Source organism: Erythrolamprus reginae, chromosome Z, assembly GCF_031021105.1.
Source record: "Erythrolamprus reginae isolate rEryReg1 chromosome Z, rEryReg1.hap1, whole genome shotgun sequence".
Classification (NCBI taxonomy): domain Eukaryota; kingdom Metazoa; phylum Chordata; class Lepidosauria; order Squamata; family Dipsadidae; genus Erythrolamprus; species Erythrolamprus reginae.
In genome coordinates this window covers 128,401,724-128,472,678 of record NC_091963.1, presented here as the reverse complement: position 1 = coordinate 128,472,678, position 70,955 = coordinate 128,401,724, and the positions used below count along the sequence as shown (strand labels likewise).

The 70,955-nt window shown below is 43.2% G+C and overlaps 3 protein-coding genes across 4 annotated transcripts in view; 2 read left to right on the top strand and 1 right to left on the bottom strand.

Moving 5' to 3' along the window:
• LOC139154906 (rab GTPase-binding effector protein 2-like) overlaps positions 1-9,501 on the top strand; it is a 23,477-nt gene extending 13,976 nt beyond the window's left edge. Inside the window, exons 8-12 of one of the 2 annotated variants that reach the window (XM_070730002.1) lie at positions 3,189-3,329; positions 5,867-6,044; positions 6,242-6,253; positions 6,343-6,413; positions 9,201-9,349. In XM_070730002.1, coding sequence (XP_070586103.1) covers positions 3,189-3,329; positions 5,867-6,044; positions 6,242-6,253; positions 6,343-6,413; positions 9,201-9,254 — 456 coding nt within the window. In that variant the 3' untranslated portion in view covers positions 9,255-9,349. Of the gene's footprint in view, positions 1-3,188; positions 3,330-5,866; positions 6,049-6,241; positions 6,254-6,342; positions 6,414-9,200 lie in introns of both variants that reach the window. The other variant, XR_011556983.1, reaches the window with a different exon arrangement.
• Positions 9,502-18,426: 8,925 nt separating this feature from the next.
• LOC139154799 (elongation factor Tu, mitochondrial-like) lies at positions 18,427-25,886 on the top strand. The gene is made up of 11 exons (XM_070729789.1): positions 18,427-18,535; positions 22,075-22,121; positions 22,233-22,395; positions 23,131-23,297; positions 23,536-23,640; positions 23,747-23,911; positions 24,000-24,132; positions 24,288-24,392; positions 24,970-25,121; positions 25,272-25,391; positions 25,550-25,886. The coding sequence occupies exons 1-11, from the start codon at positions 18,484-18,486 to the stop codon at positions 25,718-25,720; spliced, it is 1,380 nt and encodes a 459-aa protein (XP_070585890.1). The 5' UTR covers positions 18,427-18,483; the 3' UTR covers positions 25,721-25,886.
• Positions 25,887-26,454: 568 nt separating this feature from the next.
• On the bottom strand, positions 26,455-50,148 carry LOC139153555 (ataxin-2-like protein). Its single transcript, XM_070727632.1, has 23 exons — positions 48,615-50,148; positions 47,004-47,040; positions 44,394-44,450; positions 43,793-43,864; positions 43,339-43,489; positions 43,110-43,234; positions 42,914-43,005; positions 38,160-38,360; positions 37,118-37,293; positions 34,780-34,884; positions 34,483-34,680; positions 33,284-33,373; positions 32,591-32,655; positions 32,192-32,466; positions 31,701-31,770; positions 31,438-31,584; positions 31,238-31,307; positions 30,939-31,126; positions 30,724-30,853; positions 30,509-30,630; positions 29,563-29,772; positions 28,053-28,233; positions 26,455-27,814 (listed from the first exon to the last, which is right to left on the bottom strand). Exons 1-23 carry the CDS (start codon positions 48,842-48,844, stop codon positions 27,765-27,767), a joined length of 3,042 nt encoding a protein of 1,013 aa, XP_070583733.1. The 5' UTR covers positions 48,845-50,148; the 3' UTR covers positions 26,455-27,764.
• Between the last annotated feature and the right edge of the window lie 20,807 nt (positions 50,149-70,955).

Below are 70,955 nucleotides of genomic sequence, written 5' to 3'. Positions count from 1 at the left end.
TGGTCTCCAAACAAACTGGTAATTTGTACAAGTCCCTTATCAGTTCTGTGATACTTAGCTTGCAGCTGTGAGGCAATTCACAGTCCTTCTTTTTTCACAAAGTGAAACACACTTTGCCCTGGTATAGTTTCAAAGCGGGGGGAAAATCAGCACACACAAAAAGTTAAAGTCAGTAAAGCAGTCACAAAACACAATGATCAGATAATCCTCCACCATGGCCAAACCCACAGGCTGCTATTTATAGCAGCCTCACTAATGACCACAGCCCCACCCAACCACAGGTGGCCTCATTTTCTTTGATAATCTCTCAGTTGTTGTTGCCTATACATGGCTCTCCGCATGTGTGGCTGTATCATTAACTCTTGTTCTGAATCCAAGGAGAAGCTAGATAATTGATCTTCTTCTGAGCTGTCTGCCACACTCTCCTCCTCCCTGTCACTCAAGTCTTCTTGGTCAGAGGAGCCTTCATCAGCAGATTCCACCGGGCGCAAAACAGGCCTGCAGCATGTGGATGTCTCCCCCACATCCACAGTCCTTAGGGCAGGAGCTGGGACAGAGCTAACCACAACAAATAAGGTCCAGGAGGAAGTGTTTTTAATAGGAAAGTGAACACAAGAACAAGGGGACACAATCTGAAGTTAGTTGGGGGAAAGATCAAAAGCAACATGAGAAAATATTATTTTACTGAAAGAGTAGTAGATCCTTGGAACAAACTTCCAGCAGACGTGGTAGATAAATCCACAGTAATTGAATTTAAACATGCCTGGGATAAACATATATCCACCCTAAGATAAAATACAGAAAATAGTATAAGGGCAGACTACATGGACCATGAGGTCTTTTTCTGCCGTCAGACTTCTATGTTTCTATTTCCACAGTCCTTGAGTTATGACCACAATTGAGCCCATTTCCATTGCTAACCAAGGTAGTTGTCAGTTATACCCCATTTTACGACCCTGTTGTCACAGTTATTAAATGAATCAGTGCAGTTAAGTGAATTTTGTGGTTGTTAAGTGAACTTGGCTTCCCCATTGACTTCGCTTGTCACAAAGTGATTACATGACCCTAGGGGAGTAGAGCTGTCATAAACCTAAATTGTCAAGTGCTCAAATTTTAGTCATGTGATCATGAAGACGCTGCAGCCATAAGTCACTATTTTAGTGTTGCCTTAACTTTGATAGCTAAACAAATGGTGGTACGTCGAGGATTGCTTGTATAATTTGTCCATTATCATAGAATCATAGAGCTGGAAAGGGACCTCCAGGGTCATCAGGTCCAACCCCTGCTCAATGCAGGATCCAGAAAGGTGACTGTCCAGTCTCTGTTTGAAGATCTCCAGTGAAGGCGAGCCCACCACCTCCTGTGGCAAACTGTTCCACTGGTTTATCACCCTTACTGTTAGAAAGTTTTTTCTGATATCTAATCTAAATCTACTCCCTTGCAGTTTCATTCCATTGTTTCTAGTCCTTCCATGTGCTAATGAGAACAATGCTGATCCCTCTGCTCTGTGACAGCCCTTCAGATATTTATAGACAGTTATCAAGTCTTCTCCTTTGCAGACTAAACATCCCTAGATCCTTTAACCGTTCCTCATAGGACATGGTTTCCAGACCACTCACCATCCTTGTAACTCTCCTTTGAACTTGCCCTAGTTTATCAATGTCCTTTTTAAATTGGGGCCCCCAGAACTGAACACAGTATTCCAAGTGTGGTCGTACCAAAATACTGTAGAGAGGAATAATTACTTCACGTGAGCGAGATTCTCTGCTCCTCTTGATGCATCCCAGAATTGTGTTTGCCTTTTTTGCAGCTGCTTCACACTGTTGACTCATGTTTAATCTGTGATCTACCAATACACCCAGGTCCTTCTCACCTGTGCTGCTGCTCAGACCCATTCCTCCCATTCTATAGGTGCCATTTTCATTATTTTTGCCCAGATGTAGGATCTTGCATTTCTCTCTGTTAAATACCATTCTGTTAGTTTCAGCCTATTGCTCAAGCTTCTCTAGATCTTTTTGAATCCTATCTCCATCTTGTTTAGTATTAGCAACACTGCCTAGGTTTGTGTCATCAGCAAATTTGATAAGTTTTCCTTCAATTCCTTCGTCTAGATCAGTGATTTTCAACCTTTTTTGAGCCGCGGCACATTTTTTACATTTTAAAATCCTGGGGCACACCACCAACCAAAATGACACAAAATGACACCCTAAGACACTCTCCTCTCTTTTTCCATCCTTGTCTCCTCCCCCCCCATGTGTGTGCGTGTGTGTACACACTCTTGAACCATTTCCCAAAACAGGTGAGGGTTGGGGGTTTTTTCTCTCTTATTCTTTGGGTGCTTTTTATCATATGCTTTAAATTAAGAGTCACTTCTCTTTTGTTTCTCTCTCTTTCCTCTCATTCTCTGTCTCAATCATTTTCTCATTTATCTTTTCTTCTCCCCTTTTTGCTCATTTCTCTCTCCCTTCCTCTCCTTTTCTCTTTCTCTCTCTTGCTTTCTTTCTCTATCACTCTTGCTTTCTCTGTTTCTCTCTTTTCTTTCTCTCTCTTGCTTTCTCTCTCTCTCACTCTTGCTTTCTCTCTGTTTCTCTCTTTTCTTTCTCTTGCTTTCTCTCTCTCACACTCTTGCTTTCTCTCTCTCTTTCTCTCTCTCTTGCTTTCTTTCTCTCTCTTTCTCTCTCTCTCTCTTGCTTTCTTTCTTTCTCTCTCTCTCACTCTCTCTCAGCAAAAAGTTGCAAGACCAGAACCTGAGCTTCCTTCTTCGTGGCACACCTGACCATGTTTCACGGCACACTGGTTGAAAAACACCGGTCTAGATCATTTATAAATATGTTAAATAGCACTGGGCCTAGGACAGACCCTTGTGGAACTCCACTTGAAACATTCTTCCAATTGGATGTGCAACCATTTGTTACCACTCTTTGAGTACGATCACTAAGCCAATGTTGAATCCATCTAACTGTTCTTTTGTCAATCCCATACTTAACCATTTTTTCAATAAGGATGGAATGTAGATTGTAGATATTCCAGATCTTTTCTCACTTATAAGTTCTCTGCTTGCTGTTCCGGATGAGTGTTCCTCAGAGGCCTTCATGCAGAAACCTTTAAATTCTCTCTTGGAGATATCAGTGGAAAGATAGTTATTGGTTGCTGACTGTCCCTCCCTCCTCTTGTGGTTCTAATTCCAGGCTGATTTGGCTGCATCCCACAAACGCCTCAGCTACGAACTGCAACGTCTCAATGCTGAGAATGAAGGGCTGAGGGGGTTGAGTTCCCAGGATTCTCCCCCAACAGATGATGAAACTAGGGACTTGCCCAGCACAGTGCAGGTATGTAGTCTCCAATTTCTGCTGATATTGAAGCTGAGTGAGTTTTGATGGTGTTGTAAAGGATTGCATTTTATTTATTTATTTATTTATTTTGTCCAATACACAATGAGAGTTTTAGTGGATATATATATATATATATATATATAACAGCAAAAGAATAATAATGGAAGCCATCGAGATAGAAAAACATCCCCAAAATATGAACAAGCGGGATGATACCTCCCGCCTACCAGACATCTGGAAACCAGCCCTCAAACGTAACCCAGCCATAAAAACAGAAACTAGACTCAGAACACATATTGCAAAACAATCAAGTAGCCTGCAAGCTCCAACTACTCAGGATATCACGCCTAATCAACAACCATTAACTAATCAGCATACTTCAGCTACATCAACGACCCCAGATGTTACCCCACTGACTCACCAGGAAGTTTCTACACAGCAGGCAATTGCTGAGCCATCAAACCACACCCAGCCACCAGTATTTATAGAAGGAAGGCAGCTTAGGTCTCGCAGTGTTCGCCTTAGAACAAGGACAGAAACACCAGCCTGAAGATGATGAGTGGGACCTCATCGAAACGTCGCCAGAAATTTCCAAATCCATTCGGGTTTCTTCCCGTGTAGGATTTGGAAATTTCTGGCGACGTTTCTAAAAAAAAACAAAACATTTGACATATATATATAGGAGCACTTAAAAACTGAATTGAACAAACTCAAAGATGTATTAATTTCTAATGGATTCGAAAGGAAAACAATCACAAACCTAATAAAAAAAGAGACACCCCCCAAAAATCAAGATCAAGAACAGGACAATGGTACCACCCTTCTCCCTTACATCAAAGGCACCACAGACAAAATTAGTAAAATCCTGCACAAACATAATATTAAAACTTCATTTGTCACTAACCAAAAAATATCAAACATCCTAAGGAACCCAAAAGATAAAATCCGACTAGAACACCAAGGAATCTATGAAATCCCTTGCAAAACATGTGCAGCCACATACATTGGACAAACCAATCGAAGAGTGAGCCAACGCATTGCAGAACATGAGAATGCAGTTAAAAAAGAAGAAAAGACTTCCTCCCTTGTCCAACACATTAAAAAAACAGGGCACAAAATTGACTTTGAAAAAACTAAATTACTTTCCAAAACAGAAAATTTATACAGAAGAATTACCAGAGAAGCTATAGAGATTGAGAAACGCCCCCTATGCATAAATAAAAGGGATGATACGTCCCGCCTAACAGAGATTTGGAAACCAGCCTTAAACAAAAAAACATATCAGAATAATCACCATGTCAATCATTCTAGTAATTATGATTCCACCAACCAATCAAATCACTAAAACATAGTCACCCAATCTATTTGCTACATTCAAACCAAATCTCCACCCCCAACACTATATACAAGGAAGAAATGGCAGTTGCAAACATTCCATATTTACAACAGCACGAAGCTTGAAACTTCAGCCTGATGATGGTGAATGTGATTTCACCGAAACGTCGCACAGACACTCAAAATATTACACGGGGCAAAACCCGAACTCAGAACAATCTACATATATATATATATATGTGTATACACACACACACACACACACACACACACACATAGTAAAATACATGATGAAGGTTATAGAGGAGATACTCATAGTAAAATATATCTAAGAAAGAATAGAAAAGAAGGTATAGTAATAGAACATATCAATGAAAGAACAGAAGAAGAGATATAGGAATAGAAGAAAGGTATAGGAGATATAGGAGAGCAATAGGACAGGGGACGGAAGGCACTCGCCCCTTACTGACCTCTTAGGAATCTGGATAGGTCAACCGTAGATAATCTAAGGGTAAAGTGTTGAGGGTTTGGGGATGACACTATGGAGTCCGGTAATGAGTTCCACCCTTCGACAACTCGGTTACTGAAGTCATATTTTTTACAGTCAAGTTTGGAGCGGTTAGTATTAAGTTTAAATCTGTTGTGTGCTCTTGTCTTGTTGTGGTTGAAGCTGAAGTAGTCGCCGACAGGCAGGACATTGCAGCATATTATCTTGTGGGCAATACTTAGATCTTGTTTAAGGCATCTTAGTTCTAGGCTTTCTAGGCCCAGGATTGAAAGTCTAGTCTCGTAGGGTATTCTGTTTTGAGTGGAGGAGTGAAGGGCTCTTCTGGTGAAGTATCTTTGGGCATTTTCAAGGGTGTTGATGTCTGAGATGCGATATGGGTTCCAAATGGATGAGCTGTATTCGAGGATGGGTCTGGCAAACGTTTTGTAAGCTCTGGTAAGTAGTGTGAGATTGCCAGAGCAGAAGCTACATAGGATTAGGTTTACAACTCTTGAAGCCTTCTTGGCTATGTTGTTGCAGTGGGCTTTGGCACTTAAATCTTTTGTTGTTAGTATACCGAGGTCTTTAACCAAGTGGGGATTATCTGTGATAATTTGATTATTCAGTTTGTATTTGGAATTCAGATTCTTTTTCCCAATGTGTAGGACCTTTAATAAAACAGATCCCCCTCCCTTTTTTTTCCCTTCCTCAGGAGTTGCAAGCCATGGTATCCAAGCTGAGACAAGAGTCTGCCTTACAACTTCAGGCTGCAGAGCATCAGGCTGAGCGCCTGCGAATTGAAATTATATCCTTGCGGGAGCAGCTAGATGAAGAAACAGCATCTCAATCAAGCCTGAAGGGGGCGCTAGAGAGAGAGCAGGAAGAAAGAGGTGGGTAGTGGAAAGGGAGGAATGATTGCAGTTCTAATTGTACAGATAGGAATGAATTTCTAGAATTGGCAAGTGCTAATTTTTTTTTAAAAGAAATCAGTTCCTCTGCATTTAGAAGCTTTTTATGAGGAATTCTCTTTAAGCATTAACAACTTCTCCTTTTTGTTTCCTTTTCTCCCGGTGTTTCTGACTGAAAGAGCTTTTGCAAGGTAAGATGCTCTCAAGCTATATGGTCCATATATTTCCATTGTACCATTTATGCATGTTCACAACTTGGATTTCTTGTCCTACTTTCCAGCCTCTTTGAATAGTATTCAGAGTGAGATGGAAAGGCTGCAGCAAGAGCAAGAAGAGCTGAATAGAATTCAGGTAAACTTGAATTTCTACCCCAAAATTTTGCACTTGTTTCCACTGTATCTTTTTCAATCTGATGTCCTGGCAGGGCCTGAATTCTCAGCGATGTCACAAGTCTGTCTGTCTGTCTTTCTGTCTGTCTGTCTATCTATCTGGGTCGAAAGGGACCTTGCAGGTTGTTCTGTCGGGCTCTCTGGTACACTCCTCCCAAAAATTCACAGGTACAAATTTCAGACACACACACGTTTGAAAATTCAAAACAATGTTCTTTATAATGAAAATTCACTTAAACTAAGTCCTCTTTTGGTATAACAAAGAGCACTCGTCTCCCAAACAACCTGGTAATTTGTACAAGTCCCTTATCAGTTCTGTGATACTTAGCTTGCAGCTGCGAGGCAATTCACAGTCCTTCTTTCACAAAGTGAAACACACTTTGCCCTGGTTTAGTTTCAAAGCTGGGAAAAATCAGCACACAAAAAGTCAAAGTCAGTAAAACAGTCACGAAACACAACAATCAGATAATCTTCCACAATGGCCAAACCCACAGGCTGCTATTTATAGCAGCCTCACTAATTACCACAGCCCCACCCAACCACAGGTGGTCTCATTTTCTTTGATAATAATCTCTCAGTTGTTGTTGCCTGTGCATCGCTCTCCACATGCGTGGCTGTATCATTAACTCTTGTTCTGAATCCAAGGAGGAGCTAGATAATTGATCTCCTTGTGAGCTGTCTGCCCCACTCTCCTCCTCCCTGTCACTCATGTCTTCTTGGTCAGAGGAGCCTTCATCAGCGGATTCCACCAGGGGCAAAACAGGCCTGCAGCATGTGGATGTCTCCCCCACATCCACAGTCCTTGGGGCAGGAGCTGGGCCAGAGCTAACCACAACATAGGTCATCAAATTCAACCCCCTGCTCAAGCAGGAAACCCTACACCACCCCAGTCAGATGCCAGTCCAATTTCCTTTTGAATGTGTCGAGTGATAGGGCGTTCACAACCTCTGCTGACAGGCCGTTCCAAAATCTTGCAATGTTTGATACAATCTTAGGGAATTCTGGGCATTCAAATTCTAAACTATGTGGAGGTTATCACATTGGAAAAAAGTATGTATTTCTGCCCTTCCATACCTTGCAAGTTCATATCATAAAGGAATTTGCTCCTCCTATAATTTATTTTAATTTAGTTATATAATTATTTTTATAATTTTAGTGAACACTTAATTGGCATTTTCATTGAGTTTCAATAAACATTAGCGATTGGGCCTGCAGAAATGCCTACTGCACTGGATTGACTGTTTGGCTCATGTACTTGTGTAAAGTTGGTTTAAGTAAATGTAGAAACATAGAAACATAGAAGTCTGACGGCAGAAAAAGACCTCATGGTCCATCTAGTCTGCCCTTATACTATTTTCTGTATTTTATCTTAGGATGGATATATGTTTATCCCAGGCATGTTTAAATTCAGTTACTGTGGATTTATCTACCACGTCTGCTGGAAGTTTGTTCCAAGGATCTACTACTCTTTCAGTAAAATAATATTTTCTCATGTTGCTTTTGATCTTTCCCCCAACTAACTTCAGATTGTGTCCCCTTGTTCTTGTGTTCACTTTCCTATTAAAAACACTTCCCTCCTGGACCTTATTTAACCCTTTAATATATTTAAATGTTTCTATCATGTCCCCCCTTTTCCTTCTGTCCTCCAGAGTCCAGACTATACAGATTGAGTTCATTAAGTCTTTCCTGATACGTTTTATGCTTAAGACCTTCCACCATTCTTGTAGCCCGTCTTTGGACCCGTTCAATTTTGTCAATATCTTTTTGTAGGTGAGGTCTCCAGAACTGAACACAGTATTCCAAATGTGGTCTCACCAGCATTCTATATAGTGGGATCATAATCTCCCTCTTCCTGCTTGTTATACCTCTAGCTATGCAGCCAAGCATCCTACTTGCTTTCCCTACCGCCTGACTGCACTGTTCACCCATTTTGAGACTGTCAGAAATCACTACCTTAAATCCTTCTCTTCTGAAGCTACCTCCCTCCCAAATGAGTCCACTACCATTGCAGTCTTCATTAATCCTCCCTCTCACTTGTTTTAAAGAATGGCATGCGTTATGCAGTAACCTACTCCCAGGGTCATGTCTTTAACATTGATGTCTTCAGAGCTTCATTTAATTCTTCAAAAATGTTTTAACTCAGTTTCTCTAGGGTTCACTTACGAGGTCCTGGGACATCTTCCTTCAGTTCTGTAAGCCACCTGAGTAGGATCCAGGTTGTTTGTGGACTGTCCAACCAAAATAGACATAAGTGTTAAATCTGGAACACCTTCCCGGATTAAAATTTCACCAATTTGTGAAGCAAAATATGAAGGGATGTAGGCAAAGCCAAGATTCGGTGCAGAGCTAATATTGCCCTTTCTCATGGTGTTCAAATCTGAAGGCAAAGCCTTGTTCAGATGGAAGGCATAGTCTTAATAATAATTTTATTTTATTTTATTTTATTTATTGGATTTGTATGCCGCCCCTCTCCGTAGACTCAGGGTGGCTAAATTATGTTCAAAAGGTTAACATAAGAAACATGCAGGTGCTTGCCTTTGTCCCAACACAAACAAGCAACACTCGGTTATAATAATTATAATTTTTAGCTGTTGGGATTGTGCCAGATTTGTGTGGGTGGACTTTTCGTTCTAGTTGACAAGTGAAGATGGTACCTATTACTTTTATTTGTGCACCTGAAGCTTTTGCCCATCTTATTTGGGGGAAAGATGTTTATGGGGCTCAGTCGTCTTTGTTCTTTATGTTTTAGATGCAGCCTGATGTGACAGAAGCCAGTACACTACCGGGGAGACCAGAGGCTTAGACTGAGGATAAAGACATTGGGCCTCTTTCTCTTTCTATCCCTGACACTCTAGGAACCTCAGGGAAATTTCCAGGCACCAAAGGGTCAACTTGCTCCTCCAGAGCCTCACCAGGTCTTCTCTCTGCATGGGTAGGAGTACCAGAACTCTGGAGGAAGGGATGGCTGAGTTCTTCTGTTACGCCCCCAACCCCAACCGTTGTCAGGACACTGGAGCCCCCCGAGCATAATAAATAAGACTGTTTTGTAACTTTCTTAGCCTTTGTCTCTCCCTTTCAAGATTGATTAATTAAGGTTGAGGTGGAGGGTAGCACCAAGTATTAAGACTCTGGCAAAAATGCACAGCATGAGCATCAAAGTGGCCCACTCAAAACAAAAGCACTATGAATAATGGCACTTCCACTTTTCAAGATAACAAGCTTATAAGCTGTTTAAGCATTTCTGAAGACCTCACCTACAAAAAGATATTGACAAAAGAATGGGTCCAAAGACGGGCTACAAGAATGGTGGAAGGTCTTAAGCATAAAACGTATCAGGAAAGACTTCATGAACTCAATCTGTATAGTCTGGAGAACAGAAGGGAAAGAGGGGACATGATCAAAACATTTAAATATGTTAAAGGGTTAAATAAGGTTCAGGAGGGAAGTGTTTTTAATAGGAAAGTGAACACAAGAACAAGGGGACACAATCTGAAGTTAGTTGGGGGAAAGATTAGAAGCAACGTGAGAAAATATTATTTCACTGAAAGAGTAGTAGATCCTTGGAACAAACTTCCAGCAGACGTGGTTGGTAAATCCACAGTAACTGAATTTAAACATGCCTGGGATAAACATATATCCATTGTAAGATAAAATACAGGAAATAGTATAAGGGCAGACTAGATGGACCATGAGGTCTTTTTCTGCCGTCAGTCTTCTATGTTTCTATGTTTCTACAATGAATACTATTTTGCATCTATGTTATCCTAGCTCCTTTATTCAAGGCAGATAGAAAGAATTCAGCTGAAAGGGCTCCTGTGGTGGCTATTTCTCGCTTTCTTCCTTTTGTCTTCTTTTCAGAGGCCTTAGCAATCTCTCTCTCTCTCAGATTGGCCTCACCCTTTGAACCAAATTATACATTGCTGAATAAATCACAGGGATTATATCTCCCATATCCCTACGTCAAAGCCAAACCAGCGACATCGTTTAGCCTGGTGTTTAGAACTAAACACTATTCCCACCAAAAGGTTGTGGAATCAACTTGTGTGAAGTCGAACTTGCAGCTCCTAGTTCAAGTCTGACTCAAGCTTCAGGCAGTGTTCCCTCTAACTTTTTTGGGGGTGAGTGGAAAAGTATAGTGTCTGAGCGGCAGTCCCTTCGGGACTGGGCGGCACAGAAATAATAAATAAATAAACAAACAAACAAACAAATAAAAAACCCACCCTGTTTTGCCTCAGAGAATTTAAAAATAAAATACTGTACTTTGTGTCTATAACAGTGAGCTCATAATAGGGCAACTCTATCAATATCAAAATGCCACTTAAATAGTTGAGCTAGTTTCAAACTAGATTTTGATTTTCTTTCTCTCTTCCTTCCTCCCATTCTTTTTCTTTCTCTTTTCCTTCCTCTCTTTTTTCTATCTGTTTCTCTCTCTTCCTCTCTTCCTCTCTTCCTCTCTCTCTCCTTCCCTCTCACTCTTTCCCTCTCGGCTTCTGGGCAGGTTTGGAAAACTCTGAGTTGATGATGATTTTTAAGTGAGCGATTGCTCACTGCTCAGCTTAGAGGGAACTATGGCTTCAGGTTCTCCTAACCACTGCATCCTTGAAAATAGTCAGTTTATCTGGGACTTCTGGGTGAGGAGAATGATAGATTAATACATCTCTGAAAGCATGGGGACAACACTGAGACTTAGTGGTGAGCCAATTCTTCAGAGTTTTTCAGGACAAGGAAACACCAGAGATTTTCCAATGTGCATGAGCAGTCTGGATCTCAGCTCCTTGTGTGAAAGCTTGCAGAATCAAAAACGAATATACAGGCATATTACATAGAAACAGAAGATAGGTGGCAGAAAACAAACCTCATGGTCCGTCTAGTCTGCCCTTATACTATTTCCTGTATTCTATCTTAGGACTTTTATCTTATTGCAACTAAAAGGTATTGGGAGCTATGAAAGGGAAGCTTACTGCCCCAGAAAAATCTTTAATGGATGTTGGGTCCATCCAAATTCCACTTTCCTAAACACCTTAGATTACAGCTATCCAGCTTACGTGATCTTCAGAAAAGGCAATTTCATTGGACCATCTGGTGAGTGCTTCTACGGTCTGTAATTTACTTAATAAAAAAAGAAGGGACGAAAAAACACTCTAAAAATTAATTTCTTGCAAAAAAGAGAAATGAAAAAAATGATTGAGGCAGAATGAGGGGAAAGAGAGAGAGAGTGACTCTTGATTTAAAGCACATGATAAAAAGCACCCAAAACATAAGAGAGAAAAAAACCCCAGCCCTCACACATGGGGGGGGGGGGGAGACAAGGATGGAAAAAGAGAGGAGAGTCTTAGAGTGTCATATCGTGTCATTTTGGTTGGTCGTGTGCCCCAGGATTTTGTAAATGTAAAAAATATGCCACGACTCAAAAAAGGTTGAAAATCACTGCACTAAGGTGTTAGCTGCCTTGGCAGCCCATCTGAGAACACACACACACACACACACCATACGTGTCCATTGTTACCTGGATGATACCTTTCTTCTGGCTTCCTCCAAGGAGCAAGCCGTTCATGACATAACCCGTAACATCCTGAGATGACATGGGTTCTCTATCAATGAGGACAAAAGCCATCTCTTTCCTTCTATTCATCTGGAGGCCGTTGTCGATTCCCTGGAATACATGATATTCCTCTCTCAGGAGCAGCAGGACAGAATTCTCGAATCTGTTCTTCAGAATCGCTTGCTACCCACGCTCCTAGAACAATTGATTTCAGCCATCAACATTACCCCTTGGGCCCACCTATACTGCAGGGACTTGCAATGATTTGTCTTACCTTTCCAGAAAGCTGGACCCGTTTCCTCCCTCACAAAGGTCCTGGTGCCCCCGGCGTTTTGCCAATCTCTCCTCTGGTGGGAGTCTCCTGCCCTGAGCCAGGACTGTTTGTTTCTTGAACCACCTAGACTGGTGCTAACAGATGCCAGCTTCTCAGATTGGGGGACCCATACAAAGTCAGTGGTATCCCAGGGCCTCTGTACAGGAGTCCTGTCTTCCCATCAACCAGCTGGAACTGCGTGCAGTTATCTGAGCCCTCCAAGAGTTGAGTCAGCTGATGATGGGAAACCATATTCTAGTCATCACCGACAACAACGGCCAAGGCACACATAAGCAGACATGGAGGCACCAGGTCTCTTGTCCTCATGGAGGAGGCCAAGGCTCTGGGCAATTTGGCGGGACAACACCTGCTTTCCATCACAGCAGAGTATATTTCGGGAGAGACCAATGTTTAAGCAGATTGGTTGAGCTGCTCCATCGACCAGACAGAGTGGAGGCTACACCTGGACCTCTTCTGACAATTCTCCAGTAGGTTTTGCAGGCCCCCTGTAGATCTCTTTGCAATCAATTCAATTCAATTTATTAGATTTGTATGCCGCCCCTCTCCGAAGACTCGGGGCGGCTCACAACAATAATAAAAACAATATTCCAGCGAAAACAAATCTAATATTAAAAAGCACATAAAACCCTGTCATATTTTTTAAAAAGCAAACAACATATACATACCCAAACATAAATATAAAAAATCCTGGGGAAAGGTGTCTCAACTCCCCCATACCTGGCGATATAGATGGGTCTTGAGTAATTTACGAAAGACAAGGAGTGTGGGGGCAGTTCTAATCTCCGGGGGAAGTTGATTCCAGAGGGCCGGGGCTGCCACAGAGAAGGCTCTTCCCCTGGGGCCCGTCAAATGACATTGTTTGGTCGATGCCCAGCTATCCAGGGGTGGAGGGGGTGGATGCACTGAGATGTGCCTGGCCCGCTGGTCTCCTTTATGTCTCCCCCCCCACTGGCGCTGATTACCAGGGTGGTCTGCAAACTGATGGACGAGAGGGCAGAGGTCATGTTGTTGGCTCTGCATTGGTCCCACAGGGCATGGTTTACAGACCTCATGACTCTATCAGTCTGCCCTCCCCGGCACATCCCAATGTCCACCTCCTCTCTTTGCCAGAGGGTGATCATCCACTCCAAACCCCATTGACTACAACTGACTTCCTGGCCATTGAGTGTACCCTAGTCCAGTGGTTTTCAACCTTTTTTGAGCCGCGGCACATTTTTTACATTTACAAAATCCTGGGGCACACCACCAACCAAAATGACACAAAATTAAACTCTAAGACACTCTCCTCTCTTTTTCCATCCCTGTCTCCTTCCCCCCCCCTTTGTGTGTGTGTGTGTGTGTATACACACTCTTGAACCATTTCCAAAATTAAGTGAGGGCTGGGTTTTTTTTCTCGCTTATTCTTTGGGTGCTTTTTTATCATATGCTTTAAATCAAGAGTCACTTCTCTCTCTCTTTTGTTTCTCTCTTTCCTCTCATTCTCTGCCTCAATCATTTTCTCATTTCTCTTTTTTCCCCTCCCTTTTTCACTCATTTCTCTTGCTCTTTCCCCCTTCCTCTCATTTTCTCTCTTTCTCTTTCTCTCTCTTGCCTTCTTTCTCTCACACTCTTGCTTTCTTTCTTTCTTTCTCTCTCTTTCTCTCTCTCTCTTGCTTTCTCTCAACAAAAAGTTGCGAGATTGGAACCTGAGCTTCCTTCTTCACGGCACGCCTGACCATGACTCGCGGCACACTAGTGTGCCTCGGCACACTGGTTGAAAAACACTGCCCTAGTCAACCACCAGGTTCTCCCCCCACCCTAGAGCTATTAACTCATCTTGGCCAACAGATGTCCATCCACTGAATGCATTTATGCTGCCACCTGGAGGATCTTCTGCAACTATTGTGAATGAATGTAGGATGTATGAATCTGTTTGTTTTTAATTGTGGGTTTTTTAGAATGCAATTTTACGTAGGTATATAATAAGTTGTAAACCACCCTGAGTCTCAGGAGAAGGGTGGCATAGAAATTAATTAATCAATCAATCAAACAAATAAACTAGTGTAAGGGTCCCCAGTGTTCTTCCACAGACCTATCAGTGGGCTAGCTATTGGGGTTCCTCAGGGAGGCATTTGATAAGGCGTTGTTGCCCCTTATCAACATGCTCAAGAGACAAGTGACAGCCTTGTCATCAGTTCTGGCCTGTGGAGAGCTTTCCTCCTTATCTTAGCGTTCCCTCATTAAACGCTTGCTACGAGGAGCCATGCTGAAATGTCACCCAGTGTCCCATTGCTTTCCAAATTGGGATTCATTGTGCTGGACTCCCTTCACCGCCTCATGCAGAAAGTGGCCTTCCTGGTGGCCATATCTCCGGAACTGCCTTCTGCCGCACGAATCCCAGCGACCAGTTAGGTCTCACAGAGTTGGCTTTCTCCGGGTCCCGTCAACTAAACAATGTCGTTTGGCGGGACCCAGGGGAAGAGCCTTCTCTGTGGGGGCCCCGACCCTGTGGAACCAACTCCCCCCAGATATCAGAGTTGCCCCCACCCTCCTTGCCTTTCGTAAGCTCCTTAAAACCCACCTCTGTCGTCAGGCATGGGGGAATTGAGATTTTCCCTTCCCCCTAGGCTTATAGAATTTATGCATGGTATGTCTGTATGTATGATTGGTTTCTTAAATTGGGTTTTTTAAATTAACTTAAATATTAGATTTGTTTACATTGTATTGTTGTTGTTGTTAGCAGCCCCGAGTCTATGGAGAGGGACGGCATACAAATCTGTTAAATAAATAAAAATAAATAAATAAATAAATAAATAAATTACATCGGCGTGCAGGATTTCAGAACTGGTGGCCCTGTCTGTCTGTAAAGACCGGTGCCTCTTCTTCCCAGATAGGGTGATGCTTCTACCTTTTCCCCAAAGATAATCACCTGGTACCACAGGGCCCAGGATCTCACTTTGCCAAGTTTCTGCCTGTATCTCTCCCATCCCCTGGACCACAAGTGGCCCACCCTAGACATTAGATGAGCTCTGCACATCCACCTGAAGAGCTCTGAAGGTTGGTGTAGGTCAGAGGCCCTCTCTGTCTCTTATTTTATATCCTCTATGGGGAAAAAGGTGTCCTCGGCCAGAGTTAGGAGGCGGATCCAGGCCATCATAGCTAAAGCTTATGACCTGGCGGCATCTCCCCATCCTATGGGCATCACTGCCTATTCCATTAGGAGCCCCGCAGTGAGTGCAGCCTGGTCCATGCGGGCATCTCTGGAGGAGGGCTGTAGGGCTGCCACCTGGGCGACACCCTCTTTCATTAAGGAATATAAAATCGATGCCTTTGCATTGGCCGATGCAGCCTTTGAGCACAGAGTCTTTCACAGGTCCTTCCTCAGTAGGGGATGGGGACCTAAGCTCCCTCCTGCGGGACTCCTAGCTTTGGCAAATCCCACACTGGATAATAGCGCCATCCACTATGGAGAATGGAACGTTGTTCCTACCTGATACATTCATTCTCATAGGTGTGGAGCTATCATCTAGACCAGTGTTTCCCAACCTTGGCAACTTGAAGATATTTGGACTTCAACTCCCAGAATTTCCCAGCCAGCAAATGCTGGCTGGGGAATTCTGGGAGTTGAAGTCCAAATATCTTCAAGTTACCAAGGTTGGGAAACACTGATCTAGACCCTCCCCTTTCTTTTAGCTTAGGTCCCAGCTAGGTTCCTATGGGGGATAAGAACTGGAGTTTCTCCTGTCAGTCCTGCGCTAATGCTTTTGAGGAAAGAGTTGCTTCTATAGATTTCTGGGTGCATGGTTACCTGACCACTTTCGTGGTGTCTTCTCCAATGATTGATCCCAATGTTCTCTTCTCGGTGGCACTCTCAGGATGACTGCTGATGACCACGACCATGACTTCCTCTTGACCACACCTTGTGCTGTGGCTTCGTCAGAGGCAGAAAATGTCACTAGACAGGCTCAGTCATAGGTGTGGATAATAGCTCCACAACGTATCCGGTGGGAACAACATTCCATTTTCTCCAATCCTCTGATGAATGCATGTTCTGCAGGACTGGAATGTGCAGAAATATAATTTTCTTCAAACTCCCAGACTTTCTGGTATTGTGTTTCAACGTGGGATTGAGGGAATTGTAGTTTCACCACATCTGAAGGGTACCACATTTCAGAAAGGCTGATTTTTTATTTATATTATATTATATTATTATATTTATTATATTATATTATTATATTTATTATATTATTATATTATTATATTATATGTTTTAGAATTTATTTGCTGCCCTTCTAATGGACTCAGGGTGGCTTACAGCAATAAAATAATACAAAGTTAAAATACTTTAGTAAAAAGATAAAACAGGTAAGAATGATAAAAACCTATATACAGTAAATAGCTTATAGTCATCATTCATTCATTCATGCTACTGGCCAGAACGGGGCCTGTCGATGTGTGTTTTCATTGCCTTTCGAAAGATGAGGAAACATTTCAGTGTAGCATATTTAATGCCTGTCTTTTGCTGCTAAAAAAAAAATATTATATTTAGTCTACATCTATTTGCTAGCAATTTTCACCCATAACTTCTAGTAATGTTTGTATTTTAGAGGTTGGAGAATTTTGAAAAATGAAACTTCCAGGATTGAGAACCACTGCTTTAGACTAAACATAGGCTTGGCTTCCAGCTCATGCTCCTTTTAATCATAACTTGACTGAAATATTCACTTTAACCTGTTCTCTAGTGGGACAGGTAAAAGTGAATATTTTAATATCCTCTCTTCTACTATAGTATCTGTACATATTCCCAATTTTTCTCCACAACAGCCTGAGGTGAGATTCAGTATTCCTATCACCAACCTCCTCCCATTTATGACTGTAACTTATTGCTTGTATCCTTATGGTTTATATTGTTTGCTGGTTGCTTATTTGTACCCTATGACAATCGTTGTGTTGTACTTCCTGATTTTTGACAAATTTATCCTTTTTTTATGTACAGAGAGCAAATGCGCTGAAGACAAATTGCTTGTGTGTCCATTCACATAAGGCCAATAAAGAATTCTATTCTATTCCTTACACTTCAATGGCAAAAGATGGGATTTGAAACAAGAGTCTCCATAGGTCCTTCCTCCAATAATTTTCTCATTTCTACCAAACTGATAAAACTATTTATCTATTACTACCATTATTTCTTACCATTCCTATCACTCATCTCCTCCCACTTATGACTGTAACTTGTTGCTTGTATCTTTAAGATTTTTATTAATAGTTTCCCGATTGCTTATTTGACCCCTATGACAATCATTATTGTACTTCACGATTCTTGACAAATGTATCTTTTCTTTTATGTATACTGAGATCATATGTACCAAGATAATCACACTTGGCCAATAAAGAATTCTATTCTATTCCTATTCTTCTGTTCTATTCCTTCCTCCAATAATTTTCTCAAGTTTCTACCAAACTAATTAAACTATCTATTACTACTAGTTTTTTCTCATCACCCATCTCCTCCCACTACTTGTTGCTTATATCCTCAAGATTTTTATTAATATTGTTTCCTGATTGCTTATTTGACCCCTACGACAATCATTAAGTGTTGTACCTCCTGATTCTTGACGAATGTATATTTTCTTTTATGTACACTGGGAGCATATGCACCAATAACAAATTCCTTGTATATCCAATCACACTTGGCCAATAAATAATTCTACTCAATTCCTATTACAGTAGTTCTATTTTTCTTATTTTTAATCTCTTCCTATTATTTATTTTCTATTCTATTCCTCACGCTTCAATCAAGATGGAATTTGAAAAAAAGACTGTCCATAGGTCCTTCCCACAATAATTTTCTCGAGTTTCTACAAAGCTTTTCTTCCCTATTTTAAAGTATTTACTTCGCCGCTCAAAAAAAAAAGAATTTTGAAGCAAACCGGAAGCTAAGCCTCTAAAACAAGACAATACCCAGGATAATTTAATCTAAACCGGGTTGGGGAGGGGGGTGGGGGTGTCGTAGGGCGGGAAAGCGGATCCTCGGCCAGAACTAGAACCTTTTAAAAATGTATTTATTTTGTAGGCGGAAGTTGCGACATCAGGCGCCTGCCCTCTCTTTCCCTCTCGGGCATTCCGCGGGTCAGGAGGAGCGGCTGGTGACGATTCTTCCGGGAGGAGAAAGGGAAGATGGCGGCCTCTGCTCTGCTGCTGGCGCGAGGGCGGCTGTGCGGCGGTAGCGGTCAGTTAAAGGGGACGTTGGTGAGGGAGGAGGGGGCGGCGGGTGGGGTGGGGGGAGCGCGAGCGGCGGTGGGAGGAGGAGGGTAGCAGGTCCCGATGGCCAGACGGGAAGCCGAAAAAGGCGGGCCGACGTATTTTCCATCCTTTCATGGGTCCCCTCCGGAGCGTGCCTGACCTTCTGCACCTTCACCTAGTCTCCAGTTCTGGGCATGGAGGATGCCTGAAGGCAGCCAGGGGAAGGAGAAAAACAGATCCCCCCTCCGATCCGCGGTCGCATGCAATGTCTTCTTTGTCCTCTGATAATGTCTGCGTATAAAAGCATCGTTTCCAATGCACGTGGGAGACACACCAGGTTGCGGAAGCACTACACTGACCGGGGCTGGGCGAAACTCCTGTGCAGTTTATTAAAGCCGTTTGCTCTTGCTGTTGATCGAGACCAGAGAATATGCTACTACCGCCATACCCATCTTGCCTTTCCCTTCTTGACTTATATAATTATGATTTTAATTTTATGCCGCTTTTAATTTTGAGTCGCTTTCCAATGTGTGTGTGTGTATTCTGACAGCAGATATCAATCAGAATTTTTTTAAAAAATTTATACCATTGTGTTCACAGTAAAACTGACAATAAAAGTTATCATAAATTTTATAAACAAACCATATAGGCATACATATGTTCACACATATAGACATACACATACAACACACACACACACACACACACATATATATATATTGGAGTGTAGATTGAAGTTGTATCTATGTACACACACACGTGTGTGTACATACATACACATTTCAATCTACACTTCAGTCTATATATTTCTGCTCAAGGACCATTGTTAATATGATTTGGAATCTAGCAACTTTATGGGAGACGTAAATTGATTTTTACCCCCAATAAATTTTGTTTCCCTCTCGAGGGACGTTTCAGTCATTTGTGTTTCTTGTTTTATAACCAAATCCTTTTGAAAAGAGTCTGCAATAATTACACGGTTCTGAAGTTTTGTGTGTTCATTTCTGGCCTATTAATTGCTAATTCTGAATGAATTTCTGACATTTACATTAACGGTATCACAAAATAAAAAATTGAGAGCGCCAAATGTGTTTAATGTAGAGAAGATGAAAGGAGAATATACAAAGTAAGCTGATTTGAAATATGCTATACATAGTTTTAATACATTTTATACATTGAAGAAAGTAGGGAAAAGAAAAGAAGTAGTCCACTCAGGTATGAACTAAATCATATCACTGATGAATATACAATAAAAGTGACAAATAGATTGAAGGAATTAGATCTGATATACAGAGTGCCTGAAGAACAAAGGAGAGAGGTTCCTGATATTGTACAAGAGGTAGCAACTAAAACCATCCCAAAGAAAAAGAAATGCAAGTAAGCAAATAGCTGAGGAAACAAGGGAAGCCAAAGGCAAGGGAGAAAGCGAAAGATAACACTCAATTGAATGCAAAATTCTAGAAAATATCTAGAAGAGATAAGATCTTAAATGAACAGTGCAAAGACATGGAAGAAAATAATAGCATAGGAGGAATAGAGATCTCTTCAAGAAAATTGGACATGAAGGCAATGTTTCATGCAAAGACAGGCATGATAAAGGGCCAAAATGTCAGGAATTTAACAGGCAGATGAGATTAAGAAGAGGTGGCAAAATTCATAGAACTACTATACAAGAATGAGTTTAACATCCCTGATAACCATGATGGGTTGGTCACTGTCCTCAAGCCAGGCATCCTAGAATTTGAAGTCAAATGGGCCTTAGGAAATCTGAGCAACAACAAAGCTAGTGAACATAACAGTATCCCAGCTGACCTATTCAAAATCTTGAAAATCGGTAAAAGTGCTACATTCAATTTTCGAGCAATTTGGCAACAGTGGCCACAGGATTGAAAAAGGTAAGTTCACATTCCAAAGAAAAGTAAAGCCAAAGAATGTTCAGACTATCACACCCATTTCACATGTTAATAATATGCTTAAAATCCTACAAGCTAGGCTCCAACAATATGTGGATCAAGAATTCCAAGAAGTACAGGCAGGATTTTGAAGAAGGCGGAGGAATCAAATTGCCAACGTACGCTGGATCATGGAGAAAGCTAGGGAGTTCCAGAAAAACATCTGCTTAATTGACTATGCTAAAGCCTTTGATTGTGTGGATCACAACAAATTCTGGCAAGTTCTTAAATAACTTCTTAAAGTTATTATTTGTTTCCTGAAATACCTATATTTGGGTCAAGAACAGAACTGGACATGGAACCACTGTTTGGTTTAAAATTAGGAAAAGAGTCCGGCAAGGTTGTATACTGTAGCCCTGCCTATTTAACTTATATACAGAGCACATGATGAGAAAGGCGGGGCTAGATGAATCAAAAATTGGAATTAAGATTGCTGGAAGTAATAACAACCTCAGATATGCAGATGATACTACTCTAATGGCAGAACATGAAGAGGAACTAAAGAGCCTTTTTATGCAGGTGAAGGAGAGTGAAAATTTGGCTTGAAACTCAACATTAAGAAAACAGATTATGGCATCTGGTCCTCAATTCCTGGCAAATAGATGGGGAAGAAATGAAGGTAGTGACAGATTTTATTTTCCTGAGCCCTAAGATCAATGCAGGTGGGGAATGTGGCCAAAAATTAAAGCACGCTCCAGCGGAGCAAGCCACTATGACAAATCTAGACAGCATACTAAAAAGCAGAGACGTCACCCTATCAACAAAATGCGTATAGTCAAGGCTATGGTTTTCCCAGTTGCAACATGGCTGTAAAAGTTGGACCATAAGATTGAGCACCAAATAATTGAGGCCTTTGAACTATGGTACTGGAGAAGACTCTTACAAGTCCCTTCGACTGCAAGGCGATCAAATTGGTCAGTCCTAGAACATCAACCCTGACTGCCCATTTAGAAGGCCAGATCCTGAAAATGAAACTAATTTGGCCACCTAATGAGAAGAAAAAACTCACTGGAGAAGAACCCAACGCTGGGAAAGATTGAGGACAAAAGAAGAAGGGATGACAGAGAATGTGGTGGCTGGACTAAGTCGCTGAAACAATAGGCTTGAACTTAAAATAGACTCCAGATGGTAGACAACAGGAAGGACTGGAGTAAGGTTGTCCATTGGGTCATTATAAGTTGGACATGACTTTGCAACTAACAACAATACATATTTTTTGCAAAATCTATATTTGTTTCTTGGATTGAATGCAGTATAAATCAAATCATTGCACAGTGATATAAAAGTTCTGCCCAATCTAGATATGCTTTTCAAGTTACCTGAAGTTCTGAGCATATACGTGGTTTTTGTTAAATGTCTATACTGAGAGTTGTATTCAATGATACAAAAAGGGAAGGAATGGAACTGAGAATAACAATGTCCAAAGATAATAGTTTGGTTGAAAATATAACAATGTCAGTGGGCTATGTGAAATACAATTGGACGTTTGAATATGAAGTAGTGAAGTTCATAAAAGCAGAATACTATAAGCTAATGAAATTCCCATCACAATCATTGTATTCGTGTCTTGTAGGCCTGCGTGGATGCCTGTCTCAGTACTTGCAAAATATACTACTCAAGGTAAGAAACATTGACATCAATGAACAGAAAAGACAAATGTGTTGATAAAAGTTAGAGGTAAAAATTCAGAGATTTTAATATTGTAACCTGGTTCTCTTTTTTTTTTTGCAGCCACCAGTACATAGCACAAGCTTCAGTGGACTAGAATTCCCTGTTCGATGTTTTGCAGTTGAAGCGAAAAAAGTATTTGTAAGGGACAAACCACATCTCAACATTGGAACAATTGGACACGTGGATCATGGCAAGACCACATTAACAGCAGCCATCACAAAAAGTGAGAGTTGGGGGGAAAAGGGCACATTTATTAAAGGAGAACAAATAAATATTTTAAGCACCTCCCTTTTTTATTTGCTAGAGAGCTATTGATTTAAATCAGTGGTCTCCAACCTTGGCAATTTTATGACTTGTGAAATTCAACTCCCGGAATTCCTCAACCAGCGCGTGCTGGTTGCCAAGGTTGGAAACCCCTGATTTAAAGAATCACCAGTAAAGTATTGGACTAGGACAGGGGTAGGCAAAGTTGGCTCTTCTATGACATGTGGACTTCAACTCCCAGAATTCCTGAGCTAGCATGATTGACGTAGGAATTCTGGGAGTTGAAGTCTACAGGTCATAGTAGAGCCAAATTTGCCCACCCCTGGAGTAGGGCACTAAGCTAGAGCTATTGGTAAACAGGATGGTCTAAAATTAATACTTGATATTTTTTAAAAAAGTTGCCAGGGGTTACAGGGGTTTTTTGTGTTAGGTGCTTTAGCTGTTCTCAGTCATCAGGATTCCCATCTAGAATCTCAGCCTTTGTATTTGGAATAAAAATGTTATCCTTCAATAAGAATCTTGATTGGTGGCTATCACAACGTATTTGAAGCTGTTGAAGCTGTTACCCAGCAGCATTCCAGAGGGTTTCAGATCAGTTCAAACATTATTTCAAAGTCTCATAGTGCCAGCCCGTTACATGCATCAGTTTAAATGTACCCCTGATGCCATGTTCATATTTATCTCTTTCTTCCAGTTCTTTCAGAGACTGGAAGTGCCCAGTACAAGAAATATGAAGACATTGATAATGCACCAGAAGAGAAGGCCCGGGGGATTACAATTAATGCCTCCCATGTAGAATATTCAACAGCCAACCGCCATTATGGCCATACAGATTGTCCTGGGCATGCTGATTATATCAAGGTAGGCATGGGGAACTAGATGCCAAGGAATATTTTTAAGAATTCCAAAATTCCTATTTTGGAACCGCTGGCAGGTTCTTAGTGGTCGTACTTGTAAGATATATTTAAATAAATGGATGATTTTGGGGGGGGGGTGTAGGAGAGAGAGAAGTGCCTTTTCTGTTTGATAAATTTTATGCCAACCATAATATGAAAGGATGTTTTTCTAAGCTCAATGTTTCCCATTCTTTGGTCTATAGAATATGATCATTGGGACAGCACCCTTAGATGGCTGTATCCTGGTGGTGGCTGCAACAGATGGACAAATGCCACAGACTAGAGAGCATCTCCTGCTTGCTAAACAGGTTGGTTGTGATCTAAAAGACACACCTGGTGATCTGATATATTTGTTCAGATCGGACAAATTTAAGCAATTTCCCTTTGTTTTTTAATCTTCTCACACTATTCTAGATTGGAGTGAAACATGTGGTTGTGTACATCAACAAAGCTGATGCAGTTGACGATAAAGAAATGTTGGAACTGGTGGAGCTGGAGATCCGTGAACTACTTACAGAGTTGGGTTATGATGGGGAATCAACTCCTGTAATTATAGGGTCTGCTCTGTGCGCCTTAGAGGTCAGTGTTGTGTTGCACAAACTCTGCTCCCTTTTATTTCCTCTCTTTTATTAAGATGTATTACTAATTCCTGTGGGGTTTTTTGCAGAACCAAAATCCAGAACTGGGATTGAATTCCGTCATAAAGCTTCTGGATACAGTGGATGCATACATCCCCTTGCCAAAACGTGACCTTGATCAACCTTTTCTGCTTCCTGTAGAGCGTACTTACTCCATTCCAGGTACTAAAACATCACATTATACTTTGCACCCCAAAGTTGGGGATCTATAGCTATTTTATATCTTATTATACCTAAGGTATAAAATAGCTATAGATCCCCAAATTTGGGGATTAAATTATTAAGTAATTATTTAAACTGGTTCTAATTTGTTGTAGGTCGAGGCACTGTTGTAGCAGGTACCCTTGAACGTGGTATTCTCAAGAAAGGGCAAGAATGTGAATTTGTGGGTTACAAAACACATTTGCGCTCAGTTGTGACTGGTAAGTAGAATTCCCCCCCCCCCTTTTTTTGTGCAAGATTGGTCTTCTATTGGCTTTTTTTTAGCTTAGTTTTTCTCATGTTACTGGTCTGTTTCTAAGCAGTTATGACCTGGAAATGACTGAGGCATTCCTTGAAGTACATGTAGTTCTCAACTTACAACTACAATGGAGCCCAATATTTATGTTGCTAAGTGAAATTTGTTAAGTGAGTTTTGCCCATTTGATGAGTTTTCTCACTACATTTGTTAAGTGAGTAACTTTGGTTGTTAAATTAGTAACATAATTAAATGAATCTGGATTTCTCCATTGATTTTGCTTGCCAGGTTGCAAAGCCGGATAACATGATCCCGGAATACTGCAATCGTCAAAAATGCGAGTCAGTTGTCAAGCATCCAAATATAAATCATGGGGATGCGGCAACAGCCATCAAGTGTGAGAAAGGGCCATAAGTCTTTTTATTCATTGTAAATTTGAATGGTCACTAAGCAAACTGTTACAAGTTGAGGACTACCTGTATAATTTTATGGACTGAAAGGCTGCACAAAATTTTCAGAAGTGTTTGTGTAATTGGCTTCAGGTGTTGAGATGTTCCACAAACAGTTGGATCAGGCACAAGCTGGAGACAATTTGGGCGCTTTGATCCGGTCTGTGAAACGAGAAGATTTACGTCGGGGATTGGTCATGTGTAAGCCTGGCTCCGTCCAACCACATCAGAAGGTTGAGGCTCAGGTGAGTGAGGGAGATATATGTGGGGAGACAGAATACTAGGATGCTGTTTCACATCATGTAGGTGGCTGAGACACTAGCCTGATATCCCCAAAGCTGTTCTCCTACACCATAAAGTTAACACAAGAAAAATAAATTGTGTTGCTTTCATAGGTTTATATCCTGACCAAAGAGGAAGGTGGCCGTCAAGGATCTTTTGTGACTAAGTTCATGCCAATTATGTTCTCCCTGACCTGGAATATGACTTGTCGCATAGAATTACCTGAGGAAAAGGTTTGTATCACACTTTTCCCCAATAATTTCTTGTGCGTGATCACTGGGGTTTGTAAGAGGTTATTCTCAATATTTCTAGATTGCCAAATTTCTTGCAGTTTGTGGAGGTCTAACTGTAGGTTGCCATCTCTTTATACCTTTCCTCTTGTTTGCTGTAGGAAATGGTGATGCCAGGCGAGAACGTCAGCATGAATCTCATACTGCAGTACCCTATGGTCTTGGAACACGGACAACGATTCACTCTGCGTGATGGATCTCGAACCATGGGCACTGGAGTGGTCACAAAGATACTGCCACTAGCTCCAGGGGAGGATTGCTGGGATAATTAAGTTGCAGCAGCTGGAATTGGACATTAATACTTCCTAGAAAACTGACCACATTGCATCCAAGTCTGTCTAGTAGATGAACGGGGCAGTCTTGGCTCAAAGAAGAGGGTTCCACCAAGGGGTGGGAGCAAGGGTGAAAATTGTTTAAATAAAAATAATTAAAAAGTGAGCAGCAGCTTTTTTTTCCCCTCTCCCCCCCCTTCCTGACTCAATGAAAATGTGCTGATGAAGCTTCAAAACATCTGCACCACAAGCACACAACCCTGCTATGCAACCTTAATCCAGCATGCAAAATAGAAGATAATAGAAATAGAAGATATGTAGTTTGGGGTTTAACTGCAAGCTTCTTAGTGCTCTGGGCTTTGTTCCTTGGTTGCAGACATTTCATTATCTAAGCAGATAACATTTTTGGACTGCCAAGAACCCCACAGAAGCATATTTGTTGTTTTTGGACAGCCATACATAGGAGAAAGGAAATAATGAAATCACAAAGTATTGAAAATATAAGAAAAAATATCTGCATTTAAAAAATGGAAATAGGAATTAGTACTGTCTTGATTGGAAAGAAGATATGATCTGGAAATAGCTAAAGTGCTCATTGGAAGGAGTGAAATCACTTTTTCTGTTCCCCAGCAGTATTTTAACTATGCATTGACAATTTTTTTAAAAAAAGTGATGTTAAATACTATCAACCATACACAGCCTTATTCTTGCAACTAATTACATGAATCACTAAAGAGTTTGAAAAAATTTAATGTACAAGTTTTTCGCCTGATTAAGCATTGCCAACCTGTTTCACAAATATGATCAGCAGAATTATAATTGTTGAGAAGGGACTAATATCCTTAATTCTAAAGTTTGTTTTCTTCTATACTTTTTCCTGTTTAAAGAAAAAAAGGACATTTCCTTTATTCACCATTTCACAACTGTTGGTTCATATTACAGCTGTATATACACAATGCTGGATCCCCTATACCTCAGATAATTAGCCAGGATTAAAGTAAGACTATGACACTGTAAGCAGGTTGACAAATTAAAATTGAATTTCACTGGAGAGCAGCAAAAAAGGTCACGGTCCACAACAATGAACTTAACCTGTGCTCATTTTAAAAGAATTATCAGATGGTGGCTGGCTGAGGCATAAAACTGGGACTTTTAAGTGATTCAAAATGGTCTCTACAAATAAATTTTTTAAACAGGTATCTCAGTCACATGATCATCCTTGTTTTCTATTTATAATTATGAAAAAACAATAAACTGACTCTTGCAGAGGCCAAATTGAATTATGGCACAAATACAGTTTTTGCCAATCTTCAACATCCTTAAAATTGAGTGTGTCATTGATTCAAATAAAGCATCGATTAAATTTTTAATTTGGTGTGTAACTGCATTTGCGGGATAACCCAGCACTAAAAAAACCCTACTGCTTTAGGATCTTTTTCACTTGTCATTCAAGGTACGAATCCTTGATTATCTATTTTCAGAGGGGAAAATTATGCTGCTACACAACAATGCTGAATTCCAAAACAGTTCAAGTCTGGTTGAGCTAAGAATGCTGGACAGGTCATAAATTCTTCCTCTCTGATGCTGAACCACAATTAAGGATTGTTGCTTACAGACTGGCCCTCCCACACATTCACCCCAAGCCCAACGTTAGTTAGTTTAAATTTTTATTTTTTTAACTTTTTAAATATTTTTCCTTAAGAAAAAGTCAAGATTTGTCCATATGGTCGTGTCCTTTGTCAAGTTAATATGGGAAAGTGGCATTTGCTCTAGGAACCCCAAAGGAGTTATAAATAAAAGAAAATAAACCCTGCTATCCTCTGGGCAATGGAAGGGGGTCTTGCTCCATCCCGCTGGTCAACAGTACCCTGGGCAGGCTTCACTAAACCAACGGAAAGGAAGGTGCTTGCCAAGAGGGGCTGGGCCAGACTGCATCCCTTCAGGGGCCACTGCCTTGGGCACAAGGGATGGCCCAGGCTTGGGGGGTGTCAACAACAGAGCCATAGCTGGCTGGGGTCTCAGGTCGCAGGGAGAAGTGTGGACATCAATTCCCAGGGGTATGGAATGGAAGCTGCTGGGAGGGATGAGACTGAACTGGAAAGAGAAGAAAGAGACTGTGAGGAGACAAAGGCATACCAAAATCCAAAACAGTGTTATCCAAAGCCCTGACCAACTGTCATCAACATTCAATCAATTCTTCAGAGAAGTCAATTTATCCTGATCAGAAATACTAACAAAATCTTCTAATTTCCATCTATATGGGATCAGTCTGGTACATCAGAGGGACCACCTTTTAGCCCCCTCCCCACCCCTGGCTTTAAATAACACTTACCTTGGTGGTGCCCTATGTATGTGTAGGGGGATGGTGTGGAGGCGGAAAGGGTGGGCACACCACTCTGGGGCACACCTCCTTGAGGGGGTCCACCATGAGTCTGTGAGGGATGCAGTAACATGACTTGTGGAGCTCCAGGGTGAGGTGGTGGGGCAGCTGCAATTCCAGTCTGGACATGGGCCTGGAGTAGACAAGAATAGTTTGAGGATTTTAATAAATGATATGTCAATTTATCAACTAATAGGCCAGCAGAAAAAATGTTATTTTTTAAAAAAAATTAAGAACATATATCGAATAACTGATGTAACTCATGCCACTGAAATTTAGATGAGGCACTTAACCTAGTCCCAGGCATGGGGGAATTGAGGTTAAAGTCCCAGAGAAAGTACTTTTATTTAGAGATCATATCCCAAAAAACGGGTTCCAACCACCCACCTGTCCTCAGGTCCATATTTTCATTGCAAAAAATACCCCCTTTCCCATTTGTTCAACTAATATTTAATAACAAATAATTCAGGAAATAATTGCCCTTCTTGATACTAATACTGACACAATATTTTCTCTTAACTTACATAGTACCCTCTTGTTGACTTTTAAACCCCAAACAATCCTAGGAGACAAGCATATTTTCTCATACATCAACTGCCGCAAAAATGTTATTGGTCATATCCATTGCCTGGGTTGTCAAACTGAGGGCAGTTTATGAGGACAGACACTCAGAAATGTCTTCCATGGTAAAAAAAAACGCTGCCCCCTTTCCCTTTCCAGGCTCAGGCATACAGTAGAACCCCGACTTACGAGACTAATTGGTTCCGGAAGGAGGCTCGTAAGTCGGAACGCTCGTATGACGAAACATTGTTTCCCATAGGAAACAATGTAAAGTCAATTAATCCGTGCAACAACAAAAAAAAACCGCTGCCGCCGAACGCGGAAGTTAGCGTTCAGAGACAGCTGCGAAGCAGCGCGCGTGTTTTAAAAGGTTGCAGCCGGCCTGGGGGGCTCGGGGGGAAGCCCCCGAGCCCCCCAGGCCGGCTGCAACCTTTTAAAACACGCGCGCCGCTTCGCAGCTCTCTGCTGAATCCGGAACGCTAACTTCCGCGTTCGGATTCAGCAGACAGCTGCGAAGCTGTCACGTTTTAAAACACGTGCGCTGCTTCGCAGCTGTCTGCTGAATCCGAACGCGGAAGTTAGCGTTCCGGATTCAGCAGAGAGCTGCGAAGCGGCGCGCGTGTTTTAAAACGTGACAGCCGGCCTGGGGGGCTCGGGGGCTTCCCCCCGAGCCCCCCAGGCCGGCTGCAACCTTTTAAAACACGCGGGATACGAGCGCCAAGGAGCTGTCTCCTGAAGCCGAAAGCGGAAGTTAGTGTTCGGCTTCAGGAGACAGCTCCTTGGCGCTCGTATCCCGAATGTGAGCTCGGGAGGCGAACAAAAATGTCGCTCCCCTCCCAGCTCTTATCTCGAGTAGCTCGTAAGTAGAGCTGCTCGTATGTCGAGGTTCCACTGTACTCACCTGAGTGACATGGGCCATGTTGGTGTATCCGTGCTGTAGCTGCTGATGGGCATGAATGGCATAAACTGTCGGCTGTGGGAAACCGCTCTGTGGAGACTGAGCGCTGGGCCCTGGGGTTATGGATTGTGGCGTAGCCGTCAGTGTAGCTGTGTGATATAGATTCTGCTGCTGCTGAGCACTGGCCAAATGAGGGGGCTGTCCAGCTTGGTGCTTTAATAGAAAACACAACAGTCACAAATTCAGCTACCAGATTTTGCATTTTTTTTTCCTTTTTCCTTTATTTTCAAAGAATATTTTATGGAGAAAGGTAAGATTTAAAACTTAAGAGTACATTTATCTATAGGAAAGATGCGGAGTGGCTAATTTTTTTTAATAGCATTAATATATTTTTTAATTAAATTAGCCTTCCAATTCTCTGATCTCCTTTATATAACACATAACCCTCTGATTCATGGATCATGTTGTCATAAATTATTCACATATTGAATATAAATTCCCACAGAAAGTACTTTTATTTAGAGATCATATCCCAAAAAACGGGTTCCAACCACCCACCTGTCCTCAGGTCCATATTTTCATTGCAAAAAATACCCCCTTCCCCATTTGTCTTATATAAATACCCAAATCAAAAGTATTTGCAAAGCAGCATCCTGTTTAATTCCTAGATTGCCTCCCCTCCCTCAAATAAAGCATGCAAGGATTAATAAAGTTTGTCCCTGGGGCTTCAATTCCGTAACAGCAGTTTCAGCAACCGAGACAGACAGAACATCACTTTAAAAGCAAAATTGCTTCTCATGCTTTTCTACAGCTTAAAGGAATCATGATGGTTTAGGACCAACTTCAAACATAAAATCAAATAGCAGGGTGTGGAGGAGTGCCAAGACAAGCATTAAGTGTCTCCTATGCAGTAATTCCATTCTTGGTTCCTCCCCCTCCCTCCAAGTACCTGCACAGGGCTGGGGGCGGCATGTTGTGTTTGCTGCTGGTTGCCCGTGGGTGTGGTAGCTGGTTGAGGCTGATGCGGATGCAGCTGTGTGGCATGATGGGGATACGACTGATGCACTGTGGCTGGGGAGAGAAGCAGCAAGCAGCAGTCAACAAGGCAACGTGGCGGGAGAAAGAAAGAAAGAAAGCTCAGACTTCAGCTAATAATAAAGGTACCATAAAGAGTTTGGGGCGTAGGTTGTTCTGCCGGAGGATACTGTGGAGTAGATGATGAGACGATAGCTTGAGGGTGGCTGCCAGATGTCATCATACGGGGGTTACTCTGCAGCATGGGGGCAAACATAGGCTAGAAGGAAAGAAAAAGATAGGAAGTATAAACGAAACAGATAAGCACACACTACCTCTTTACCCTTGAAATTTATTGTATCTACCTGCGAGGAATAGTGGGCCATGGGCTGCATCATAGTAGGCTGTCCTGTGAACTGCTGGGGGTTGTAGGAGATGTATGAAGAGTATGGAGAAGCAGCTACCAGAGGGGGACCTGCAGCAGCTGCTGCTTGCATAATTGGAGGAGCTGAGGTGGCCTGGTGCTGGTCTGAACGCTGGGGAGGTAGAGACCCTGTTCAGGAAAAACAAATGGGTTAAGAAAAGCCATTTATATTCTTGTTTTCCCCCCTTTGCCTTCCGGGCAAATTTCATGTGCTCAAGCTTTGGCCAAGAATCTCCTCACCTTTAGCTCGGTATTTCCCCTGCTGTCCGGGAACAGAATTGGAAACAGGGTAGGAGTACATCTGAGGTGTCTGCAGAGAAGAGCAGCAAACATGTTAATTCTAATGGTATCCTTACTACTATACCAGATATGCTTTGTAAAGAACCAATAATATACAGTGCAAAGATGAGGCCGTTTGGGTATCATTCCTCCCACCTCACCTGCACAGCTGGATTCATGTGAATCTGTGGGATGTAAGAAATATATTGTGGGCCATACATGCCACTTTGCCCTGGGGTAATCACTGGGATGGAGGGTGTAGAATGGGTGCGTGGCCCCGGTGATGTAGGTGTACTTGTTGATTTGTTCTGGAGAAAAAGGCAGCAGTTATTAGATATTTGACAATGAAAGAAGTTTAAAAGGTGCCGTTACCCCAAAAGCCACCACATCAACCCACACACTATCCTCAGAGTTAGTTACGCACCACAGAAAGAAGCGTCTTTGAGGGGTTGAATTCTTTTGCGTTAGGATTCAATGTTGATTTCTTCACCTGCCTGAATGGGAAGACAATGGAAATGAGTCAGAAACATAGATGAATGTGCAGTAGTCTTAGCTACAGGTAGTTTTCGACTTATACCAGTTCATTTAGTGACCGCTTGAATTACAACAGCACTGAAAAAAAGAGTTACAACCACTGCAGCTTCCTCATTGTCACATGATCAAAATTCAGACACTGGTAATGGGCTAATATTTATGACCATTGACATGTCCCAGGGCCATATGATCGCCTTTTGCAACCTTGTGACAAAGTCAATGGGAAAACCAGATTCACTTAACTGTATTACTAACTTAATTGCATTGACTCACTTAACAACTAGGGCAAGAAAGGTTGTACAGTAGAGCAAAACTCACGTAGCAAATGTTTTGCTTAACAACAGAAATTTCAGTTGCAATTCGAGGACTAACTGTACTCACTCTGAGACAGGGCCATCTTCCTTGTCCTCCGCTTCCCCTTTACCCAGAGGACTGGCAGTCTGGGTCTGGCGTTCCATGCCCTCAGAGGATCCTTTCTCCTCCTTGCTGCTGCCTTCACAGAAATCCAGGCTGGGCTTGGGAGATTCTTCGGGCACTTCACACAAACTGCCTGCCCCAACCAACACCTCCGGCAGTTTGTCTTTTACTTTCCCTTCAAGAGACTCCTTTGGCCGGAAGGTGTCATGGGTGGCCTCTGGAGAGGAGCTGGGCTGTAACTAGGAAGAGACGTGAGGTAAGCAACTGTGGTCAGAAAAACTGCTTTTATTTTATCTTTCTATTTTAAAAGTAATCAATGATTTCACCCACTTTAAACAAAGGGGAATAAGAGAATGTGCTCACCTTAAACTGTGCTCCAAACTTCCTCAATTCCTCCAGCTGATTCCTCTTTTGCTCATTTTGGAGACCTACAGCAGTGCAATGGCCACAATTGAAGATTAAGGACTCAAAACTTTGAAGAGCATTTTAGTATCAATCTCCAAGTTCTATTAAGTCTTCTCAAACCTGGTACTCTTAATATTAAATGGGAGTAATTGGCTGATGATTATGGGAGCTGTATTCCTATAAAGCCAGATGATATTGGTTTCTGGTGGGTAACTAAATTATATGCTCCTGGTAAGATTTTTTTTAACTTAGCAGTGATCATTCAAATTTGTATTAATATTCCACTTTTCTAAATTAGTAAGGGGGATGTTATTAGTAAGGGGATGTTATATAATCAAGTCTTTCTTCATTTATCCCCAGGACAATCCTCTCAGTTACATTGAGATGAAGTAGCTGACTCAACATCATCTAGCGAGTTCTGAGTTTATTAATTGTTTAGTTTACTACATTTAGAATATGATAGGACACCATTCTTTATTGAACAAGTATGATTGCACACAAAAGAAATTTGTCTCCTTACATGTAGACTCTGCCAGACTTTTAAAAAACAGCTATGTGGAAAATATAATGTATCATAGAAAACATGTAATGCAATTCCAATCTGACATTTTAGAATAACAAACAAAAGGCTCAGAGTCAAAAAAAACAAACCTTTGCTAGTCTGTTTGACCAAGTCTGAGGGCCCCATAACTTCTACAGTCCTGCTGGCTTCTTTGCTGGCAGAACTAGGCACCTCTTTAACTAGAAGAGGAAGGAAAGGGTTAGGAGGCAAAACATATGTACAGTGATACCTCGTCTCACAAACGCCTCGTCATACAAACTTTTCGAGATACAAACCCGGCGTTTAAGATTTTTTTGCCTCTTCTTACAAACTATTTTCACCTTACAAACCCACCGCCGCCACTGGGATGCCCCGCCTCTGGACTTCCGTTGCCAGCGAAGCACCCATTTTTTGCGCTGCTGGGATTCCCCTGAGGCTCCCCTCCATGGAAAACCCCACCTCCAGACTTCTGTGTTTTTGTGATGCTGCAGGGGAATCCCAGCAGGGGAATCCCAGCAGCGCAAAAACGGGCGCTTCGCTGGCAACAGAAGTCTGGTGGTGGGGTTTCCCAGCGAGGGGAGCCTCAGTGAAATTGCAGCATCACAAAAACACAGAGGTCCAGAGGTGGGGTTTCCCATGGAGGGGAGCCTCAGGGGAATCCCAGCAGTGCAAAATCAGGCACTTCGGCTGGCAAAAGGGGTGAATTTTGGGCTTGCACACATTAATCGCTTTTCCATTGATTCCTATGGGAAACATTGTTTCGTCTTACAAACTTTTCACCTTAAGAACCTCATCCCGGAACCAATTCAGTTTGTAAGACAAGGTATCACTGTACTACATTTTACATCCAGATACTGGTTTAAAGGAAAGAAGAACAAAAACTTGAAATGCACTTGGAAAGTATGGGAACTTCCCAAACAGCCTTCAAATCCCTACTCCCCTTCTTCAGACATACAATAATGTTTACTATCCTAAAGCTTTTTCAACTGATCAAACCTATCAAATATTTAAAAACTATAAAATCTCAAATATTATTCTTACTAGGGTAAAACTAGGAGGGAAGAAAAAACAGCAAGGTTTATAAGTCAGCAATCTTTCCAGGAAGCAAGTTTCAAAAACATAAACAAAGTCCTCAACATTCTCAGAAACACTGAAATCGTATGATACATTGAGGAGTTTTGTGTAGCGCATCTGGGATTCTCTGAACAGCTAATACCTATAACTTGCTTTGTTTTAGCTCAATCCTTAGTTCCTTCTTCGTTGATTACCAATCAACCAAACCTGCTTTACTCTCAATTTAAGTGCTTACCTTCAACAGCAGCTACTGGGATAGATGCTGGAATTTTAGGTGAAGGAGGGGTCGGGGAAGCATTTGATTCCACAAGAGTCCTTGACTCAGAAGGTGATGCAGGAGCAATAGGGACAGCTGATCCTACAGGGGGATCTTGGGTAGAGACTGGAGTGGATGAGGCAGACTTCGGTGAACGAGGAGCATAGAGACGGCCCACTATAGAGTACAGTAACAGCAAAGATGCATTAGATTAGGGCTAATATGTGAAGATTTTTTTTTAAAGACATCAGGTTTGATGCTTATTTGTGCTTCTACCTGTAGGAGTTGCAGCAGAGACTTCCATGGGTCGGCTGGTTGTGGAAGACATATTCTTGGCCCCTCGATTGGGTTGTTGAGACTTTGGAGACATTCTAGATGGACCTAAAACGAAGCAGCCATAGGTGGCGGTGAATCAGACTAGACACATACAAAAACAAAATATTCATTTGACATCTATGACTCTCCCTTACTAGTAAACAATGGAAATTCTATCATGGCAATGAAATTAGAAGGCACCTAGTTGCAATTGGCATTTCCAAATTGACTAAGAAGTTTAAAAGAAGTGAATGGTAATTAAGTCAATGTACCAATTGGAACCCTTATCTACAAAAGGGAAACTAATGAATGTGGATAAGTGACTGACCCTACGGTATAAATGTGGGGGATGAGTGGGAAGAGGCAGGAAATGGTGCATCCTATCCAGAGAAGAGAGAAAAAGGAGGAGAAAGGTCATAAGGACTCACAATGAGATGCAGCAATCCTGGTTCCAGATTGTAGAGTAGCAAGACTGAACTGGGGCAACTGAGGGTGAGTATGATAGGGCAGTGGTAGGGTACAAGGCTGCTTCAGACACAACTAAAGTGAGCAAAGTTGTCACCGATATTGTTATTGCTTCTCCTGATTTTCAGCCAACACTTTCAGTGAAGGTATTTTGTGAAGACCAACAGTGCAAAGTGACTTTTACAAGAACCAGGAATTAGTTTTGGATTTTTTTCCCTGATGTGTCTCATAGGCTTCAAATTTAACCTCTCATCGTTTGTACTACGTGTCTTCAACCCTTCAATTTAGAATCCATTTTTATCCCATACATTATAAACTGTCACTTCATTATTTTTCCTTTACCTTGTTTCCCCCCCAAAATAAGACATCTCCTGATAATAAGCCCAATCAGGCTTTTGAGTGCATGGCAATAAGGCCAAGAAGTTATTTCAGGATTCTTATTTTCAGGAAAACATGGTAGTTTTTATTCTTATTTTACTTTTATTGTTATTTTACTTTTAAAAAGAAATATTCTCCAGAGCACCATTATAAACTTCATTCTTCCTTTTTTCTGCCTAGTGATGGTCTGATACACTTGGTAATTTCAACCTGTCCATACTATTTATCCCATCCTGCCCTCCTATTCAACTTACAGTATTTTTGAAGATTGATACTGCAATGAAGACAGAAAATCAACTTTTTCCTCATTCAAGTAAGTAACCCCATCCCTAAACCTTATTTATATTAGTGGTGCAAGTAGTCCTTGCTTAATGAGCATTTGTTCAGCAACGTGGTCTTATCCCATACCTCTCTGCTCTTTTGGTTGCCCTGCATTCCCCCACCTCCGGTGTCCTCAGCTGGCCTTTGCCATCATCTTCCCCCTGCTCTAATGAGGCACTAAAGGGCAGAGATGAAGCTGAAGTGGAGGGAAGCACAACAGGGCAGAAGCTTGAAGTTCTTGCCCAATACTACAACTGGGACTACCACAACTGTGATTCTAAGTGATGCAGTTAAATGAAGTTTTGGCTAATGAGACCATTTGTTTATCAACAAAAATTCCAGTCCCAATTAAGGTTGTTAGAGGATTGCTTGTAATTGTTACTAGTATTTAATTTCTAATTTTTGCATGGTAGGTATTAGTCAATGGTTTCTGAAAAATTCCTTCAACCCAACTCTTCCCCAATTGATTTTTTTTACTGCTGTCATCTATTTGTATGATTTTCCAGTGATTTCTCTCAGGTTGCCCATGTCAGTTTTAGCTATCACATAATTTTTTTTTTTTTGCTGTCATGTTTTACAAGAGTCTCTCCCACTTTCTCAATCTCATTTCAAAATGCATTTCCTTTACAACAGTGCGTCTTAAAGTGAAGTCCTAAAACCCCTGGGGGGACCCTCAAGATCCAAGGTGTGGTTTCCTTGAAATCAAAATTATTTGCCAGACTATGTTGAAAAATATAATATTAAAATCCCATCAATCATGAATAATCATGATTGTAACAAATGTGTCAATTTTAATTTTTAATATGAAAAATATAACCTGCAAAGAAAAGCTCTTTTGAGGTTGCCTACAATTCTTTAAAATGTGAAACAATCCTTGGGAGGAAAAAAGTTTAAAAAATACTGCTTTAGAGGAAAAAGTAAAAGAGGACAAGCTTCCTTACTGTGACTTTTCATCTTATCCTTTACCACTTAAAATTATATCATAATAGAGACAGGAAGCCGGGGGAGGGGGAGGAAATCATGAGATCTTCCAGCCAGATGGGCCAACCTTCACCAATGCTTTTCTGCCTGCTGACTGTGACTGTTTCAATCCACTCCAGTATTTCTCTTTTAAGCCAGAGATCCTCAGCCTCACCTCCATTGATACCTCGTTGCTCTGGAGCAGAGCCAGTGTTGCTTTCTGAATGATGTGAACTCCCACGGGGTGGCAAGGAGCCCATGCCTGGCCTCCCTCCTCTAGAACTACTGCAGCGTATGCCTCCTCTGGAGCTTTCTCTGACACGTTGGGGAAGTGGGATGTATTTGCCCTCTCTGCAAAAAGAGAGCCGGGTGAGTTACATAGAAACATAGAAACATAGAAGACTGACGGCAGAAAAAGACCTCATGGTCCATCTAGTCTGCCCTTATACTATTTCCTGTGTTTTATCTTAGGATGGATATATGTTTATCCCAGGCATGTTTAAATTCAGTTACTGTGGATTTACCAACCACGTCTGCTGGAAGTTTGTTCCAAGGATCTACTACTCTTTCAGTGAAATAATATTTCCTCACGTTGCTTTTGATCTTTTCCCCAACTAACTTCAGATTGTGTCCCCTTGTTCTTGTGTTCACTTTCCTATTAAAAACACTTCCCTCCTGGACATTATTTAACCCTTTAACATATTTAAATGTTTCAATCATGTCCCCCCTTTTCCTTCTGTCCTCCAGACTATACAGATTGAGTTCATTAAGTCTTTCCTGATACGTTTTATGCTTAAGACCTTCCACCATTCTTGTAGCCTGTCTTTGGACCCATTCAAAGTTCGAAGAACAATAAAGAAAAAAACCCACCACAACTTTCCTCATCCCAGAAGCTGAATGCAAATGCAAGGAAATATTTGAAGCAATGAGACTGACAATCAATAGGTGAGATAGTTTTCTAAGTTTCCTCCTACAAAGGGGCCTTAAGGTTATTTCTTCCTGAAATATATAGGGTACATTAGGCACAATTAGTACTTGTTTTATACTAAAGAGGCGTATGGTTATCCAAAGATTTTATAATTTTGAATCACTTTAACCAATGCTGTCTGAGGTATGCAGAATAGCTAATGTAACATAATATAAAATAATTGATATAATTAATATTAGAATAATTTAAATGCATATTTTTATTCATTTCACCAACGCTACAAACTTACCTGGAAGCCAAACTGGGGCTGTCTCTTCCAGACACTTGTCTTTGCACTGAACTATGCTTCTCTTCTTCTGTGCGCCCATCATCATTTTCCATTGCGATACGCAGTCTATACTGGGGGCTGGACTCAATTTCTCGTGCTAGCTGTGCAGCTCTGGCCTCTCGTTGCCTAAAAGCCTCTGTATTATCTTTTTCAAGAGGAACTCTATCATGAAAAAATAAGGCCATTGGAAGAGGGAAGGAAAAAGGAAATGCAGCAAATAAATTCTACTGATCTACCCAAAAAGAAAATAACCTTGTTTATTGTAAATGGATCAATACCTCTTAATTTGTATCATGGTAAAAAGCGTATCTCGGCACCCAATATTTCATTTTTGATTGAACTTCCTAGAGTTTGTAAATTTCAGATCCACAACTAGTTCCAATAAAGTTCTGGATGCTTATTATTTATTGCATAAATACACACATTGCTTTTTGAGTAAAATTGGATTGGTGACATGCCACTGCAAGTATTGGGGACATACTGCCCAAAATGTGCCCAAACGACCAGTAGAGTTCTTACTATTAATAGAGACAACAAATGGTAAAATAACCTGCTCCTTCTTTGAATAAGAAATTGTTATATTGAAGCTTTAAATAATGAAAGCCATAACAGCTATATGAGGTCATTTATTGATCATGAAATATGAAGATTTTGATTTGAAATATAAGAGGAAAATAAATTAACTAACCAAAGGCAGAAAATTAGGTAAACTGTATTTGTGAAACTAAAAATTAAAAAAGGGGGGTGGGTAGGAAATAACGTAACTGATCTAACTGTGAAGTACTAATGGATATGGTTTGTGAAGTAAAAATGTAGATTTAATTATGAACAACATTACTATCATGTCACACAGTATGAATTGGTGCTATGTTGACATAAAACCAAAGTTAATAAATTTTGGAAAAAGTACTTAAAAATTTAAATGGGAATGACAACATAGTCAAAAATGAAACTGAAATGGTCAGCTAGGGTTGGTTGGAGATATGAATGTACATGTTCTTTGATCACAGACAGTGCCATTTTGTAGTCTGAGATTCTAAAGGATAAATTGAATGACCATTATGGAAAAACATTACAGCCAGGAGTATATCTTTGTACAGTAATACCTCATGATACGAACTTAATTGGTGCAAGGAGGAGGTTCGTAAGACGAAACGTTGTTTCCCATAGGAAACAATGTAAAGTCAATTAATCCGTGCAAGCAAAAAACCCCCCGCAAAAAAAACGGCTTTCGGCGACTGCTGGGAAGCCGCACGGCTGTTTTAAAAGGTGACAGCCGGCCTGGGGGGTTTCCCAGCACCCCCCCGAACCCGGCTTGTGGGACCTAGGGGAAGAGCCTTCTCTGTGGGGGGGCCGGCCCTCTGGAATCAGCTCCCCCGAGATTCGTACTGCCCCCACCCTCCTTGCCTTCAGAAAAAGTTTAAAAACTCATCTTTGCCACCAGGCCTGGGGTTCCTTAGACCTTCCCCCCTGACCGATGAATGCTTAGTTTGACTGCTGAATGAATGATATTGCTAGTTTTTAACTAGAATTTTAAAATTGTTTTTTAAGGTATAACTGGATTGTTATTATTGTTTCCTGTTTTTTTCTGTACATGCTGTGAGCCGCCCCGAGTCCTCGGAGAGGGGCGGCATATAAATCCAATTAAATCTAAATTTATCCTACATGTCCCACTGCTACTGCTGCTGCCGCCTCTTGGAGCAGGTCTCTCCTTCTGCTTTTGGCTGCATACCAGGAAAGCAGCAGAAGTCTTTCTCTCTCCAAAATTCCCCCAGAAACAAGTCTTTGAGAGACTCATCCCATCGCTGCTTGGAATAGGAGTCTGCAAGGTTTGTTGCGCTGTTGTGGCAGGATGCCAGCTGCGCCAGTATGATGAAGCTTACGGCGGCGCTGTCGTTTGTGCAATGACAGAACAAGCCTTACAGACTCCTACCTCAAGTGGCAGCAGTGGCAAAGCAAGTCTCACAAAGACTCATTTCTGGCGGAATTTAGGGGAGAGAAAGGAAGACTTCTGCTGCTTCTACTTTTGGCTTCATGCAAGGAAAGCAACAGAAACAGTAGAAGTCTTTATTTCTCTCCCCCAAAGATGAGTCTACATGAGACCTGTCGCACTGCCATGCTTGGAAAAGGACCCTGCAAGGCTTATTGTGGCATTGCAACAATGGCAGCACTGCCCCATGCTTCATCATACCAGAACAGCCCACGATGCCTTTCGTGCAATGGCACAAGCCTTGCAGAGTCCTGCTCCAAGCAGCGGGACGAATCTCACAAAGACTCATTTCTGGCGGAGTTTGGGGGGAGAGAAAGACTTCTACTGCTTTCCTTGCTTGCAGCCAAAAGGAGAAGCATTCCTGTGCCAAGAGGCTGTGGTGGCTGGACACATCAGGACACTGCCATCCAGCCACTCGCGAGCACACCAGTTTCTTGCTTGGATCTGACCATGTACAGCACCAGCAACGGGACATCCGGCAGCAAGGTGGCCAGACTGATGGCATGGTGCAGAGTCCTGGAAAGTATGCCTGGAAGCGCATGCACAGCTGCAGGGGTGGAAGTCCTGTCGCCCTCATCACCTCCCTGTTCTTTGCACGGACCAGGCACCTCACTGCCTGCCTGTGCCACTCGCAGACAGACCTGACCAGGAGAGCAGCCTGCTGACAAACAACATGTCCCACTGCTGAAGACTCGTTCATCATTGGATTCACCAGCTCCAAAGGCTGCAGCTCCATGCCCCCACCCCCAGGCATGCAACCACCAGATTGGGACTTGACAAGGGGCCCTTTGCTGCAAGGTTGCCTGGTGCCACGGCAGAGCCAGGGCTGGCAAAAGTATATAAAAAACACCTCCAGACTCTCAGAGAGATATGAGGGGCAGCTCCAGATTAGCTCAGCTGATCTGCAGGTCGCAATTAAGGGGCCCAGCTGCCATTAACTGACCAGGGAAAGGAAGGACTGCTTCCTGAGCTGGCCATGCCCACCCCTTTACTAGATCTTAATTTTAGAGTCTTATTTTTGGGGAAACACCGTATTTTTGTCATAATGTACTTTCTAGTGTATATTGGAGATGGTGACGCTTTGATAGCCATATACAATGAAATTTCATTTTAATGTAGGCCAATTAGTGTAAATTTAAAGTAACAATAGTTAAGTCTAAATCTGCAGTATTGCATGCCAATCACTGCACGACCATCAAGGCTCTTTGAATGTAGAGGTTTGAATGTAGTAAAGCAAAAAAGATACAATCAAGAATGAAAAAGCAGACTGCTACCTTCTGATTTTTGTATCAAGTCTGCTTTTTCATTCTTGATTGTATCTTTTTTGCTTTACCACATTCAAACATCTACGTTCAAAGAGCCTTGATGGCGGTGCTACTTATATTTTCCCCATAACAACAGCGGTGGTTCTCATGCTACTGCTCTAGGTCAGGATGCTGGAGCAAGAAAACCAGGAGTCGCCATCAGGGAGGCAAGTTGCAAGACGCCAGCTGGGTTGGTGCTTCATCTCGGCCAGAGTTGGGGCAAAGCTTTCCTGTCTGCTGGCCCCACAACCCGAGGCTAGTAAGGGGCTCCAGCTTTCCAGGGGAGGAATGCAGCCCATCTCTTTCTCCCAGTCAGGGACTGCAAAACCAGTCCATCAATGGGGATGTCCCGCCATCCAGACAGGAGGCAGGGAGCAGGCAGGGAATGAGAGGACTCTCAAAAGGCCAGGTAGAACCGGCGAATTCGCACCAGACAGCTGATCTTTGCTTGTGCATGCATGCCAGAAACCATAAAAGCATGTGACTGGCATGCACACGTGTGCCAGAAACCAGAATATCATATTCATTTTCAGTTTCTGGTGCGTGTGCACGCTTTGCGTGCTTGCTTTGTCACTTAGTGCCAAAAAGGATTGGTGTGCACGCCCGTTTCAGCAATCGGTCCCAGAAAGGTTAGCTGTCACTGACCTAGACTCTATCTTAATAGCCTACCAAATTACCGTATACAGTATTTCAAAGTATAAGACACACCTTATTTCTGCCTTTAAAAAGGCTGATAATTTCTGTGCATCTTATGTTCTGAATGTAGTTTTTCAAGCCCTAACCAGGTGCTAATTATGTTCCCAGCTCTTACCACTTTCAAGCTCTTTCATTGTTACTCTCTGCTAAGAATGTTTTCCATGCCCTGTCTTTACAGGTTTTTTTTTCATTGCTCTAACTTGCTCCAAAGGTTTCTTTCCAGCCCTAACCAAGTATTAACAATTTTCCCAGCTCTTACTGGCTTGCAAGCCCTTTCATTGTTACTCTATGTGAAGAATGTTTTCCAAGCTGTAAGTCTTTGCAGTTTTTGTTCCATTGCTCTACTTACTCTGAATGTTTCTTTCCAGGTGCTAATGATGTTCACAGCTCTTACTGGCTTGCAAGCTTTCATTGTTACTATCTCAGAATAAAGTTTTTTTTAAGCCCTAACTAGGGGATAAAATAATGTACTGAAGCTGACCAGACTAAGGACACTATCCAGATGAATACCTGGTAAGCAGATTCTTTTCCCTATTTTCCTCCCTAAAAACTAAGGTGCGTCTTATATTCCGAAAAAATACGATGTTAATTTGACTCTCTACCGCCCAATCCCATGGGTCATTATATCATTGTCATCAGCTGCTCTCTCCCTTGAACCTTCACATAAATTATGTTTGTGTGTGTGTATATATGTATGTTTATATATGGCTAAATCATTAACTTACGTATATGATGAGAGACTGCTATCATAAGTTGTCTTCACACCGTAATTTTCCTCGTTGAATTTGAACATCTCATTTGGGTCCCAGCCATTAGACTGAAATCACAGATAAATCTTTTAGTACCTTTGCTGCAACAAAGCTTAGCGAAGCAGCTCTAAGTAAATCTATTTTGGGGACTCAAGCCTTATCAGTTACTTACTATATCTGATTCTAAGTCATAATCATCACTGTTGCTGTCTCCCCCTTCCCAGCGTTGAAGTACTTTCTCTTTGTGCTCTCCGTTCACTTTAGAATTCATAGCGATGGCAGAATCTGTGAACTTATCTAAGAAACATGACAGAAAAAAAGACCAGGATAGAAAGGATTCAAATTCTCCCTCATACCTCCTCCCATCACATCTCAATTCTGTTATTTTAAGGCTGTATTACCTTTGGTGGCGTAGTTAAAATCAACATTGCGGAAGTGCACTAACATGACATCAGCAGGCTTGAAAACCATAGTGTCTACAATATCCTCCCTCCTTGGCCCTACTGGCTGGTCGGGCACCTTCTTGTGCACAGCGTCCACAGCCAGCTCAAACTGTAAAAAATAAAAATAAAAATACAAGCTACCTATTCCTACTATAGAAAACCACAAAAATTGGAAAACTTGCCATATCACAGTCCATTAGTCACTATGCACTATCTATTTCCAGATATTAAACTTTGTCATGTCAGGGTGCTTAAATAAGCTTTGTGAAGTTTGGGGAGAAAGAATGCTTCCTATACCCAAAGTTCCAATATAAAATAAAACTAAATACTTAAATGCAATTAAGAAATAAACTTCATTGAACCAGTTAGCTAACGTTCTAAGAAAACTAGTCAACAAAAAGAAAGTATTCACCTTAGAACTCAGGGTTTTAAATATTCCTTCAAATGTGTTTCCACTTTTCACTTTCACATCACATGTTGATCCCTGGGAAGAGAACCAAAGGGCAGGAATACTTAAAAAAGAGATACAGGTATTGAAGTCAAAGGCTCCCTGCCTGCCCAACCCCAATTAACATCTATAATCTGTTTGGAAGGCTGTTAAAACTAAACTGAAGAAATTCAAGAGAAAACCCTGACTTATTTGCACAATGCTTAGTACACACCATTCTTAAGGCACTTTTTGCCATGAGAGGAAACAGCAAACTATTAGACTTTGCAGGCATCCCATCTTCCTTCGATTGAGAACTTTGCAATTTTAGCATTGTCTACCATAAATCAACCCAAAATAGCTGGGACTAAAATCCTTAACATGATGACCTGAGTTCAAAGAATAATGTAAATAAAGCTACAACATGAATTAGTACATCATATGAGCAATGCCTATATAAAACAAATGCTCAACTCTTCTTGCAGGACATCCACGTTGAAAAAATTAATGTACCTTCCATTCCCTATAAACATGCACCTGTACATCTATCTTTTCTACATCCTTAATTTATCACCAGGAGACTCACCACAACTGCTGTTAGAAAGTGAAGCATTCGAGAATTGTTATAAACACCCTCAAAAGCCTGGGAGGAATGAAAAAATAAGTATCATCAAGACATTTGTAACATCCATTGCCCAATGTTACAACACTCCCAATAATTAGGTAGGCAACTGAAAGATTTCAGAAAATGCATAAACCTGTTGTAACAAATATAGACCTAAATAACTATTATGTCATTTGTTTTCTCAGTAAGGAGTTTCCTTCATGAATCTTAGTTTATAAAAGAGTTGGCACAGGTTCAAACTGTACTACTACTTCTCATAAAGTTTGGATAGAGGGTCTATAGTTGAAAATGAAGATTATATTGGAATTTTCACAATTCAGTATCGACAATCGAAACATTCAAATATTTGTCAAACAATAAATCAAAATGAGGAAGATAAATATTGTATCTTCCTCATTATATAATATGAAATGTATATATCTTCTTCCTTATATGATGTATATTATATGTCATATTAAATTTAATATAAATTAATATAAATACAAGATATTTGTTGTTGAGTAACAACAAAGCTAGTGGAGGTGACAGTATCACAGCTGAACTACTTAAAAGACGATGCAGTAAAAGTGCTACACTCAATTTACCAGAAAATTTGGAAAACTCAATAGTGGCTATAGGACTGGAAAAGGTCAGTTTACATTCCAATTCCAAAGAAAAGCAATGCCAAAGAATATTCTAACTGTAGCACCACTGCTCTTATTTCACATACTAGTGAAATTATGTTTAAAAACCTACAAGATAGGCTCCAGTAGTATGTGGACTGAGAACTCCTAGAAGTACAGGCAGGATTTTGAAGAGGCAGAGGAACTAGAGATGAAACTGCCAACATACGCTGGATCATATGCTTCATTGACCATGCTAAAGCCTTTGATTGTGTAGATCTCAACCAATTATGGCAAGTTCTTAAAGAGATGGGGTACCAGACCATCTTATTTGCCTCTTGAGAAACCTATATGCAGATTAAGAACAATAAGAACTGGATACAGAACCACTGACTGCTTCAAAATTGGGAAATGAGTCTGGCAGGACTGTATACTGTCACTCTGCCTACTTAACTTATACACAGAGCATATCATGAGAAAGGTGGGGATAGATGAATCAAAAATTGGAATTAAGATTGCCTGGAGAAATATCAGCAACCTCATATATGCAGATGATAACACTCTAATGGCAGAAAGTAAAGAGGAACTAAAGAGCTTCTTTGATGCAGGTGACAGAAGGAGAGTGCAAAAGTTGTGACTGATTTTATTTTCTTGGGCATCAAGATCACTGCAGATGGGGAATACAGCCCAGAAATTAAAAGACCTTTATTCCTGGGGAGGAACGCTAGGACAAATCTAGAAAGCTGAGAGACCACCCTATCTCACTGTAAAAAGCATAAGATCACCCTGCCAACAGACGTGCATATAGTTAAGGCTATGGTTTTCCAAGTTGCAATGTATGGATGTAAATGTTGCACCATAAGAAAGGCTGAGCACCAAAGAATTGAGGCCTTTGAACTATGGGGCTGGAGAAGATTCCTGCAAGTCCTTTGGACTCCAAGACGATGAAACTGAAGAGATCAACTCTGCTCTAATCCTGAAGATGAAACTCAAATTGCTATAACCACCAAAGGAAGGAAGGACTCACTAGAGAAGAGCCTAATGCTAGGAAAGATTGAGGACAAAAGAATGGGACGAGAGAATGAGGTGGCTGGATGGAGTCACTGAACCAGTAGGCATGAGCTTAAATGGACTCCAGAGGATGCTAGAGAACAGGAAGGCCTAGAACAGGGATAGGCAAAGTTGGCTCTTCCATGATGTGTGGACTTTAACTCCCAGAATTCCTAAGCTAGCATGATTGGCTCAGGAATCCTGTGAGTTGAAGTCCACAAGTCATAGAAGAGCCAACTTTGCCTATCCTTGGCCTAGAGGAACATGGAGTCGCAATGGGTCGGACACAATTTCTACAACTAACAACAACAAAATCAAATGAAGTGCTTTATGATACTGGTTGATATGAAAAAACACATTTTTCTTTTTTGAAACAAAAATTGTGCTTCTCAGTGATTTAACTGCACTAAACTTAACAAAGTTGCAAATTTAGAAAAAAAAAGAGATATAAGTACCCATGGGACCACCTGCTGCTGCATGAATCCCAGCGACCGGTCAGGTCCCACAGAGTCGGCCTTCTCCAGGTCCCACAGAGTCGGCCTTCTCCAGGTCCCATCTAGTAGACAATGTCATTTGGAGGGCCCTGGAGGAAGAGTCTTCTCTGTGGGGGGCCCAGCCCTGTGGAATCAGCTCCCCCTAGAGATTTGTACTGTCCTCACCCTCCTCGCCTTGTGTAAGAGTCTTAAGACTCATCTATACTACCAGGCTTGGGGCTATTAGATTTTGCCCCCCTGGCCAATGAATGTGCTGAGAGAAAGTGGATTGAATAAAATAACTTTTATGGTTTTGGTTTTTTATTTTTTTTTAAAGTAATTAATTGGATGAAGATGTTTTATATTGTTTTGTTGTATGTTGTGAGCTGCCCTGAATCCTCGGAGAGGATGGCATAGATGTCCAATAAATAAATAAATAAACTTACAGAAGATTGTGGAGGTCCTTTGCCTGTACTCTGGCCCCTGAAAATAAATAAGACACAAATGTAATTAATAATAATTCAAATGCAAATTCTTTAAACCAATAGGCTACATTTGGTATATAAATTCATTATCCCTTACAAATCTAATTCAAAGTAGCTCTCATCACTAACAAAAACCCCATATTTTATTACCAAAATAATTAAACAGACTTCCTAATTCAGCTAAGAAAGACATATCCTCCTTTCCATGGAGACAACTTTCAGAAAAATCAGTGCATGTACTATACATGAAAACTGACACAAATTTTACTGGCGCATGCACCCAAAAATTTTCTGTGTATGAAAAGAATGAAGAATGGATTTACTCTGCCTCAAATCCATGATTTGTTACTTTCTCCATTATTTTATCCAAATTCAGAATAACATTTTGCACAATTTATTAAAATTCCCCAACCAATTTAAAATAAGTGGGAGATAACTAGGTGATAATTCAATCAGAATAGCAAAAGGAGCTCCTTTATGCCTTGCTCTCTGTCATAACCAGAATTATTTTTTTAAAAAACCAACTCCTGAGAACAGGACAGACAGAAACTATGATCTTGTTCAACTTTATAAAATGGATATATGGCTCAACATTAGTCTTGCTCTTTCTTAAACCAGATATTTATGCTAGAAAAAGGACTTATGACCATTTTTCATATGCAGTGTCAATGGAGAAACCAAATTCGCTTAATAGCTGTGTTAATTTAACAACTACAATGATTCATTCAACAACTATGGCAAAAAAAGTTGTAAAATGGGGCAAGACTCACCTGACACTTTCACTTATCAACATAAATTTTGGGCTCTATTGTGGTCTGTTGAGAACTATCTATATTAGGGAAGTTCTTTAAGCAGACCAAACCAGCCCCAAGATGCTGCAACATCTGAAAGAAGGTGGCTCCATTGTTTTTTTCTGATGTCTTTTAAATATACTGGATTGTACATTTGCCATTCAATCAAATCTCACCCCCTGCTCAAGGTTGGCTCAGCTTTCCCAGGTGGGTAAGTAAAATGAGGACGTAGATTGTTGGGGGCAACAGGCTGACTCTGTAAACCTCTTAGAGAGGGCTTGTTAAAGCACTATACCAAGCCTTTACAAATCAAAATTGCTATTCCCAGAAAATTTGGTTTCGGTCTTTTGCCTAACCAAGTCAAAGTCCAGGTCTCCACGACAAGGAGTGGAACCGAGCCCAGGCTGGGATCGATCTTTCTCTTTCGAAAGACGGGAAAGAGCCACATACATCCTTTCCACCACCACCCTCCCCAAAAAAAAAAAAATCACACAAGACTCAGAGATGGGGAAGCGGGAGAGGTGGCGAGCCTTACCGGTATCCGCTTTCCGGTCCTGCTGAGAAGAGCGGCAGTGGCAAAGCAGCCCAACTCTGCTCATCGGGTTTACACATATTATTCTCCCCCATACACACACCCGCCACCCGGCCGAGTCCTCCCGTCAACCCTTTTGGGGCGGGAAGCTGACACTGCCCTCCTCCCCTTTCGCCCTTTTTGCCGCCAGCATGGCTTCCCCTTCCCTCGCTTCCCACAAACAAGCCAGCACATTCGGCCAAACCTTACCTGGTGCCGCTTCCTCCCGGTGGGGTTCCTCCGCCGCTACCCGGGGGAGCCACCATGGTGGCTCTCGGCCCGCCCGCCGCGGCCCCAGGGCTGAGGTTCCCGTTGGGGCTGGCCGCGGGTGGGTTGGCTTTGCGGGAAGCAGCGGCAACGGCCGGAGGCGTCGGCGTCGGGGGCCCCGAGGAAGGCGCAGCAGGTTGAGGGGAGGGCGGCGGCAGTGGTTGTTTCAACATGGCGCTGGCGGCGGCGAAGGGGGAAAAAAAGGGCCGGGCGCCCCTGCTCTGTCCTCGCTGCAAGGCCTTCAACGAAAAGTACGGCGAAAAAAATATAGAGAAAAAAAGGGGAAGGCCGAGTGGAGGAGAGACGGAAGGGACAGCCGTGACCCTCGCCCCGCGTCTCCCGGGCTTTAGGCGCTGCCGCTTCTTTAAAAAAGCGGCGAGTTCAAAAAAGCCACGACGGGGAGGATTAAGGGCGATTCCGTCAAGGCAGCCGAGGCAACGTCTAAAGAAGCCCGGCTGTTTTTCCAAGTTTTTTTTAAGCTCCGCGACACAAGGCAAAAACGCCGTGCGCTCTTTGCCGGCCCGGAAGGGGAAACGCTGAGTTGCTGGGCAGGCGGGCGGGTAGGCCGGCCGTTCGCGGAAATGGAGAAGGAGGGTTCAACGCTGCCAAGCAGAAGCGGGGGGAGGTGTTGCCCGAGTTAAAGAAAAAAAAGCAGTAGGCCGCGTTTGTAGGGACTACCACCACCACACACCCGCTTCTCTGTTGGCTTCGTAAGCGGAACCGACGCCGGGGACTGTGGGCCTCAATCCCACCTGCTGCTGGTGCCGACGCAGGGCGGACGACGCGCGGCGTTGGGGCCGCTTCTAAGCTGGTCCCTCCAGTAAAAAAAAAAAACACAAAACAAGCCAGCGGCGACTCACGGGAGAAGAGGGGGGAAAAGAGAGAAGACTTCTCTCTTTGAGCGCCCGCAGGCAACGTGAGGGGAATGGCAACCTTCCCGGAGGAAGAAAATGGAAGAGACCCGAGGCCGCAACAAACGCACACAGAAAGAGGGGGGGGGGGGGAAGAAGAGGGAAGGGGGGCGGTCGTGGTGTTGGCGCGCTCAGGGCCGCGTCGCGTTGCCGTCTTCGAACCTCTTCCTGCCGAGAAGGAAAGCGGACGAATCTGCTGTGCCCCCGCTAGTCAGGCTCGCGCTCGCTTTTGAAGTAAGCAGAGAGGGGGAGGGGAGGGGGAAGGGCGACACGGATTCCCCCCCCGCGCGCAGGAGAAGAAGTCAATCCGGCGTCTGCACAATGAGTCCCTGGGGAGGGCGGGGCCTTAAATCCGCGCCTGCGCTCTTCTCGCGCGGCCTCCCGCAGCGCACGTTCGGTAGGAAGGCGAGGGGGGGTAGTTCCTTGTTGGCTGGCGACGCGTGCGCGCGCGCTCTACGCGTTAGCCAATCGAAGAAAGAAAACGCCCCCCCTTTTCAGTTCCTTGACAGCGTTGGGTAAAAATAAAAGAGGGGGGGTGGCGTTTTCCTCCGGTAATGGCTAAGACCAGTGTGCACATGCGTAAGAGGAAACAAAGGCTTGCGCCTGTCGTTTTTTCTCTCGGATCGGTCTGAGCATGTGCGAAACGAGGGGAAGGGAAACGTGTCGCCCATGTGGGGAGTGCGTACAAATTGTAGGTTGGCCCGTAAAGGCGCGTGCGCGGGAGGAGGTGGGGCGGACGAGACTTGCCAACTGAGACCAAAATGCCCGGATGTTGGTTACCCGGTTGACCCCGGTTGACCTCATTCTCAGAATGATAGCTTTGGCCTCTGTGACCTCAAGGGCACTGTGTCTTAAGGAGGGATGGCCGAGGCTTGATAGAAATATTAAAAACGTAAAGAAAATACCTACCTCTGTATCACATTGATGTGACTTGAATGCACATATTACATATATGTATAATAGTGATATGTTAAACCATGTTAATATTTAAGAAAATTTTAATGTTTTAAGCTCGAGACAACAAACGCAGCAATCTCATATTTTCAAAACAGAACCCTAATGATTAAATAAATGACATGAAAACACACTAGATGCATATTTATTTAAATTGTCTTTGAAATATGTTCCATTATCCTCCTTTCTTAAGGTGCCTTTATACAAAATAATTAAATTGCTGCTTCTGACATTCTGAAAGAGGAATTACAAAATGCAAAATACAGTCATAGGACTATCAATCACAATGTTCTGCTATTGCCAAGTCTATTACGTTGCAATTGTGATACCAAAGACAGCCACTAGCACAGACTGGATTGGAGATCGAAACAGGCAAACTTGGATTTTAGCTTAGCCTCAGTCACTTTCAGCTTGGACTACAGTAGTCCCTGCGGCTTCACTTCATCGCGGGTTTCTGAGGAAGTCGATCGGCAGATTTAAACAGCCCGCCGAACTCGATCGGCAGGTTTTTCAAAAAAAAATAATCTAAAATTGTAAATACTGTATTTAAATACTGTATCTAAAATAAATACTGTGTGGGAAGGGTTTATAAACACTTAAAACAATGAAAACTTACCAAACAATTACAATATAAATACTTAAATAAGTACTATCGGTCGATAAATTCCCCATCGCGGATTTCACCTATCGCGGCCAGGTCTGGAATGTAACACCAGCGATAGGTGAGGGACTACTGTATTTCATAGAACTGTTGTGGGAAATTTGGGAGAAGGTACTCTGTACATTGTTATCATCTTCTGAAGGGAAACTGAGTTACAAATTAGTTTCCTGCATTCTTAGAGAAAGGCTCTCATTCCCTCTGCTCCTCACGGTTGCTGTGTAATGAACATAAAGTGCATTAATTACACGATACCAAGCTGCTGACCTAGGCAATTCCCTACTTATACTTTCCTGGAAAAGAGTAAGTGCAAACCATCCAACAGGAGATACAAGAATGGCAGCAAAAATAAAACCTTGTGTTCCTAGAGGCATGAGAGAATTGAGCATTACACTTTATTGAAAGTATAAGATTGGGAAATGGGGTGAGGAATTCACTGAACTTGCAGAAAAGTAACCTGTGAAAAATGAAGGTGAAAAATGAAGGAACAACAGAAGGTACATAGCACCTGTGGCTGGATTTGCAATTTGCAAAGCCAAGACTAAATCATGGTTTCTAGGCCTTTGCAACTTTAAGAGATGTGGAATTCAACTCCCAGGATTGGAGTCCCCCTCTCCTTTGCAGGTTGGTGGAATAATCTTGGTCTACAGGGAATTTACCATATGTATTTGTGAATTGGAGCCTTTTTTGTAGGATTGAGCCAGAGTTAGTATTTATACAGAGACCTGGGGGAGAGTCATATTTATTATCTTTTACTGGAAGATATTTTCTTTCCTTACTTGTCTTTTATTCTGGATCTTCTGTTAGAGTGGAGATGGGGATTTAATACTTGATTTAAAAAACCCCAGGTTTCTAGGTATTATTGTTTGCTTTCTGTATTAGCCTCCCAGTGTTCTGGGATAGATCATTTCATTTGATACATTTTGGATGACTAAGTGCTTCCTGTTCCTGCTAAGTTCTTCATATGTGTCAAGTATTTGTGAAACACCACCATTAAGGAGATAAAATACTGTACCGGATTACACATTGACCAGATTCATACTGCATTAGAAGTGAAAATGTGACTCCTTTGTTTGGTTTATATAAGAACATAAGAAGAGCCATGCTGAATCAGGGCAAAGCCCATCGAGTCCAGCATTCTGTGCCACACAGTGGCCCACCAATTGTCCATGAGGATCTTGAGCAGAAAGAGAAGACAAGACCCTCCCTTTCCCCTGATCCCCAACAAATGGTACCCAAGGGAATCCTGCCTGCCTCAACCAACATAGAGACGGCATATGGACATCCGTTTCAATAACCACTGATACACTTGGCATCCATGAATCTGTCTAATTCTGCCTTGAAGCAGTGTTCCCTCTAATTTTTTGGGGGGGGGCGCGGAAAATTATAGTGTCTGAGCGGCATTCCCTTCGGGACTGGGTGGCACAGAAATAATGAATAAACAAACAAACAAACAAACAAATAAAAACCCACCCTGTTTTGCCTCAGAATTTCAAAATAAAATACTGTTCTCTGTGTCTATAACAGTGAGCTCATAATAGGGCAACTCTATCAATATCAAAATGCCACTTAAATAGTTGAGCTAGTTTCAAACTAGATTTTGATTTTCTTTCTTTCTTCCTTACTCCCATTCTTTTTTCTTTCTCTTTTCCTTCCTCTCTTTTTTCTATCTGTTTCTCTCTCTTCCTCTCTTCCTCTCTCTCTCCTTCCCTCTCACTCTTTCCCTCTCGGCTTCCGGGCAGGTTTGGAAAACTCTGAGTTGATGATGATTTTTAAGTGAGCGATTGCTCACTGCTCAGCTTAGAGGGAACTATGCCTTGAAGCTATCAAGGCTGACAGCTGTCGCAACCTCTTCTGGAAGTGAATTCCATAAACCAACAACCCTCTGGGTGAAGAAATATTTCCCTTGATTTGTCCTGACTTTCTTACCTATGAGCTTTAGGGAGTGCCTCCTCGTCCTAGTATTGTGTGATAGTATTGTGTGATAGAGAAAAGAATTTTTCTCTATCCACCTTTTCTATCCCATGCATGATTTTATACACTTCGATCAAGTCACCCCTTAAACGCCGTCTTTCAAGGCTGAAGAGACCAAGGTGTTGCAACCTGGTTTCATAAGGGAGATGCTCCATTCCCTTGATCATTCTTGTTGTCCTTTTTTGCACATTTTCCAGTTCCATTACAGTGATACCTCGTCTTACAAACGCCTCGTCATACAAACTTTTCAAGATACAAACCCGGGGTTTAAGATTTTTTTGCCTCTTCTTACAAACTATTTTCACCTTACAAACCCGCCGCCGCCGCTTGGATGCCCTGCCTCCAGACTTCCGTTGCCAGCGAAGCACCCGTTTTTGCGCTGCTGGGATTCCCCTGAGGCTACCCTCCATGGGGAAACCCCACCTCCAGACTTCCGTGTTTTTGTGATGCTGCAGGGGAATCCCAGCAGGTGAATCCCAGTAGTGCAAAACAGGCGCTTCGCTGGCAATGGAAGTCCGGAGGTGGGGTTTCCCATGGAGGGGAGCCTAAGGGAAATCCCAGCAGCACAAAAATGGGCACTTCGGCTGGCAAAAGGGGTGAATTTTGGGCTTGCACACATTAATCGCTTTTCCATTGATTCCTATGGGAAACATTGTTTCGTCTTACAAACTTTTCACCTGACGAACCTCGTTCCAGAACCAATTAAGTTTGTAAGACGAGGTATCACTGTATATCCTTCTTGAGGTGCGGTGACCAGAACTGTACACAGTACTCCAAGGGTGGTCTCACCATCAATTTGTACAGAGGCAATACAACACTTAACGACTCATTTTCAATTCCCTTCCTAATCATGGCAAGCACTGAATTTGTTTTTTTTACTGCTGCTGCGCACTGGGTTGACATCTTAATTGAACTGTCCACCAAAACCCAAGATCCCTTTCTTGGGTTGTCTCAGAAAGTTTGGTCCCCATCAGTTGGTAGGTATAGTTGGGGTTCTTTGTCCCGATATGCATAACTTTGAATTTCTTTAGGTTAAAATGCATTTGCCACTTTGTTGCCCACTCACTCAATTTCGAGAGATCCTTCTGGAGCTCCGGACAATCAGTTTCACTTTTCACTACCCGGAACAATTTAGTGCTGTCAGCAAACTTTGCTACCTCACTATTTACTTCTACACCCAGATCATTAATGAAGCAGGTTTAAAAGCAGATTACTTCACTTGTTTAGAGAGTCTGTTTTAACATAGTGGTTAAAATGTAGAAAGCTAGCTGGATGAATTTGGGTCAGTCACTCTCCCAGATCATTTTAGAGAATTTTTGTTGTGGGAAAAATAGGAGAAGAAAATATATATGCATCCTAGAGTTGCACAAAATACAGTGGTATTACCTCTACTTAACAACGTCTTTACTTAAGAACTTTTCTAGATAAGAACCGGGTGTTCAAGATTTTTTTGCCTCTTCTTAACAACCATTTTCTACTTAAGAACCCGAGCCCAGGAAATTTGAGAGTGGCACGAAGGCCCGGCCAGTTTCCTGCCATTCCCCCTTTAATCCCAGCCATCTCGGGCTTTTCTGGGCTACCAAAGGAGCCTTTTAGTGGCGCTTAAGAAGTCTTTGACAGTCCAGAGTGAACAAAGCATTTTTCTTTCTCTAGGCGTTAGGAGAAGGAATAAACCTCTGCCAGCACCCATAGAAAAGAAAAGCTCCCTTCCCTCTGGGCAGTGACTGTTCTCCTCCTCTTCATCGTCCTCCGACTCCCACCCAAATTCCGAGCTTTTATTTCTTTCCTAATGGGTTTGCACGCATTATTTGCTTTTACATTGATTCCTATGGGAAAAATTGTTTCTATTTACAAACTTTTCTACTTAAGAACCTGGTCACAGAACAAATTAAGTTCTTAAGTAGAGGTACCACTGTAAATGCAGGCATAACAGAGGTTGGTTCCTTTCGGTTCGCCTGGACTGTTAGCAACCCACTAGTGATGTCACAATGATGTCATCGATCTGGATAGATCTGTGACTGGTCTGTGGGCACCGCCATCTTTTTAAAATTATTTTTTATTTTCCTCCCTTGTTTGTTTGTTTGTTTATTCTACTGCGCATGTGCAGAAGCCAGGTTTTCGCCACTGCTCATGCGTCACCATTTTTTTAAAAATCGGGGGGGGGAATTATACTGAAAATGCGTGTGAGTACAAAGCAAGCGCATGTCCATGAGGTGCGGCCACGAGGCATGGGAGGAAGCAAAGTGGCAGCAAGACAAGTTGAAACTCACCCCTGCATAAACATAATAAATAAAATCAGGTAAACCTTGACTTACAACAGTGCACTTGGTAACCATTCAAAGTTGCAACAGCACTGAAAAAAGTGATTTATGATCATTTTTCACACATGATCATTGCAGTATCCACATAGCCATATGGTCAAAAATTGAATGCTTAGAAACTGATTCATATTTATGATGGTTGCAGTGACTTTTTGTAACCTGACAGGCAAATTCAATTGAGAAGCCAGATTCACTTAACAATCATGCTACAATACTCACTTAACAATGGCAGTGATTCACTTATTTATTTATTTATTATTTGGATTTGTATGCCGCCCCTCTCCGAAGACTCGGGGCGGCTCACAGCAAGTAGTACAAATCATAAATAATCCAATCAGTTAAAATATTTAAAGCTTTAAAAAAACCCATATACTAACAGACACACACTTAACAACTGTGGCACTAAAGATAATAAAATGTGGCAAAACTTAACAAATGTTTCATTTAGCAACAACAATTTTGGACTCAATTGTGGCAATGAGTTGATTACCTGTGTATAAATATTACTACATTATATGAACATATTCAAATTATTATTTGGTCAATAACCCATGATAATATAAACCATGACTTCATGCATTCAACTAATCTGAATTTCGGCAGAATTTATTTCTGAATTTATACAGCTTATTAGCTTTGAAAAGCTGCAATTGATTGATGGTTAGCATGCTCAGTTATAGAATAGGACTGTTCCTGATATGAAGTTCTTTCATTTTAACACTTTTTCTTCTTCCTGTGAGAGGGACATGGATTAAATAGATATGGGATATATATATACTGCTGAAAAAAATTAAAGAGAACACTCAAATAACACATCCTAGATCTGAATGAATGAAATATTCTCATTGAATACTTTGTTCTGTACAAAGTTGAATGTGCACAACTGCGTGTGAAATTGATTGTCAATCAGTGTTGCTTCCTAAGTGGACAGTTTGATTTCACAGAACTTTGGTTTACTTGGAGTTATATTGTGTTGTTTAAGTGTTCCCTTTATTTTTTTGAGCACTGTAAATATCCTTCTCTGTTTCTGTCCAAAATTTACCTCCAATTTTGTCATTCTGGTAGGATATATCTTTGACAAGTTTGCCGCAAGAAACTGAATCAGGCAGGCATAAACATGAAGGTAATGTATTTAGAGTTCTCTTTGTATAAAGACATCAAATTCTATTACTGTATTTCCAAGACAATGTCTCTCAAAATAAAGATCTGTCAAATTTTTATTCTTCCACAATTCTTTTTCAAACCATGATAAGCTTTTCAAAACCTCTGACCCCTCTCCCAAAACTTTCATGGATTATCATTCTGGGAGACTAGTGCTGCCTCCTTCCAACATATTCATTTGGGTAAAAGTCAATTAAATTAAGATTTCTTCTCAAGGGTAAATAATTTTGCTTTCTATTAGGGACATTTGTTAATGGTTGCTAATACAGTAGTCCTCAAGTTAACCAACTAGTAAGAAATACACTGCTCAAAAAAAATAAAAGGAACACTTAAACATGTAACTCCAATCAAACATCTGTGAAATCAAACTGTACACTTAGAAAGCAACACTGATTGACAATCAATTTCACATGCTGTTGTGCACATTCAACTTTGTACAGAACAAATTATTCAATGAGAATATTTCATTCATTCAGATCTAGGATGTGTTATTTGAATGCTCCCTTTATTTTTTTGAGCAGTATATATGTGAATTCACTCAAAGTTTTTTAAATCTATAAAGCCTAAAATCTGCTAGTGGTTCCCTATTACCAAGTCATTATTTAAAATATTATTTCAATAATAAGCTCCACATCTGTCTTTTACAATAGGTTTGCTAAGGTATATCCATAATATACTGGTAGTTTGCTTGGTTTTATCTTAGCAGCTAAACTAAATCCAGCCTTTGTGATCGAACTCCTGCCGAACTCCAGCTATGGTTCAGGCACCCGCCTTCTACAACCCTGATCTCGAACCATGGGCATCATATATGTCAAAATTCCGCATATTTCTGCAGGCAAGTAACCTCCATGACGCAGAAGATGATAGGAAATGAGCAATATTCCTAAATTATTGCGGCCCAACGATCTACAGTTTGGCTACCACTCTAGTCGATCCAGAAACCGTAGAAACGGTCACTTGGTCCACAGTACAAACCAAATTGGCTGCTCACTTCCAACCTATGACTCCAGTGTGTGTAAACCCTCACCAGTTCGTGCTCATGCCGCAAGCCGACGGTGAATCCACAAACATCTTTGCCACCTGTCTCCGTGCCGTCTTTGCTAAGTGAAAATTTAAGGATCCAGAGGATCAACTTGTTGACTGATTAATTTTCAGTATGAGCAACATAACCCTACAGAAAAAATATCTCGTAGAAGAAGACGCTACTCTCCAAGATGTCCTTAAAGAGCCAAAGTAGCCGAGATTTCTGATGCCTCGGTGGCTGAAATCAAGCATTCCACTCCGGCTGTAAACCACCTACCAAATGACATCAATTGGCCATCAGATGCAGCAGACAACCGACAACAAGATCCACATGCCGCCGAGGACTCCTGCCTCCAGATTTGCCAAAACAACGACCCCCATTCCTGTGACCCACGCCGCCTGATCAAGTGCAATGGTTGCAATGGCAACCATCCCTGTTTCCACTGCCAATTCCAGGACGCCTATTGCCATTGCTGTCAAAAGAAAGGCCACATCGCTGAAATGTGTCGAGCAAGTCTCCCCGCTGATTTCCAGGCACAAAGCCCTTGTCCCTTTTCCACCGCGAGGAACTCCAAGCCGTCTGCCTACCCGCCTACCCCAAACTGCCTGCCGGAACAAGACCCTTATATCGCAGAGGTAATTGTCCCTCTTCTATTAACTCTAACTCTTTCCTGACTGAGGACAAAATTTTTGTTTCGCTCCTCATAAATAATTTGCCGTGTAAAATGGAGATGGACACTGGCTCCAAGCATTCTATTATGCCTTGGCATAAGTTTAGACTTTATATGCCACACATCCAAAAGTCAAATTTAAGCCTCTGGAATGCTGGGTTGACTGATTTTCAGGGCAAAAGTATTCCTGTAGTGGGAAGTATAAATGTACCGGTTTCTTTTAAATGTTTTACGGGAATGTTACCCCTCATTGTGGTAGATAGCCCCAGGCACACTCTGCTTGGGCTAAAATGGTTTCAGCCTTTGGGTATTAGTATACCTGGGTTTCATGATGTCTCAGAATCTGATTTAGACCCTGCTTCTCTAATAAGGGAATTTCCTGAGGTTTTCGCCACAGGACAGGGGCGTTACAAGGGCACTCCCATCTCCTTCAATCTAGACCTGTCAATTGTCCCTATCCACTTGAAATCTCACAGAGTCCCCATCCCGCTTCTGCCTCGAGTAGATGAACAATTAGATAAATTAATAGCACAAGGCATCCTTATTCCAACTGATCATGCCAGGTGGGAGACCCCTATTGTCACCCCCCTCAAACCCGATGGCTCTGTTAGAATTTGCGCAGACTATAAGGCAACTATAAATAAGGCTTTATAGCACAACAGTTATCCCATCCCCGTTGTCCAGCAATTACTACATATCCTAGGAAACGGTTCCATTTTTGCCAAACTGGACCTTGCATGAGCGTACCAGCAACTCCCAGTTGACCCAGCAACAGCAGAAGCTCAAACAATTGTTATCCATAGGGGCACATTCAAAAGTTCTAGATTACAGTTTGGAGTGTCAATTGCCCCAGGGATATTTCAGTGCCTTATGGAATGCCTCCTACATCAAATTCCAGGTGTTGTCCCATACTTCGACGACGTGCTCATTTCAGCAGAGTCAAAACCACAACTATGGGAAAGAGTTAGAGCAGTCCTCGCAAAATTTAAAGAAACTGGCCTCCGTATTAAACTAGACAAATGTTCTTGGGTTGTCCCCAGCATTGAGTTTTTGGGATTCAAAATAGACAAATTGGGTATTCACCCTACTGAAGAAAAAGTAGCGGCTATAAAAGAGGCTCCCACCCATACAAACAAAACGGAATTTCAAGAATTTCTAGGGTTCCTTAACTTTTACTCTGCTTTCCTCAAACAGAAAACAACAGTAGTGGAGCCTCTTCATTGCCTCCTTTAAAAAGGCATGGCCTGGACATGGAGACCCACTGAACAATTCGCTTTTAATGCTATTAAAAAACTACTGTCATCTGAAAGCGTTCTTGTACAGTATAATATTACCATGCCGGTAACCCTAACTTGTGACGCTTCACTGTTCGATATAGGCGCAGTACTCAGCCATTCGTTTCCTGATGGCTCTGAGGCACCTATTGCCTTCTACTCCAAAACCTTATCCTCAGCCGAATGAAATTACTCGCAGTTAGACAAAGAAGCACTGGCCACCGTTGCAGGTGTCAAGCGTTTCCATAGCTACCTTTTTGGCCGCTCCTTCACCTTAATAACAGATCACAAACCCCTTTTAGGCATCTTGGCTGGAGACAAACAAACCCCTACCTTTCTTTCCCCTCACATGACTCGCTGGGCCATTTTTTGGCAGGTTATACTTATAGCTAAAGCACAGGGGGGAAAGTACATAGGACACGCTGACGCATTAAGCAGATGCCCCAGCAAGAATTAGTAACAGACCTCGCCCCGGTTTCCAGCACTCTACTAATTGAGTTGAATGAGTTGACCCTTCTAACCACGTCTGATATCGCAAATTACACCAAAGCCAACCCAATGTTATCCCAAGTCAAACAATGGATCTTAAAGGGGTGGCCAACAGAGAAAATAAAAGATCAATTTCAATCATTCAAAAGTAGACGATTAGAATTAAGTGTACTAAAAGACTGCATATTATGGGGATATTGTGTAATAATTCCCCAATCACTTCAGAAAAGAGCTTTGAAGTTACTTCACCATGGCCACCCTGGCATGGTAAAAATGAACAGCCTGGCCAGAAGTCACTTATGGTGGTCAGGCTTAGATAAAGATATTGAACTCTGGGTAGCCTCTTGCTCCCTGTGCCAGCTGACAAGACCCAATCCACAAAGAACCAAGCCAACTGAATGGCCAACACCGAGAGGCCCGTGGTCACGCATCCACATTGATTTTGTGGATCAAAAAAGGGGTCAGCCATTCCTGATTGTTGTGGATGCCTACTCTAAATGGCTGGAGGTCGCCCTGATGAATTCTAGCACAAGCAGCGCAACAATAAAGATTTTGCGGCGACTATTCGCAACACACGGCAGTCAAGTTTGGAGCGGTTTACATTTAGTGTGAATCTATTTTGTGCTCGTGTATTGCTGCTGCTGGAGGTGAAGTAGTCATTAACAGGAAATACATTTTGGTATATGATCTTATGAACCACATTTAGAACGGATTGGAGGCGATATAGTTGTAAATTGTCTAATCTCAGCCTTTCTAGTCTGGTGGAATAAGGTATTTTGTTGCAAGGGAGGATTGAAGGACTCCTCTTGTGAAATATTTCTGGACTCTCTTGATTATATTAATATCTGATATGCAATCGAATTACCATGACAATCAATTACTAAGCAAGTTGTCCAACATGTGTTGAATTTCATTATGATATTTTACATAGGCTTTACTGACATTAGATTTATTATCTAGACCAGCGGTGGGCTGCTCCTGGTTTGAGCTGGCTCTCAGAACTGGTAGCAATGCAGTAGGAGGCTCCGCCTACCCACCTGGGATGCTTCTGCACATGTGCAGAAGCGTCATGCGCATAAGCACATGTACAAACCAGTAGCAAACGAATTCAGATCCCATTACTGATCTAGACCTCTTGGAACTGGTATGATATGATCCTGATCTTTTTAGAAAACATTGTCTATTTTATCTAATATTCAAACAAGAAATACTGTAGCGTATCCCATCAAAAATGATGTTTCAGTTTCCTCAGCAGATTAACAGAATAATTTTCAAAAAGATGAGTTTTTCAAATTCATATGGATATTTATGCAAATCTCTACATAAAAACATACCTGATATGTCACTTCAGAATTTCAAGCATATCCATTTTAACACTACTCTATATTCATCATGTTAAGTTTGTATCATCTTGGCCTAGCATGATTTCGGCGTTGTTATCTGAAACTATGAGTTATCCATGCCATGTGAATTCATATACACAGATATTGGCTGAACCCACTAAACCACATTTATTTTATCTTTCCAACCCCTGCTAAGGAAATATTGAGAAGATCCAGGCAGCAACGTGGAATACCACGATGAGCAACAACAAGGCTGATTCAGGACAGCAGTTCCTCCAGTATCTGCTCGCTCAATGAAAACAGAATGTTTGGTATAGTTTCTTTATTTTATCCTTTCTTTCCTTCTTTTAGCCAATTACAGTGATCCCTCGAGTTTCGCGATCTCGAGCTTCGCGAAACGCTATATCGCGAGTTTTCTACCCGGAAGTAACACCACCATCTGCACGCATGCGTAGATGGTGGAGTTTGCATTACCGCCGGGCAGATCAGCTGCTAGGCGGCCAAAGGAACCTTCCCTGGGTCTTCCCGCCGGCATGGGAGGCTTCCTAGCACCCCCCCGAACCCCCAACCCGGGTTTGGGGGGGTGCTAGGAAGCCCCCCATGCCGGGGGAGACCTTTTAAAACACCCGTGCCGCTTCCCAGCTGAGTCCTGAAGCCAAGCGCAGAAGTTCCAAAGGCGCTTGGCTTCAGGACTCAGCTGGGAAGGGCGCGGCTGTTTGAAAAGGTGGCAGTCGGCCTGGGGGGCTTCCCAGTACCCCCCCCCAACCCTGTCTCCTGCCGCCGGTTTAGCCAGGAGAGGAGCGGCAAAGTGACTTGGAGGAATGGGAAACTCAAACCGCCCAGTTTCAGCTTTCCATTCCTCCACGTCACTTCGCCGCTCCTTCTGGCTGGTGGGGGGGGGAGTTAGGAAGGTTCTACTTCTCCCCCCCAGCCAAAAACTCAAAGCCTGTCTCCTGCCACACAGTTTAGCCAGGAGAGCAGCGGCGAAGTGACTTGAAGGAATGGGAAACTCAAACCGCCCGGTTTCAGCTTTCCATTCCTCCACGTCACTTTGCCGGGGGAGTCTGGGAGGGAAGATGACGCGCCGGCAGCACAGGGGCGAGGGGTGGGAGGCAAAGCTCTGCGGGTACAGCCCCTTTCGGCCAAGCCTCCCCCCCCCCCCGCCAAGCAGCCAGGGAAGCCGAGCCGGGCGTGACGGCGGCGGCGCTGCTGCTCCGGTCGCCCGATCGTGTCCTGCCTCCTGCGCCGATGTTCCACGCCCGGCTCGGCTTCCCTGGCTCCGTGGCCGGGGAGGCTTGGCTGAAAGTGGCTGGAGCCGCAGAGCTTTGCCTCCCCCCCCCCCCTGTGCCGCCCGCGCGTCATCTTCCCTCCCAGACAAAAAGGCCACCCTTCGGCTCTGCAGTTCCAGCCCCTTTCGGCCGAGCCCACCCGGCCAAGGAGCCAGGGAAGCCGAGCCGGGCGTGGCGGCGGCGGCTTCCTTCGGGGGCAACGCCAGCAAGAGGGTCTTCGCCCTCTTGCTGGCGTGCGTGGGCGGTGGGGAAGACCCTCAGCTGCTAGGCGGCCCAAGGAATCTCCCATGGGTCTTCCCCACCGCCCACGCACGCCAGCAAGAGGGGGAAGACCCTCTTGCTGGCGTTGCCCCCAAGGAAGCCGCCGCCACCACCGCTTCTTCTTCCTTGCGCCCCCGCTGCCTCTCCGCTCTCTTGGGTGGCGGAGCGAAGGAAAACAAAAAGTTTCCCTTTCTGCAGCTCCTGCCTCCCGCCCACCCAAGACAATAAGAGCGGAAGAAGACCCTCTTCTCCAACACGCCCGGAGGAAAGCGGGGGGAAGGGAGGAGAGAGAAGGAAGCCAGGCACGAAGAGTGTCCCTCTTGCTGGCGTGCGTGGGCGGTGGGGAAGACCCTCAGCTGCTAGGCGGCCCAAGGAATCTCCCATGGGTCTTCCCCACCGCCCACGCACGCCAGCAAGAGGGGGAAGACCCTCTTGCTGGCGTTGCCCCCGAAGGAAGCCGCCGCCACCACCGCTTCTTCTTCCTTGCGCCCCCGCTGCCTCTCCGCTCTCTTGGGTGGCGGAGCGAAGGAAAACAAAAAGTTTCCCTTTCTGCAGCTCCTGCCTCCCGCCCACCCAAGACAATAAGAGCGGAAGAAGACCCTCTTCTCCAACACGCCCCGAGGAAAGCGGGGGGAAGGGAGGAGAGAGAAGGAAGCCAGGCACGAAGAGTGTCCCTCTTGCTGGCGTGCGTGGGCGGTGGGGAAGACCCTCAGCTGCTAGGCGGCCCAAGGAATCTCCCATGGGTCTTCCCCACCGCCCACGCACGCCAGCAAGAGGGGGAAGACCTCTCCTCCCTTCCCCCCGCTTTCCTCCGGGCGTGTTGGAGAAGAGGGTCTTCTTCCGCTCTTATTGTCTTGGGTGGGCGGGAGGCAGGAGCTGCAGAAAGGGAAACTTTTTGTTTTCCTTCGCTCCGCCACCCAAGAGAGCGGAGAGGCAGCGGGGGCGCAAGGAAGAAGAAGCGGTGGTGGCGGCGGCTTCCTTCGGGGGCAACGCCAGCAAGAGGGAAGATGACGCGCGGGCGGCACAGGGGGGGGGAGGCAAAGCTCTGCGGCTCCAGCCACTTTCAGCCAAGCCTCCCCGGCCACGCAGCCAGGGAAGCCGAGCCGGGCGTGACGGCGGCGGCGCTGCTGCTCCGGTCGCCCGATCGTGTCCTGCCTCCTGCGCCGATGTTCCACGCCCGGCTCGGCTTCCCTGGCTCCGTGGCCGGGGAGGCTTGGCTGAAAGTGGCTGGAGCCGCAGAGCTTTGCCTCCCCCCCCCCCTGTGCCGCCCGCGCGTCATCTTCCCTCTTGCTGGCGTTGCCTCCGAAGGAAGCCGCCGCCACCACCGCTTCTTCTTCCTTGCGCCCCCGCTGCCTCTCCGCTCTCTTGGGTGGCGGAGCGAAGGAAAACAAAAAGTTTCCCTTTCTGCAGCTCCTGCCTCCCGCCCACCCAAGACAATAAGAGCGGAAGAAGACCCTCTTCTCCAACACGCCCCGAGGAAAGCGGGGGGAAGGGAGGAGAGAGAAGGAAGCCAGGCACGAAGAGTGTCCCTCTTGCTGGCGTGCGTGGGCGGTGGGGAAGACCCTCAGCTGCTAGGCGGCCCAAGGAATCTCCCATGGGTCTTCCCCACCGCCCACGCACGCCAGCAAGAGGGGGAAGACCTCTCCTCCCTTCCCCCCGCTTTCCTCCGGGCGTGTTGGAGAAGAGGGTCTTCTTCCGCTCTTATTGTCTTGGGTGGGCGGGAGGCAGGAGCTGCAGAAAGGGAAACTTTTTGTTTTCCTTCGCTCCGCCACCCAAGAGAGCGGAGAGGCAGCGGGGGCGCAAGGAAGAAGAAGCGGTGGTGGCGGCGGCTTCCTTCGGGGGCAACGCCAGCAAGAGGGAAGATGACGCGCGGGCGGCACAGGGGGGGGGAGGCAAAGCTCTGCGGCTCCAGCCACTTTCAGCCAAGCCTCCCCGGCCACGCAGCCAGGGAAGCCGAGCCGGGCGTGACGGCGGCGGCGCTGCTGCTCCGGTCGCCCGATCGTGTCCTGCCTCCTGCGCCGATGTTCCACGCCCGGCTCGGCTTCCCTGGCTCCGTGGCCGGGGAGGCTTGGCTGAAAGTGGCTGGAGCCGCAGAGCTTTGCCTCCCCCCCCCTGTGCCGCCCGCGCGTCATTTTCCCTCTTGCTGGCGTTGCCCCCGAAGGAAGCCGCCGCCACCACCGCTTCTTCTTCCTTGCGCCCCCGCTGCCTCTCCGCTCTCTTGGGTGGCGGAGCGAAGGAAAACAAAAAAGTTTCCCTTTCTGCAGCTCCTGCCTCCCGCCCACCCAAGACAATAAGAGCGGAAGAAGACCCTCTTCTCCAACACGCCCGGAGGAAAGCGGGGGGAAGGGAGGAGAGAGAAGGAAGCCAGGCACGAAGAGTGTTCATGAGGGGGAAGAGACCCCCGCGCCGGGCAGGCCCACCGAAGCGGGAAGAGGGGGCGTGCGCCCGGGCCTGGCTAGAGCGCTTGATCTGCGGGCGCCTTAAAAGGGGGTGTGGACTCCTGGGAGACCTTGGCGGTGGAAGGGGACACACTCGAAGCCTCAGCCGCCTGTCATAAGCGTCCTCTGAGGGAAAAAGAAAGAGTCCGAGCTTGCCGTCCGGAAACGTTGAAGCGCCCTCACAAGCAAGAGGGGGAAGACCCATGGAAGGTTCCTTGGGCCGCCTAGCAGCTGATCTGCTCGGCAGCGCAGGCTGCTGCTGCGCTGCCGAGCAGATCAGCTGCTAGGCGGCCCAAGGAATCTTTCATGGGTCTTCCCCTCTTGCTGGCGAGGTGAGCGGGCGGGCAGCGGACAAGTGGCGGGCAGCGGGCTGGCGGTGCGGAAGTAAAAACACCATGGAAAAGTGGCACGCATGCGCAGATGGTGTTTTTACTTCCGCACCGCTATATCGCGAAATTTCGATTATCGCAAGGGGTCCTGGAACGGAACCCTCGCGATAATCGAGGGACTACTGTATAGAAGTTCTCCCATATTTTATAATAGCCCGAATCCTCCTTCCCTTCTAGTTTTCTTGACAACACATCCATCTTTGCACAATCCATCACCTTTTTAATTATTTTTTATTTATTTATTTTGTCCAATACACAATGAGGGTTTTAGTGAGTATATATACATATATATATACACACATAGTAAAATACATGATGAAGGTTATAGAGGAGATACTCATAGTAAAATATATCTATGAAAGAATAGAAGAAGAGATATAGGAATAGAAGAAAGGTATAGGAGATATAGGAGAGCAATAGGACAGGGGACAGAAGGCACTGTAGTGTACTTGTACTCGCCCCTTACTGACCTCTTAGGAATCTGGATAGGTCAACCGTGGATAATCTAAGGGTACAGTGTTGGGGGTTTGGGGATGACACTACGGAGTCCGGTAATGAGCTCCACGCTGTGACAACTCGGTTACTGTTGTGGTTCCGTCTGAGGCCCCTCCGGGAACGGCTGACCTTCTGTCGGTTTCCAGCTCAGAGGGAGAGGCTGAGGAACAGGAGGTGCAGACAGACGAGGAGGAATCCCAGGCTGAAGAAGAGGGAGGACAGCCAGAGTCCCACCAGGGGGAGCTCTCCTCAGCAAGCAGCCTGGATTCCTTAGAGGAAAGTGCACAAGCCATAATTGATCTGCGACAACGGAGAGCTAATCAGAGACGGAGTCAATTGGCTAGATACTTTCAGCATTGAAGTGGCAGCAGCTGGGTTTGGGTGTGGTGCTCTTGGGAAAGGCTAAAAGGCAGACCCACCCTTCCTGGCTTGTGGAGTTTTATCTTTGAGAGTCGTGGGACCTGACTGTGAACTTTGGCGTCTTGGAATCCTGGTTTGTGCCTTTGCCTATTGAAACCTTGGGGGGGTGTGCCAGCAAGAAGCTTGCTGTATTGTCTGGACATCAGGACCCTGCTGTACTGTATTATATCCTGTCTGTTGGGAAGAACAGGTTTTCCTCTGTGCTTATTTTTTCCAGTTATAAACTACTTTTGGCTTTTACCAGAGTGTCTGGCTGTTTTTTCCAGTTGGTGTTGAGGTCTGGGGGAACCCAGACAGAACAGTTACCGAAGTCATATTTTTTACAGTCAAGTTTGGAGTGGTTAATATTAAGTTTAAATCTGTTGTGTGCTCTTGTGTTGTTGTGGTTGAAGCTGAAGTAGTCGCCGACAGGCAGGATGTTGCAGCATATGATCTTGTGGGCAATACTTAGATTTTTTCTCCCTCGCCCTCCCTGCCTTTCGTAAACTCCTTAAGACCCACCTCTGCCGTCAGGCATGGGGGAACTAAAACATCTCCCCCTTGCCCATGTTGTTTTGCCATTTGATTGATTGACTGTGTGCCTGTTTTTTATATATATTGGGACTGTTTTATGAATTTATGAATTTTAAATTTTAATTAGATTGGTGGGCATTGGATTTGTTATTATGTACTGGTTTTTTATTATTGTTGTGAGCCGCCCCGAGTTTGCGGAGAGGGGCGGCATATAAATCTAATCTAATCTAATCTAATCTAATCTAATCTCTCTTTCTCTCTCTCTTTCCTTCCTTCTCATCTCTCTCTCTCCCTTTCTCATTTGTTTCCCACTCTTTTCCTTTTCTCTCATTCTCTTCCTCTAGCTCTCTCTCATTTCTCTGTCCCTTCACCATTTTCTCATTTCTTTCTCTCTTTCATCTCTTTCTCTTGCATGTATAAATGGTATACCCTCCTGGGCCAGGATCATGGCAATGTGGATGGCAACTCTTTCTCCCACTGCGGTGAGTAGACAGCAGCTCTGCGCAGGAGAACCATGTTGCACGGAGCTCTTCCCTCCCTGCATCGGATAGCGGTTGCTCCTCCCCATTCTCCTCCTTCCTGAGCTGACATGAAAGGAACTATGGCTGGCCCTGAGCTGCCTGTAAAAAATGTGGAATCGCAAAAAATATCCGGTTGTGGGCAGTACAGAGAAAATGCTAGTAGCACTTCAGCTGTGCAGCTCTACAGAAAGGATTGTGGCTTCTCAGGGCAGAGAGCAGGTTGTGTGACTGGGTCACCAGGGAGCCACAGGAGAGTCAGTCAATGAGCCACATGTGGCTCTGAGGCCGTTGGTTGCCGACACCTGTCTTAAAAATACATCTGGGGGGGAAGAAGGACATTCTTATTATTCCTTGACTTATGACCACAATTGAGCCCCAAATTTATGGTGATAAGCGAGATACTTGTTAAGTGAATTTAGCCCCATTTTACAATCTTTCTTGCCACATTTGTTAATTGAATCGCTGCAGTTGTCAAATTAGTAACACAGTGGTTAATTGGCCTTCCCGTTGACTTTTCTTGATAGAAGGTCACAAAAGTGGATTATCTGACCCTGGGGCACTGCAACCATGATAAATATTCGTCATTTGCTATCTGCATTTTGATAACTTGACCATGGAGATGCCACAAGAGTCATAAATGTGAAAAGCTTTATTAGTCACTTTTTTCAGTGTCACTGTAAACTTTGAAAGGTCACTAAACAAACAAAATCAAGGATTATCTGTATATAGAACGCCAAGGGAAAGTACATACAGCATTTTCAAATAGCACAGACATTTTAGACTATCTAAAAAGCCATACTTTCTAAAGATTTCCTAGGCATTCTATAAACAATGCCAGTTTTTCATACCTTGCCAGCATTTCTCTCTGTGTCTCTCATACACCCACCTACTTTTACAAAATTTCTTTTGGCAGGTGCTGATATTCAGCTGCAGTGGCAGCTGTTCTGCCTCAGGTGTCTATGTAAGATTGTATCCAATAGTGAAATTATGATTGGCAGATGTGGAGTCAGAGCACAGACCTTGGCTCATATTACTATCATATTCCCACCTGTATACTGCACACTAGTAAAAGAGGTTCTCCTTCAATTTCCCTGCTTTTGGTGTAGATCACAAGAGTAAAATGGGTGATTACTCTCCCCCTGCACAATTTTTTGGCGGAAGGCAGGTTTCTAATACTTTTCCATAGCCATTGAGTTGTTTTACACATTCACATTATTGCTATACCCTTTCGTTACAATTTCTCCCTTGCACAATTGGCCCTGGCTTCCTCCTCCTTCCATGACTGATCAGTTCGAAATGATTGCTGAATACTTAGGTTATCAGAATATGCAAATAGCCCTCGGCTTACGACCATAATTGAGCCCAAAATTGATGTTGCTAAGTGAAATATGTTCAACATTTTGTCCCATATTATGACCTTTTTTTGCCACAGTTGTTTAGTTAATGGCTGCAGTTGTTAAGTTAGTAACACGGTTGTCTGGCTTTCCCATTGACTTTGCTTGTCAGAAAGTCACAAAATGTGATCACATGACTCTGGGACACTGCATACATAATAAATATCATTCAGGTGTCAAACATCTGAAATTTGACCACTGAAGTGGTCGTAGGTGTGAAAAACAATGTCACTTTTTCCCCAGTGCCATTGTAAATTTGTACATCAATTAAACGAACTGTTGTAATCAAGGACCCTATGTACCTATCATGACCAAGGAGTGGCTAATAAATGGGCTGTCAAATTGAGGCGTGAATCATAAATATGTGGGAAGAAATAAAAAGATGGCGAGGTTCGGAATTAGCTGGCAAACACATTTTTGGTGTGGAAATTTATTTTATTTTTTATTATTTTTATTTTATTTGCCAAACATGTATAGCATAGTAATAGTTTGTTTAAACATAAGTAAAAAGTAACAATAAAGGAGGACTATAGGACAGGGATGGTAGGCACAGTGGTGCGCTTATGCACGCCCCTTATAGACGTCTTAGAAACAGGGAGAGATTGACTGTAGACAATCTAAGGTTAAAGTTTTTGGGGTTTGGGGAAGAAACCACAGAGTCAAGTAGTGCATTTGAGGCAATGATCTCTCTATTGCTGAAGTCGTATTTTCTGCAGTCAAGTTTGGAGCGGTTTACATTTAGTGTGAATCTATTTTGTGCTCGTGTATTGCTGCCGCTGGAGGTGAAGTAGTCATTAATAGGAAATACATTTTGGTATATGATTTTATGAACCACATTTAGAAGGGATTGGAGGCGATATAGTTGTAAATTGTCTAATCTCAGCCTTTCAAGTCTGGTGGAATAAGGTATTTTGTTGCAAGGGAGGATTGAAGGACTCCTCTTGTGAAATATTTCTGGACTCTCTTGATTATATTAATATCTGATATGCAATGCGGGTTCTAGACCGGCAAGCTGTATTCCAGAATTGGTCTAACAAATGTTTTGTAAGCTCTGGTTAGCAGGGTTATATTACCAGAAAAGCTACGTAAGCTTAGATTAGCAACTCTTAGTGCCTTTTTGGCAATGCTGTTACAGTGGGCTCTAGCACTTAGGTCATTGAATATGAGTACTCCATTAAGGTCTTTGACAGGGTGAGGGTCTTCTACAAGTTCGTTTGCTCCAAGTTTGTATTTGATATTTTGATTCTTTTTACCAATGTGTAAGACAGAGCATTTGTTGGTTGAGATTTGAAATTGCCAGTTGTTTGATCATTCTGAAGGGTAGCAGCCTTGTCGGTGGTATTAAATAGTTTAATATTATCAGCAAAGAGAACACAGTTGTTTATAATATGATCACAAAGATTGTTTATGTAGAGTCTGAAGAGTGCTGGTCGTAGAACACTGCCTTGAGGGACAGGCGCAGGATTTGATATAGCACTTCCAATTTGGACCACTTGTCTGTTAGACAGGAACGCGGTTATCCAATCCACAATGTAAGTGGACAGAAGGCTTTCCTTAGAGAAAGCACTCTGGATGTGCTCAAAAATTGCATACAAGCACTTCCAGCCTTGGCATAAGAGCAACGTTGCCGTGGACAGTACTTCCTATTTACCATTCGGGGAATTGCAAAAGGCGGGGAGTTCCGCATGTACCGTTGCCCCGAGCAACCGGAACAAGACGCTCACCGCCAAAGAACATCCCTACTCCATGAGCATTCGTCAAATCTACGTCACGGACCGCCATGGC

What these genes read in the sequence shown, in the direction of transcription:
- LOC139154799 (XM_070729789.1), top strand. Translation starts at nt 18,484, where the DNA reads ATGGCGGCCTCTGCTCTGCTGCTGGCGCGAGGGCGGCTGTGCGGCGGT. An exon ending in GCGGCTGTGCGGCGGTAGCG is followed by an intron (nt 18,536 to 22,074) that starts GTCAGTTAAAGG and finishes CGTGTCTTGTAG; the next exon opens with GCCTGCGTGGATGCCTGTCT. An exon ending in TTTGCGCTCAGTTGTGACTG is followed by an intron (nt 24,393 to 24,969) that starts GTAAGTAGAATT and finishes AATTGGCTTCAG; the next exon opens with GTGTTGAGATGTTCCACAAA.
- LOC139153555 (XM_070727632.1), bottom strand. Translation starts at nt 48,844, where the DNA reads ATGTTGAAACAACCACTGCCGCCGCCCTCCCCTCAACCTGCTGCGCCT. An exon ending in GCAACGAGGTATCAATGGAG is followed by an intron (nt 34,885 to 37,117) that starts GTGAGGCTGAGG and finishes GCTTCGTTTTAG; the next exon opens with GTCCATCTAGAATGTCTCCA. An exon ending in TACGCCCCAAACTCTTTATG is followed by an intron (nt 30,631 to 30,723) that starts GTACCTTTATTA and finishes TTCTCTCCCCAG; the next exon opens with CCACAGTGCATCAGTCGTAT.